Below are 61,243 nucleotides of genomic sequence, written 5' to 3' on the forward strand. Positions count from 1 at the left end.
CCCCAAGCAGCTGTGCACTCAGGACACAACTCGACCAGGGCGTACTGTCCTCCAGGACATAGCGGAGGAAGCGGAGGGTACCCAGCCCGACCATGGTCCCAAAGATGGTGCAGTTTCTGCAGACTAACCTGCACCACAGCAAGGCAGCATCCGCTGCCCTCCTCACCCGCCTGGCAACAGGCAACAGACGAAGTCCTCATCCAAGAGCCGTGGATTGTTGGTAACAACATCTGTGGCTTATTAACCCCCCTATACAAGCTATTTTACACCAAGGATAAGGGTAAAACCAGAACCTGCATTCTTACAAAGACACACTTTAACACATTTCTTATTCCACAGTTTAGCGAAGGCGACCTCACCACGGTCAGACTGGAGCTAAACGAAAACACACATCACACCATAGCATCATTCTATTTGGCTCACGACTACGAAGGGCCACTACCAAACATCACCACACAACAACTCATACATACTCACTCATCTAAGGAACTCATCCTGGGTGGGGACGCCAACTCACACCACACACAATGGGGAAGTACAAACACAAACGAAAGGGTAATGACCCAACTTTCATCACTAGAAATAGGAGGGAAGTCTTAGACATTACACTAATATCTGATCCCGATACATAGAATTTACAATAACTCTAGACTGTCCTACCGCCGAGAACATTACTAATCTAAGATTAACCAACTGGGGATACTACAAAAATCTCCTCAACAGAAACCTACACGCTCCACCGACGCACATACGAAACGGTCAAGAATTAGATAACCTAGTTAACACTTTTACTGATATCAGCGGTGAGGCTTTAAAAAGAGCTTGCCCAAGCAGAACAGTCAAAGCAAAGCACAAACCCCCATGGTGGAACGCAACCCTGGCGAACCTTAAAAGAGAGTGTAGAACTTACTTTAATAGAGCTAAATACAACAACAGCGAATCTTCCTGGAATTTATACCATACAAAACTAAGCCTATACAAAAAGGAAATTAGAATATTAAAACGAAGAGCTTGGGCTAATTTCTGCAGTAGCATAGAATCTACTGCGGAAGCATCCAGACTCAGAAGAATTTTAGCAAAATCTCCAGCAACCATTGGCTATCTAAAAACCAATGCCAACAGCTGGACGGAAAACAGTCAGTAAAGCCTTGAACTATTGTTAGACACCCACTTCCCTAAAAACACCCATGCAGTGGAGGACCTCTACATAGAGGAGAACTTAGACGACCAGAGTATAGACAACATCTCAAACCCTGGTCGCATTCAATGGGCTGTTAACTCTTTTAAGCCCTTCAAGTCTCCCGGCCCAGATGGGCTCTTCCCGGCCCAGCTACAACGGACACTAGATATTTCCCTACCCTGGCTGACAGCCATCTTCCAACAAGGTAGCTGGACGTTAAGGTAATTTTTATACCGAAAGCCGGCAAACCCTCCCACACCAACCCAAAGGACTTCCGCCCGATTAGTCTCTCTTCCTTCTTGCTGACGACCCTGGAAGGGTTAATTGACACCCATATCAGGCTAACCATCGACCAAAGCCTACTCTCTGACGCACAACACGCGTACCGTAAGGGCAGATCAACAGATACCGCCCTCCACTCTCTAGTGTCCAGTATAAAGAGAAGTTTCCACAAGAAGGAATACTCTCTGGCAGTGTTTCTAGACATAGAAGGAGCCTTTAACAACGTCACCCCAACGGCGATTACTGGTGTTCTGACTGAACTGGGCATTGAGCGGCCGATAGTGGGACTCATACACACCATGCTAACCAGCAGAGCAGTGTACTCCACTATGGGATCAGCCCACTCGACCAGGAATGTCAGCAGAGGGACCCCACAAGGGGGCGTACTCTCACCTCTTCTATGGGTTATAGTGGTCAACAAACTGCTATCACTTCTAGAAGAGGCGGGCACTAAAGTGGTAGCCTACGCGGACGACGTGGTTATCCTACTGCAGTGCAAATTCCCGCAAACTCTTTGCAATCTAATGGAGACAGCCTTATCCACCCTCTCCAGGTGGACGGCTGTCTGTGGACTGGGAGTTAACCCAGAAAAGACCGAACTAGTTCTCTTTACAAGGAAGTAGAAGATACCAAATCTAATTCTCCCAAAACTACACCAAACGCGCCTAACCCTTAGCAACCAAGCAAAGTACCTAGGTGTCATCCTTGACAAAAAGCTTCTCTGGACAGACAACATCATAGATCGCACACGCAAAGCGGCCATAGCCCTCTTCGCTTGTAAAAAATCGATCAAACAAAAACACCTCTAAACGAGGTAAGGGGACGTGACGATCGCATGTTCAACAAACCAATGTTCTGATATACAATTTTGTGATGAAAAAAGATTGTATGCTTAAAGTAACTCTGCTTTTTTTAAACTAACACACTTAGCCTAAGGCCCCACCTAGCGCCATCTATCTTGTCTATAGCGCCACCTAGTCTACAGCGCCAACTAGCCTACAAAAATAAAATAGCTAATTTTCTGTATGTGTTGTGCAATTTTGATTGAATTGCAAAATATTGATTATTATATGGATATAACTTTTAAAAAACTGGTCTAAGAACAAACACTCATTTAAATTTTTTCAAAATATTTAAAAATGTGGGCGCCGGACGGATCTGATTGTTATGGGCGTGGCACCCTGCCGGGGTCGCTTAATACACCAATTTAAACTTTGTACGCGTCTTCAAATTATTTCCGAATTTCTGTTTTTATACCCGTTACTCGTAGAGTAAAAGGGTATACTAGATTCGTCGGAAAGTATGTAACAGGCAGAAGGAAGCGTTTCCGACCCCATAAAGTATATATATTCTTGATCAGGATCACTAGCCGAGTCGATCTAGCTATGTCCGTCTGTCCGTATGAACGCTGAGATCTCGGAAACTATGAGAGTTATAATACTGGGATTAGGCACGCAGATTCCTGAGATTCCTGCGCAGCGCAAGTTTGTTTCAGTAGAGTGCCACGCCCACTCTAACGCCCACAAGCCGCCCAAAACTGTGGCTCCTACAGTTTTGATGCTAGAATAAAAATTTTAACTGAAATGTAATGTTCTCATCAATACCTATCGATTGACGCAAAAAAAAGTTTGCCACGCCAACTCTAACGCCCATAACGCTTAAATCTGTATACCGCCGGCAGGTGGCGCATTTTAATCTCTCTTTGCTGCTTGCATATCTCCATTTAGCTGAGTAACGGGTATCTGATAGTCGAGGTACTCGACTATAGCGTTCTTCCTTGTTTTTTTAGATTTGTATGTCAAACCGTTTTTGCTGCAGGCTTTTTGCCATCTTTTTTAGGGGTTCCTATATAAACTTTCGCTATATTCCTTTCGCTAGGCTTCTTAAATTTCTTTAATTTTGTCCTTTTATTGATTCATTCCTAATATTATTGATTTTGTTTCATTGTTTTGTATAAATTGTGCACTAATTTCAAAGATACTGATGTTTAATCGAGTGGCACTGTTAATTTTGAGCGGTGGTATACAATGTTTTAGTTCTTCGGTTACTTTTGTTCGTATATTTTTGACGACTGTATTAATTAATACTATTTGAGTATAAGTCAATGTTAAAGCCTTGACAAGTGAGATCAATTAAATTTTTGCATGGGATTTGATTCCAGTAAATTAAATGGTACATGATTTTCAGTAACAAGCCCTTCAGTGGTGGCCATTAGTTTGGCACACTCAACTTTAGTCGTCCACTGAGGGCTGAATGGAGTTCGAGTCGATGGGACTCGCCAAGTTCCTCGTCACCGTGCCGAACAACTCCAAGATCTCCACGCGTAAGTATTCGAGGTTCTACGACTCGCTGTGGAGCATGAAATATCTTCCGCGCTTCAAGTGGCCGCGCCTCGCCGAGCGCACACCCAAAAAAATCTTTGAGTGTCAATTTGATAAGTGTGGGTGAAAATGACATTACACCTAGGATCAAATTTTTTGGATCAATTTGATCCTAAATGAGTGTCAAAAGTATACTACATTGTATAAAAAATCTTTTTTGATCCTAATTAGTGTTATTTTGACCAAATCTAATTTGGACGAAAGCTGTCTATCAAATTTAACTGGTTAGTTTGATTCTATCAATCATTTAAAGTCGGCGAACCAGACACGGACTTAGAATTAAATAAAATCGATGTATTTACTGGCCCGCCTATCTACGTACACCTGGTCGACGGCAGCAAATTTATTATTAATATTATATATTTATTATTATTATTATTTATTATAAAATAAACATATAACCACATTAAAAAAACAAATTTGTATTTAAAAAAAATGCAAAAGAAATTATTGGTCTTTTTTTGGGTGTGAAATCAACAATTTATTCGTTTCATATTGATACTACTCGTATCAAGTTGATCCTAAAAATGTCTCTTTTATACCCCGAATGAGTATCAAATTACTGCGAAATATTGTCAATGTGACCACATATTCTTACTAAAAAATGCCAATGCGTAGTGTCCTTTTGACACCAAAAAGTGTCAAATTGATATTTTCGAAAATATCAAAAGGACACCAAAATAGTGTCAATTAGATGTTCTTCGTATCAGAGATTTTTTGACACTCAATAGTATCACATTGACACCTAAATAATGGCATATTGATGACGATTTTTTTTTGCGTGTGTGTAACTGATTAATAAAGCATCTGTGATTTAAACTGATTTAGTATTTAATTTTAATTAATACATACTAACAAACTTACGCACTTGACTAACGAGACCTTAGACATTCTCCCTCCAGTCTTATATATAATATAAATACGACGCAAGGCTGAAAAACGCCAAAAAATGCGATGATTATGAAGATTTTTTTGTTTCGGTGGCGGATGATTTATTTCATATTTTCATATTGCACGGTGAGGAGACGGGAGGTGGGGGTGATTTCGTTTTACAAACACAAAACGTAAGTCGCTGGAACAGGAAAACCTCTTTTTGTCTGCACTGACTGCAGTTTACTTTATTATCTTGAATAAATTAATTTCTTTATATTAAGAATGAGTTTTATTATCTAAGTCCCAAAAGGTCAGTCTTTCGTTTTTCTTAAAATGACAACGACTTAGCTAATGAATATCGTCCTGAAGTGCTTGATAGTTATCCTATCAGGAACCAGTAATTTTTTGCCCAGAAATGTTTTTTCCTTTAAAGGACCAACTTGAAAGTATTCCAGTCTCCGATATATTTCACTTGCTTGCACTGAGAAAACAGAGAACGAAAAAAAAACGATCAAATCTGCTTGATTTCAGTACCTTTTCTTCCCACCTTTTCTTTCTCTTATCAGATTTACGGATATGTATTTTGGATAGAAGAACTGCTATTATGGATTCCAGCTTCTGTCTTAGCTGCAAAATTTTTGCATTATCCGAGGTTTCTTGCCTTCTTTCGCAAGAGCAGAAATTCCCAACACACCGTTTATTTTCATTTGGTCTACATTGTTAACGTGCATTTGTATTTTTGCAATATTTACATCAAAATTTATTGACACGAAGATGAACAACACTTCTACATAATTTGGCTTCATGAGCTCGTGTTTCTTAGCGTCTATAGGCTGTATTTCCAGTTATTCTCCATGAATAAATTTATTATTTTTATACATTGTTTAACTTATACCTGTTAGATTGAGCTTTGTTGTCGTCCAGCAGCGACAATAGGTTGAAATAGTACTACTGCTCGACGCACAAGAGTCCTGACAGACGTAGAATGCTTGTACATCGCGACAATCGGCTACTCATTTCTGTACGCTTGGCAATAAAATCGAATTTGAGACACGAATGAGCTGCGGTGCAAGACGGAGAGTCCCGCATCCATCCTGGAATCTAGCAGAATCCTCGTACCCAAAACGGCAGAAATTAATTCTCTTTCTCGGACACTCTATTCAGATATATGTATATTTATCTTGGGTAGGAAACTGCTAGTATAGGCTCGAGCTTTTGTCTCAATTCCATAATTTAAGCAATATCCATGGTTTGATTTCAAATAGTATTGGCTGCCGTATAGGCCTAGCTAAATTATTTTCTTCGTTGAAGTCCAAGTATCACAAGAATTTCCGATTATCCGGAACTATAGTCCATAGTTGTATGGTTTTTAATCTTTATTCGACGATTAATATGAAAATAAATTCGCTAATCGCCGATTTGGAGACTACACTAGGCCTGCTCCTCCTCCTCCTTCTCGAGGCTCGAGGTCCCCGACCTGATTTCATCAAATTAAAAATTATATTTAGCATACGCCTCATTAAAGGACCAATATGGCAATATTCCACTTGCCTATATATTTCACATGCTTACACTGAGAAAGCAGAGAAGCAATTATAAAATTGGTAGGAAAATAATATGAAACAAATTATAGCTTCGGTGTTTTTTGACATATTATCTTATACTATTGGGAATATAATTTTTTGTATTTTTAAATTAAATAATTACAGCTGCAAGGGTATACAAACTTCGGCTTGCCGAAGTTAACTTCCTTTCTTGTTTTGAACTGACAACGACTTGGCTAATGAGTACGTCCTGAAATGCTGATATTTGCTTAGCAGGAACCCTGATTCTTCGTCTTTCTGGAGAATTCCAGAGGAGTTCAAATTGTTCTCTTCGTAAAACAAATTATTTGTTTTATAAAGTTGTACAACTCCCTGTGAGTTTTTGTTAGAATGAGCTTTTTTTTTTCTTTTACTCAAAAGTAATTCCAAGTTCAATAACCGTTCCTTAATATTGTTAAGATAGTAAAGTCTCGGCTTGTGGGTATCGTCCCGCAGCGCTGTTAGTTAGCTTGGCAGAATGTCTAGGTGTAATGCACTATAATAATAATAATAATACCAACATTACAAAATTGAATAAAATGATATATTTAATTTAAGAATAAGTTTTATTACCCAAGTCACAAGTTGACAGTCGTTCATATTTCTTAATAAGAAATCTTACAATATAAGAAATAAATCAATAAACTGATCAATATTTATTATTCATTCTTATTATCTCATTACAAAGGATCTTGGATGGGAGTTTTTTTAATTCTCCACGGTTGTCCTGACCGAATCTGTTCAAGACCAGGGCCAAAATGAGGGGCGGTTCGGTGAACTCCTCAATTTGCTGGCATCAGTTGTGACGGACTTAGACCCTGACACTGACCCATCGACCCAGTAGTTGAGGAACCAATGAGAATAATTTAAGTTATTTTTCTAAAGATTTGAACAGCACGTTGATTTTTATAATTTTGCAATCGAATGAATCGAGTAATATGCAAATGCAACCCTGGGTATATCGATTAAAATGCAGCTCTATTTCTTATTTTACCGCATGTAGCTGTTCTTATTCCTTTTTATTTTTCTTCAAAAAAGACGAGACGTAATCATGGAGACGTACAGATCGCAAGAGAACTTTGAAAATATATCTTTATACATTGAATTTTTAATTAATTAATTATAATTAACTACATTAATTAATTAATTTATACTTTGCCAATGTTTTTTCCTACAGTTTTAAAACTCAATTTCTATATAACAAATTTAAAACAAGGAAGAACGCTATAGTCGAGTACCTCGACTATCAGATACCCGTTACTCACCTAAAGGGACCAAAGGGAAATGGAGATATGCAAGCAGCAAATCGAGATTTAAATACGCCACCTACCGGCGGTAGACAGATTAAAGCGTTATGGGCGTTAGAGTGGGCGTGGCAATTTTTTTTTCGGGTCACTCGATAGGTATTGATGAGAAGAATACACTTATGTTAAAATTTTTATTCTAGCATCAAAACTGTAGGAGCCACAGTTTTGGGCGGTTTGTGGGCGTAAGAGTGGGCGTGGCACATTGCTGAAACAGTTACCAGTCTCTTTCTAGTCGCCGGGGCAAGAAACCCCTCTGTCTGCACTGGCTGCAGTTTATTTTATTATCTTGAATAAATTAATTACTTTATAATCGCAAATTAATTCTTTCTCACGTAGACTCTAGTCAGATTTACGGATATGTATCTGTCGTAACTCCAAAATTGTAGCATTATTCCAGATTTCTCGGTTTATTCTCCTTGAATAAATTTAATAACTAAATATAACTAAAGCTTTAGTTTCTTTCAGCAGTGCCAATGGGTTGAACTAGCACATTCTTGAATCCTCCTCAATCCTTGTACCCAAAACATCAGAAATTAATTCATTTTCTCGGACACTAATCAGGTATATGGATATGTATCTTAAACAGAGGAACTGCGATTATCGGCTCCAGCTTTTGTCGCAACTCTAAAATTTTAGCGTTATTCGAGGTTCCTTGCATCCTTTAATGAAAACAGAAATTCCCGAAGAGACCGTTAATTTTCATTTGGTTTACATTGTTAATGTACCAATGTATTTTTGCAATATTGACACTAAATTGAAGACACTTGTACATAATTTGACTTCATGACTTAAAAATAAGTTTTACTATCCAGGTCCCATATGTACAGTCGTTCATATTTCTTAATATGACAATAAAAAAAAAAATCAATAAGCCGATTAATATTTGAAGAACTTATAATCGTTTCATTCTTATTATCTTATCACAGTGGAACTTGAATGGGCCCACGGTCGTCCTGACGGAATCTATTTAAGACCAGGGCCAAAATGAGGGGCGGTTCGGTGAACTCCTCAATTTGCTGGCACCAGTTGTGACGGACTCAAACCCTGACCAAATACCAAAGAATACCAAGATGCGTAACGAGGAGTATGAAAATGTACACAGGCGGCCTAATTTTTGCAAAGCAACCCTCACACGTATGGGAATCTATTTTAAGAAAAAATTTGCCACGCCCACTCTAACGCCCATAACGCTTAAATCTGTATACCGCCGGTAGGTGGCGCATTTTAATCTCGCTTTGCTGCTTGCATATCTCCATTTAGCTGAGTAACGGGTATCTGATAGTCGAGGTACTCGACTATAGCGTTCTTCCTTGTTTTTTTAGATTTGTATGGCTCACCGTTTTTGCTGCAGGCTTTTTGCCATCTTTTTTAGGGGTTCCTATATATACTTTCGCTATATTCCTTTCGCTAGGCTTCTTAAACTTCTTTAATTTTGTCCTTTTATTGATTCATTCCTAATATTATTGATTTTGTTTCATTTTTTTGTATAAATTGTGCACTAATTTCAAAGATACTGATGTTTAATCGAGTGGCACTGTTAATTTTGAGCGGTGGTATACAATGTTTTAGTTCTTCGGTTACTTTTGTTCGTATATTTTTGACGACTGTATTAATTAATACTATTTGAGTATAAGTCAATGTTGAAGCCTTGACAAGTGAGATCAATTAAATTTTTGCATGGGATTTGATTCCAGTAAATTAAATGGTACATGATTTTCAGTAACAAGCCCTTCAGTGGTGGCCATTAGTTTGGCACACTCAACTTTAGTCGTCCACTGAGGGCTGAATGGAGTTCGAGTCGATGGGACTCGCCAAGTTCCTCGTCACCGTGCCGAACAACTCCAAGATCTCCACGCGTAAGTATTCGAGGTTCTACGACTCGCTGTGGAGCATGAAATATCTTCCGCGCTTCAAGTGGCCGCGCCTCGCCGAGCGCACACCCAAAAAAATCTTTGAGTGTCAATTTGATAAGTGTGGGTGAAAATGACATTACACCTAGGATCAAATTTTTTGGATCAATTTGATCCTAAATGAGTGTCAAAAGTATACTACATTGTATAAAAAATCTTTTTTGATCCTAATTAGTGTTATTTTGACCAAATCTAATTTGGACGAAAGCTGTCTATCAAATTTAACTGGTTAGTTTGATTCTATCAATCATTTAAAGTCGGCGAACCAGACACGGACTTAGAATTAAATAAAATCGATGTATTTACTGGCCCGCCTATCTACGTACACCTGGTCGACGGCAGCAAATTTATTATTAAAAATATCATAAAATAAACATATAACCACATTAAAAAAACAAATTTGTATTAAACAAAAATGCAAAAGAAATTATTGTTCTTTTTTAGGGTGTGAAATCAACAATTTATTCGTTTCATATTGATACTACTCGTATCAAGTTGATCCTAAAAATGTCTCTCTTATACCCCGAATGAGTATCAAATTACTGCGAAATATTGTCAATGTGACCACATATTCTTACTAAAAAATGCCAATGCGTAGTGTCCTTTTGACACCAAAAAGTGTCAAATTGATATTTTCGAAAATATCAAAAGGACACCAAAATAGTGTCAATTAGATGTTCTTCGTATCAGAGATTTTTTGACACTCAATAGTATCACATTGACACCTAAATAATGGCATATTGATGACGATTTTTTTTTGGGTGCATGAATTACGACCACCTTCTTCCAGAACCATCACGACAAGAGCGAGTTCCTCACAAAGAAGGCCAAGAAATCTGAGCAGGCTGCCAAGAGGAAGAAGATGGCCACTAGCGAGAGTGAGGACTGAGCTCCAGTTAGACTGACCCTTCAATGCACCCAAAAAAAAAATCTTTGAGTGTCAATTTGATAAGTGTGGGTGAAAATGACATTACACCTAGGATCAAATTTTTTGGATCAATTTGATCCTAAATGAGTGTCAAAAGTATACTACATTGTATAAAAAATCTTTTTTGATCCTAATTAGTGTCATTTTGACCAAATCCAGGTTCTCGTCGATACCAATAATTGTATTTCTATTTTCGAAACTCGAACTGCGCCTATCGGGCAAGCAAGCGTAGTTATCGATACATCGTTGTGAGCTCGACGCAAAGAAAAAGACGACGATTTGCCGAAAGTGATTAAATTTAAAAGTTTTAGTGTTAGTATTCATTAAATCAGGTGAGTACATATCTAATATCATATTTGCACTAAGCTAAATATTTAGAAAGTATGTGGGTGCGCAATTCGAAAAAAAGTGTAGGCAAAGTACGCAAAAGGAAAAATTAATTACATCGACGTGCACATATGTACATATGCAAAAAAACACAAAACAGATTTAACAGGACTATTATGCTAAGTTTAAACTAATCTTATAGGAATTAATATTCATATTAATGGTTTAATGCCATTCTCAGAAACAGCACATGTGTATACATTTGTATGTATATTTACAACGCAGTTTCCGAGAATGTGCAAGAATGTAGTTTGTGGTTACATGCACACATATTTACGCAGGAATGTGTGTTTGTTCGTGACATTGCTTGCAATTTTTGAATTCATTATTTTTTTTGTCATTTAAGGTCACCATGAAGGACGTTTCTATCCAGAGGCTGCTTAAATTTCTTAAAGAATCTAATTTGGACGAAAGCTGTCTATCAAATTTAACTGGTTAGTTTGATTTTATCAATCATTTAAAGTCGGCGAACAAGACACGGACTTAGAATTAAATAAAATCGATGTATTTGCTGGCCCGCCTATCTACGTACACCTGGTCGACGGCAGCAAATTTATTATTAAAAATATTATAAAATAAACATATAACCACATTAAAAAAACAAATTTGTATTAAAAAAAAATGCAAAAGAAATTATTGTTCTTTTTTTGGGTGTGAAATCAACAATTTATTCGTTTCATATTGATACTAAAATCGTATCAAGTTGATCCTAAAAATGTCTCTCTTATACCCCGAATGAGTATCAAATTACTGCGAAATATTGTCAATGTGACCACATATTCTTACTAAAAAATGCCAATGCGTAGTGTCCTTTTGACACCAAAAAGTGTCAAATTGATATTTTCGAAAATATCAAAAGGACACCAAAGTAGTGTCAATTAGATGTTCTTCGTATCAGAGATTTTTTGACACTCAATAGTATCACATTGACACCTAAATAATGGCATATTGATGACGATTTTTTTTTGGGTGTGTGTAACTGATTAATTAAGCATCTGTGATTTAAACTGATTTAGTATTTAATTTTAATTAATACATATTAACAAACTTACGCACTTGACTAACGAGACCTTAGACATTCTCCCTCCAGTCTTATATATAATATTTTATTTATTTATTTATATAAAGCTAGCTTAGAGTTAAAACTATAGGCTAACTAAATTTAAGAGCTCTAGCAGCTAAGGCCTTCAGCTTATCTAAGGTGTGGGATTAACAGCATTTTTATATACATTTAAATTTTAAGCTTAATTTGGGCATTTTCAAGAAATGTGATGATTTTTTTGATGTTGTCGGGGGTTGGGTTTGAGATGGTGTTGATGGGGTTAAGTGATTGGAAGGATTCTGATCTGGGTTGGGATAAGGAAGGGCAGTGTATAATGATATGTTGGATGTCTATTGGGGAGTGGTGGCAGAATGGGCATGTGTTGGGAAGTGTTCTATCCATGTAATGGGCATTAGTCAGTTTGGTATGTCCTAGTCGTATCCGGTGTATGAGTATTTGTGTTTTCCTATTGGTGTTTGGGGGTAACTGACAGATGGATTGCGGTGAGGTCTGTAGAATTTGTTTGTACCAAGGCGATACATTGTTGTAGATGTCAGCTTGTTTTGATTGTATGTGCTTTTTCAAGAAGTGTGAAATGTCGTTAGAGTTGTTGTTTGTGGAGTAGGTAAGGGGGTATTTGTGGGCCTCTTTGGCTGCTTTATCGGCGTTTTCGTTCCCTGTTATGCCGATGTGGCTGGGGATCCAAATTAGTATAATTTTAGGGAAGTGGTTAGAAACCAGGTTTTTGATGGTTGAGGGATAGTAGGAATGGTTATTGGGGTTGGTGAGGTACTTTAGCGCAGAGAGAGAGTCTGAGCAGATAGCATGTTTCCCTGGTATTTTTAGCGCGATTTTGACGGCTTCGTGTATGGCTATAAGCTCGCTAGAGAGAACAGATGAGTAGTGGGGAAGGAGTCCTGTTTTGATTGTATTGGTTTCACTGGTTACACTATAGCTGATTATACCGTTGGCCATTGAGCCGTCGGTGTAAAGGAATTGGTGGTTGGGCAGAGTGTTCTTTAGAGTTTGAAAGAGTTGCTTATATATTATGGGAGATGTGCTGGTTTTGTTGTAGTTGGATAGTGTTGTGTTAGTAGCTTTGTTAATAATTTCCATGTCGTATTTATACCCGTTACTCGTAGAGTAAAAGGGTATACTAGATTCGTCGGAAAGTATGTAACAGGCAGAAGGAAGCGTTTCCGACCCCACAAAGTATATGTATTCTTGATCAGGATCACTAGCCGAGTCGATCTAGCCATGTCCGTCTGTCCGTCTGTCCGTCTGTCTGTCCGTCCGGATGAACGCTGAGATCTCGGAAACTATGGGAGCTAGGCTATTGAGATTTGGCGTGCAGATTCCTGAGCTTTTTACGCAGCGCAAGTTTGTTTCGGCACAGTGCCACGCCCACTCTAACGCCCACAAACCGCCCAAAACTGTGGCTCCTACAGTTTTGATGCTAGAATAAAAATTTTAACTGAAATGTATTGTTCTCATCAATACCTATCGATTGACCCAAAAAAAGTTTGCCACGCCCACTTTAACGCCCACAAACCGCGAAAACCTGTGACGCCCACAATTTTCATGCTAGATAAAAAATTTTAACTGAAATGTATTGGTCTCGTCGATACCTATCGATTGATCCAAAAAAAAATTTGCCACGCCCACTCTAACGCCCATAACGCTTAAATCTGTATACCGCCGGTAGGTGGCGCATTTTAATCTCGCTTTGCTGCTTGCATATCTCCATATAGCTGAGTAACGGGTATCTGATAGTCGAGGTACTCGACTATAGCGTTCTTCCTTGTTTTTATTGTAGTTGTTTTTGATTGGTGCAAAGGGAAGGTGAAGTTGCTTACAAATGTTAATTATTCTGTCTATTGTACTGGGATATTTGAATTTCTTTTTGGAGGTTTTAGTAAGTTTTTTAAGTGGGGTGTCAAAAGAGTGTATAAGCTTTTTTGAAAGTTTGCCTGTTAAAAGTTTTGTTCTGTGTTCTATTGTGCTTATATTGGCTTCTATAAGTAAGTTGTTTGTTGGTGTTGTCCTAAATGCACCTAGCGCTGATCTGATGGCTGAGTTTAGGGAAGTTTTAATACGGTTTATTAGGTGTTTGGGAGCGTTTCCGTAAATGGGCAGACAGTAATCTATTTTTGATATGAGGATGGATTTTACAATATGGATTAGCGAGGAAGTGTTGGTATTGTATTTTAGAGAGGAAAGGTGTTTAATGATGTTCAGGGGCTTGCATAGTTTGGTTTTTAATTTGTTTATGTGGGTGGACCGGTTGTATCTATTGTTTAGCGTGAGACCTAGGATTGTTGTGTTCTTGGTTTCTGGGATATTTACAGTGCCGGTACGGATTTCTGATTTACAATTATGTTTACGGCATATGTGTAGGCTTTGGCATTTTTCGATTGATAGGGAGGCTCCCGAGTCGGAACACCAATGTCCTATTTCCTGGAAGAGGGAAGATAGGTCGACAATGGGGTTTTTTCTTCTGTTGTGTTCAATAATTAGGTGGAAGTCGTCGGCGTAAGCAGTGAATTTGATTTGTCTCGGTAAGGCTATTATTTTTGTTAGGGAATTGTAGGAAATTAGGAATAGGATGACTGAAATGGGTGATCCTTGTGGGATTCCATTGTCGAGAGGAAAACTGTTAGATAGATTTCTGCCGTTTTTGATAATAATTTTTCTGTTTTTCATGAAGTTCGAGACGTAGTTTATGATTCGGGGTCCTAGCTGCCATTCCTGGAGTTGTTGAATTATTGAGTGGACACCTATTTTGTCGAAAGCCTTGGAAAAATCCAACGAGATGATAGAGAGGTGGCGCTTTAAGGATAGGGATCTAGTTGCTAGGTGGTCTACATATAGTAGACTGTCTAGAACTGATTTACCTCTTTTAAATCCGAACTGGTTGTTGTGAATGAGTTTGTTCGTTAGAACAAACCACCACGCGATAATTTTGTCCAATATTTTGGCTATGCATGGGTTTAAGGATATAGGTCTGTAGGATTTAGGATCAGTTTGCGGTTTTTGGGGTTTAAGGATAGGAAGGACGAGACTAACTTTGTAGGCTTGCGGTATGTGTGTGTTTAGAATGTTATTATAATGATTGAGTATTCTGATTTTGAAGGAGGGAGGAGAGTTTTTGATCATGGAATAGGAGATGCGGTCCATACCAGGGGTGGAGCCTTTGAGGGAGTTAAGGGCAGATAACATTTCTATATAGGATATGTCGTTTTCGATTTGGTTGGCTGCTTGACACGGAATTTGACTTATTGAGTTATTTAACAGGAGTTTGTTAGTTATAAAGGAATCGGAGAAGTTTGTGTCCTTGGCTTCTCGCGACCAGAGGTCACCGAAGGTGTTGGCTATTAGTGAGGGGCAAGTGTAAGTGTCTTGTGTAAGGGTGTTGTATATCGCATGTATATGTTTTGTTGGGTGAAGGCCGCATAATCGTTTTATGTTGGCCCACATTCTCGAGGGGTCGGAGTTAGGGTTGATATCAGAAGTAAAATTGTATAGTGATGTTTTTTTTGCTTCTTTAATAGCTCTTCTAAATTTAGCATTTGCTTTTTTAAATTCTAAAATGTTTCTTGTGTTTATGTTTCGTTTTAGGAGTTTAAATTTATTGTTTTTTGTGTTTTTTAGCAATGTAAGTTCTTGATTCCACCAGGGGACAGCGTGTTTAAGGGAAAAGGTTGTGTTTTGTGGAATAGCTGTATGAGCAGATTGTATAAGTGTTTTTTTAATTTGTGCAGCTTCTTTATTTACGTTGCTGTTACAAAGTTGTGTAAAGGAGCTGAGTTGTGTGATGGTGTTGGAAAATAATTTCCAGTCTGCTTTGTTCAGATTAAAGGATGGTTTGGCAAGAAAGGGATGAGAGGAAGTGTTTGGGAACATAGAAATAAGGATAGGAAAATGATCGCTGCCGTGAAGGTCATCGATCACTCTCCACGTTATTTCGGGTGCTATGTCTGCAGTGGCAAGAGAGAGGTCTATGTGTGTAAATGTGTTGTGAGTGGAATAGTGTGTTGGGGACTTGTCGTTAAGCAGTACGTAGTCTGATCTGTCTATGAATTTGGCGACAATGTTGCCCCTAGAATTGGCTCTTGGGGAACCCCAATATGGGTGCCAGCTGTTAAAATCACCTAGGACTATAGTGGGTAGGTTTGTTGGGGAAAAGACGTTTTGGAGGTTGTTTGTGTGGAATTGTTTGTTGGGAGAAATGTATGTGGAAATAAGTGTAAATTTTGATTTGGAATTAATCTGAATGGCAATAGCTTCAAACTCTGGGATCAGTTGGTGTTGCGTGTGGGAGATAGAATTATGCACCAGTAGTGCTGTGCCTCCGAATGCATTTGTACTGTGGCTGCAGAAAAGTGTAAAGTTTACAGGGGTAGGTAGGGATTCAGTGTGAGATATATGGGTTTCTTGTAGGGCAATTATATGTGGGTTATATTGTTTGAGGAGTATTTGGAGTTCTTGATAATTATTCTTGTAGCCTTTTATGTTCCATTGAATTATTTTAAGCATTAATCTAGGTTAGTAAGGGTGATTGGTATTTCAGTTAATTTCCATATCGCATGAGTCGCTAGAAGCATTCTCAGGCGTAGTTGAGTTTTTTTTGGTTTTCTTAGTGGTGGTTTTGGCTGCAGCCTTGAGGTTTGCGATCATGCGTTTGGAGGTGGTAAGCGGTAGGATTTGGACAGTGTTGGTCGTTGGTGGTTTGGTGGGTTTGGTTAGTTTATCTAAGTTATTATCTGTGTTTGTGAGGGTTGGGGTAGTCCTTGAGGTAGTTGGTCCTGGTTGGGTATGGTTGGGTCCTTTGAGATGTTGAGGTCCTGTGTTTTGTTGTGGTGTAGAGTTTGAATGTGTGTGCTGGTTAGTTATACCCGTTACTCGTAGAGTAAAAGGGTATACTAGATTCGTCGGAAAGTATGTAACAGGCAGAAGGAAGCGTTTCCGACCCCACAAACTATATATATTCTTGATCAGGATCACTAGCCGAGTCCATCTAGCCATGTCCGTCTGTCCGTCTGTCCGTCTGTCCGTCCGTCCGTCTGTCCGTCTGTCCGTCTGTCTGTCCGTCCGGATGAACGCTGAGATCTCGGAAACTATGGGAGCTAGGCTATTGAGATTTGGCGTGCAGATTCCTGAGCTTCTTACGCAGCGCAAGTTTGTTTCGGCACAGTGCCACGCCCACTCTAACGCCCACAAACCGCCCAAAACTGTGGCTCCTACAGTTTTGATGCTAGAATAAAAATTTTAACTGAAATGTATTGTTCTCATCAATACCTATCGATTGACCCAAAAAAAAGTTTGCCACGCCCACTTTAACGCCCACAAACCGCGAAAACCTGTGACGCCCACAATTTTCATGCTAGATAAAAAATTTTAACTGAAATGCATTGGTCTCGTCGATACCTATCGATTGATCCAAAAAAAAATTTGCCACGCCCACTCTAACGCCCATAACGCTTAAATCTGTATACCGCCGGTAGGTGGCGCATTTTAATCTCGCTTTGCTGCTTGCATATCTCCATATAGCTGAGTAACGGGTATCTGATAGTCGAGGTACTCGACTATAGCGTTCTTCCTTGTTTTAGTTATTGATGCGTATGAGTGTGGGGTGGTGACTGAGAAACGAGACCGTAAGATGGAGAGAGCAGTTTTGTTGTCGCGTTTTTTTGTAGTCTTAATTGCTGTAAGTTCCTGTTGTGTTCTAAATATGGGGCAACTTCTGTTTACAGAGTTGTGAGGATCGGAGGTTTGGTTTTCTTTGCAGTTTACGCAATGTGAGGGTCTTGTGCATTTGTCGTTGGTGTTTGGGTCCAAGTGGTATTCTTGTCCGCAGTTGTAGCACAGTTTGTTGTTTCTGCATGCATTACTGATGTGGTTAAACATAAAGCATTTATTGCATCTAAGGGGCAAGGGAATGTATTCCCTAACGTTAGTTTTTTGGTAACCGATCATAATATATTCCGGGAGATTGAGAGTGTTGAAGGTGAGAATAACAAGGCCGGTCTCTGTAAGAGTGCCGTTTTGTCTCTTCATTATTTTCTTCACGTCGCAGACTAGCTGGTTAGCTAGTTCTCTTTTTATTATGCTTTCGTCGATTCCTCTGATGTCGTTAGAGTATATGACTCCCTTGGTAAAATTAAGAGAGTTGTGTAGTTGGACGTTGACGGCTATCTCGGCGAAGGCTTTCAGTTGGAATAATCGCTTTGCTTGGAGGTTGGTTTTTGCTTTAATTAGTAGAGTTCCGTTTCGGAGTTTTTTACATTCCTCTACTTCACCGCTGCAGGCAAAGTCAATTTGCTTCTTGATCAAGAAGGGTGATATATTGTTTAGATCGAGATTTGGATCTGATCTAGATATGGTGATGTATTTAGGGCCAGGTGTTTCTAGGAGTTCCATGTTGTGGCTATGGGTAGTTGGTGGGCCCCGGTCGGGTGGGTCCCCCATCTTTCCGTTGCTACGTTTATGGATCGTAGGTTATGCTTGGCACTTGCACTTCTTGGACTTGCAGTTACCGTTTGGATTTTTATTGTTGTTTTTTTATTTTTGTATGTGGTTTGTAAGATAAGCTTTGGATTTGTAACGCTGATAGAAAGGCACGACTGTTCTCTATGAGAGTGAGTTTGTGACTGTTATATATAATATAAATACGACGCAAGGCTGAAAAACGCCAAAAAATGCGATGATTATGAAGATTTTTTTGTTTTGGTGGCGGATGATTTATTTCATATTTTCATATTGCACGGTGAGGAGACGGGAGGTGGGGGTGATTTCGTTTTACAAACACAAAACGTAAGTCGCTGGAACAGGAAAACCTCTTTTTGTCTGCACTGACTGCAGTTTACTTTATTATCTTGAATAAATTAATTTCTTTATATTAAGAATGAGTTTTATTATCTAAGTCCCAAAAGGTCAGTCTTTCGTTTTTCTTAAAATGACAACGACTTAGCTAATGAATATCGTCCTGAAGTGCTTGATAGTTATCCTATCAGGAACCAGTAATTTTTTGCCCAGAAATGTTTTTTCCTTTAAAGGACCAACTTGAAAGTATTCCAGTCTCCGATATATTTCACTTGCTTGCACTGAGAAAACAGAGAACGAAAAAAAAACGATCAAATCTGCTTGATTTCAGTACCTTTTCTTCCCACCTTTTCTTTCTCTTATCAGATTTACGGATATGTATTTTGGATAGAAGAACTGCTATTATGGATTCCAGCTTCTGTCTTAGCTGCAAAATTTTTGCATTATCCGAGGTTTCTTGCCTTCTTTCGCAAGAGCAGAAATTCCCAACACACCGTTTATTTTCATTTGGTCTACATTGTTAACGTGCATTTGTATTTTTGCAATATTTACATCAAAATTTATTGACACGAAGATGAACAACACTTCTACATAATTTGGCTTCATGAGCTCGTGTTTCTTAGCGTCTATAGGCTGTATTTCCAGTTATTCTCCATGAATAAATTTATTATTTTTATACATTGTTTAACTTATACCTGTTAGATTGAGCTTTGTTGTCGTCCAGCAGCGACAATAGGTTGAAATAGTACTACTGCTCGACGCACAAGAGTCCTGACAGACGTAGAATGCTTGTACATCGCGACAATCGGCTACTCATTTCTGTACGCTTGGCAATAAAATCGAATTTGAGACACGAATGAGCTGCGGTGCAAGACGGAGAGTCCCGCATCCATCCTGGAATCTAGCAGAATCCTCGTACCCAAAACGGCAGAAATTAATTCTCTTTCTCGGACACTCTATTCAGATATATGTATATTTATCTTGGGTAGGAAACTGCTAGTATAGGCTCGAGCTTTTGTCTCAATTCCATAATTTAAGCAATATCCATGGTTTGATTTCAAATAGTATTGGCTGCCGTATAGGCCTAGCTAAATTATTTTCTTCGTTGAAGTCCAAGTATCACAAGAATTTCCGATTATCCGGAACTATAGTCCATAGTTGTATGGTTTTTAATCTTTATTCGACGATTAATATGAAAATAAATTCGCTAATCGCCGATTTGGAGACTACACTAGGCCTGCTCCTCCTCCTCCTTCTCGAGGCTCGAGGTCCCCGACCTGATTTCATCAAATTAAAAATTATATTTAGCATACGCCTCATTAAAGGACCAATATGGCAATATTCCACTTGCCTATATATTTCACATGCTTACACTGAGAAAGCAGAGAAGCAATTATAAAATTGGTAGGAAAATAATATGAAACAAATTATAGCTTCGGTGTTTTTTGACATATTATCTTATACTATTGGGAATATAATTTTTTGTATTTTTAAATTAAATAATTACAGCTGCAAGGGTATACAAACTTCGGCTTGCCGAAGTTAACTTCCTTTCTTGTTTTGAACTGACAACGACTTGGCTAATGAGTACGTCCTGAAATGCTGATATTTGCTTAGCAGGAACCCTGATTCTTCGTCTTTCTGGAGAATTCCAGAGGAGTTCAAATTGTTCTCTTCGTAAAACAAATTATTTGTTTTATAAAGTTGTACAACTCCCTGTGAGTTTTTGTTAGAATGAGCTTTTTTTTTTCTTTTACTCAAAAGTAATTCCAAGTTCAATAACCGTTCCTTAATATTGTTAAGATAGTAAAGTCTCGGCTTGTGGGTATCGTCCCGCAGCGCTGTTAGTTAGCTTGGCAGAATGTCTAGGTGTAATGCACTATAATAATAATAATAATACCAACATTACAAAATTGAATAAAATGATATATTTAATTTAAGAATAAGTTTTATTACCCAAGTCACAAGTTGACAGTCGTTCATATTTCTTAATAAGAAATCTTACAATATAAGAAATAAATCAATAAACTGATCAATATTTATTATTCATTCTTATTATCTCATTACAAAGGATCTTGGATGGGAGTTTTTTTAATTCTCCACGGTCGTCCTGACCGAATCTGTTTAAGACCATATAAAATGCAACTTTTCGATAAGTAGATTAAAGCTTTACTGTTCAAAGATCTCCAGATATTTATTTATTTATGACGAAGTATATTTAGCTTATTGCTACTTTTACATTTGTCTGGGGAGTCTAGCCACTTACAACGTTTGTACAGCAAAACTTTAATCAATTTATCTAACATTAGCATTTTATGTGAATAGCACTCATGATTTTCATTAGTTGTTAAAAAAAAAACCGATTGCATAAAAAACAAGAAAGGAAGTTAGCTTCGGCAAGCCGAAGCTTATATACCCTTGCAGCTATAATTATTAAATTTAAAAATACAAAAAATTATATTCCCAATAGTATAAGATAATATGTCTAAAAACACCGAAACTATAATTTGTTTCATATTATTTTCCAACCAATTTTCTCATCGTTCCTATGGCAGCTATATGAAATAGTCGTCCGATTTTGATAAAATTAAACTCGAAATTCAGAACTAATTAAAAAATGTTAGTTCCATGCGTAGGAGGTTATATGTTAAAAAACACCGAAGCTATAATTTGTTTCATATTATTTTCCTACCAATTTTCCGGTAGTTCCTATGGCAGCTATATGATATAGTCTTCCGATTTTGATAAAATTAAATTCGAAATTCAGAACTAATTAAAAAGTGTTATTTCCAAGTGTTGGAGGTTATATGTTAAAAACCACCGAAGCTATAATTTGTTTCATATTATTTTTCCACAAATTTTACGACCGTTCCTATGGCAGCTATATGATATAGTCTTCCGAATTTGATAAAATTAAATTCGAAATTCAAAACTAATTAAAAAATGTTATTTCCAAGCTTAGGAGGTTATATGCTTAAAGACACCAAAGATATAATTTTTTAAATTTGTTTTTCCTATTATTCCTATGGGAGCTATAAGATATAGTTGTCCGATCCAGCTGGTTCCTACTTATATACTACCTGCAAAAGATATAAGACTTTTGGGAAAGTTTCAGCCCGATAGCTTTAAAACTGAGAGACTAGTTTGCATAGAAACGGACGGACAGACGGACATGGCTAGATCGACTCGTCTAGTCATGCTGATCAAGAATATATATACTTTATGGGGTCGGAAACGTCTCCTTCACTGCGTTGCAAACTTCTGACTAAATCAATATACCGTCTGCAAGGGTATAAAAATGTTGTTCCCAGTCAGAGTTGAACTCCGACCTGCAATTTCCGCGGTTGAGCGACTAGACCCCTGGCCTACAGGCCATTGACACCTCACTTTAGTCAAATGCGAGATTGAGACCTTATTGACCACACAAAATTATACACCAACACAACTAAAGAGCTTTACACGGACAACGCACACAAGCAAGATTAAAAATCCACACCAAAAATTTTGCCGTACATGCCGTTGTATGGCTGTTACTTGAACTTTACCGCATGTAGCTGTTCTTGTTCCTTTTTATTTTTTTTCAAAAAAGACGAGACGTAATCATGGAGAGGTACGGATCGCAAGAGAAATTGGAAAATATATCTTTATATCAGTTTACGTTTGACAGTCATAACGATCGGTCGTGTCTTTCTCCCAAATCGAACTTAACAGCGAGTCAAGCTTAAGTGACAAAACAAATAATAAATAGATTTCTTATCAGTTATTGCAACCGCTTAGACTGCACCTGCTTCAACAGAGCAACATATAAGCACTCCGAACTATGCGGGATCCTCCAGACATCTGGAGGGGAAAGCCTTCACCCAACAGCAAATTCTTAGTAATAACCAGAATTAATGATGAAGAAACCCAATCTGAGGTCCCACGAACCCTAGCACTCACCATCAAAAAATCATCGACTTAAAATGCGGAGGCGAAGTAGTAAGCTGCAAGAAAAACGGCGACGGAAACCTTCTAGTTCAAACAAAAGACCAACAACAAGCCGAAAAATTATTAAAACTCACTCCCAGTAGCAGTATCTGAACACCGAACCCTGAGTTATTCAAAGGGAGTTATATATTCTAACGATCTTCGAGGTATTAAAGAAGAAGATATCTTAGAAAATTGAAAATTCTCTGAAGTGAAAAAAATCATGAAGAGAGCAATCTGTGGCGACCCAACCGAAACTGGACTTATCACCTTGACATTCGCAAAACTAGACCTGCCAGATTACGTATACATTAAATACGAGAGAGCCGAAGTTCGCCCTTGCATACCTTCCCCAATGCGATGGAACAATTGCCTACGTTTAGGTCATCTGATGCTTTCCTGCAAATCTTCAGAAACCTGCTGTAGGTGTAGCCTAACAAACCACGTCGACCTGGCAAAAGGACAAAAATGCGAGCGTGCTGTAAGCTGCATTAATTGCACGGATAAAAGCCTTCCTAACTCCGATCACCATCCCAGAGATAGAAATTGCCCAGTATTTCTTACTCCCCGAGAAGTACAAGCCATCAAAACCAACCAAAAAGGTAACTACAGAACGGCCTGGAAAACTCTCAAAAGCAGACACCATCATGACGGTTCCTTGTACGCATCGGTTGCAAACTCCTCTAATCAAAAGTACTCTCGACCACAGCAGCTCAGCCAGAACACGCCATCAACATCAGCTTCCACCTCTCATAACTCTCCACCGACAACAAACACAGGCAGACAAATAATTTCCTACGACGACAATGATGACGAAAATATGTCTACAGACACTGGTGAAGAACAAATCAACAATGTTAAAACAACCCAAATAACTATTCTTCCAAGAAATATAAGTAACAAAACTAAAAGACATCTTATTAGTAAGGAAAAATCGAGTGCCACAATGTTAACTAGATCTATGATTACAAATACCCCTAGCTCAAACGTAATAGCTAATAGAAAATCTTAGCGAACACACCATACCCCACAATAGTAAATATGACACTTACTGTATTAAAATGGAACATTAATGGCTATGTAAATAATTATAACGAACTAAACTCCATAAACCCAAAATTATTTCCCATCAGGAAACCCACATAACACTCTTTCAACAATTCCCAATCCCAGTTAACTTTAAAATTTATAACACAACTGCGTCTTTAGCCAAAGGTGGAGTTGCTCTACTGATCCATAAATCAGTTCAGCATAAGCAAATCCCTGTAGGATAAGTTTTCGAAACCATTGAATTGGAAATACAATCCCAAAAAAAGATTAATATCTTTTCAGCCTATATATCACCTTCACAAAATTTTACCAAGACAGATATAGAAACCACGATACCCTTCTTAACAACACCTACACTGTACACAGGAGGCTTTAATGGATGGAATAGCCTCTGGGTATCTCCCAAAAGCAATCGCAGGGGTAGAATCCTGGAAGACTACATTCACAGCAACAACTACACCATATTAAACAACACCCACCTAGACCTTGCCTTTTGCTCTCCGAACCTCAAAAATCACTGCGATTTTAATATCATGGACACTCCCCAGGGTAGTGACCATTTTCGCATAATAATAAATATTTTTGCCCAAGAAAACCAAACATTTAACTACACATAAAGGTTTATAACTAAAAGAGCAAACTGGGATAAATTCGAAAGTCTTACCAACCGCTTTAATAACCAAATTCCAGTATCCACTAACAAAAATAAAGAACACAGCACTATAAACAAAATAATATTATATATATATATATATTATAGTATTCCCCAAACCCAACCTCCAAAAAGTCAATATAACGTCCCGAGGTGGAATAAAAACCTAGACGACTTAAAAGTCAGCAAAAACTGAGCCTGGAGAGCATTCAATAGGGAAATGTCCGTGTGCAACCTAATACATTTAAAAAAAAACTAATGCCCAGCTCAGACGAGAAATTCGGCTTAGCAAAAAGTTGTATTCACGCACTAACATCCAGCATTTCAACTGACTCAAAGCCAGACATGATCTGGAGTAAAATTAGATAATTCTGTGGAATTCACAGATCCACACACATACATTGTATTCAGAACAACAATCTCAACACAATAGTCTTAAATCCAGAAGATATTGCTACAGTTTTTTCCAAACATTGGTCATCTCAATCCGATGATCACAACTTTTCGCAAGCTTTTTTGGACGCAAAACGCAACGCATACAGACAAAACAACGACGAACCAACTAAAAAAACAGCTGACTTCATGGAACAAGACATTGACTACCTTGAATTTTCTGTAGCTTTGAACAGTCTAAAAGGAAACACTCCTGGGAACGACAAGATCAGTTATACAATGATACAGCAAACGGCAAAAAAAATTAAAATAAATAACTTCTTCACCTCTATCCTAAAATCTTTTATACCTCAGGCCTTTAAAATAAGTACAATAGTCCCAATTCATAAGCCTGGCAAAGACAAAACCATTATTGAATCATACAGACCCATTTCCCTCAACCCATGTATCTCAAAAACTCTTGATAAAATCATCTCCAAACGGCTCTGGTGGTTTGTTACTTCCAACAAACTTCTGAACAGTCGTCAAGTTGGGTTCAAAAAGGGGAAATCTGTAACAGATTGTCTACTTCATGTAGACTTTCTGATCAACAAAGCCCTCTTAATTATATCTCTTGACTTTGAAAACGCATTTGAGAAAGTAGGACTGCACACGATAAAAGACCAATTGATTAAATGGGGCTGTGGGCCAAGGCTAATCAAATACGTAACCCAATTTATGACAAGTCGAAAAATTAGAGACACACCACAGTCACTTACTAACTCAACCACTTGACAATGGAATACCGCAGGGATCCCCCTATCTGTGATACTTTTTCTCATTGCATATAACAGCCTATCAGACACAATAAGTAAACACAAGAACCTGACCTTTACAGCATTTGCAGACGACTATAAGATTATAGTTGACCTAAAAAAACAGAAAAACTTAACAATAAACTTAAATAGTCTATTCGAGGACATTAGTTACTGGTGAAATTTATCTGGAGCGTCGTTATCCCTATCAAAATGCAAGCATATACACATCTGCAGAAAACACAACTGTGTTTGCCAACTTTCTACAGTAACAAACTCTATTGCACAGTAGCGGAACTAACAATGCTAGGCTTATTATTCGACACAAAATAGAAATGGCAACCCCACATAAATAAACTAGCAAAATCCTTGAATCCTTATTCAATTAATATTATAAAATGCCTCTCCAATGATAAATATAACTGCCAGCCACTGACCTTAGTCCAAATAGTCAGAAGTCTATGTTTGTCAAAAATAGACTACGGTTTACCATTTTATGGTCTAGCTCCAAAATCGCAAATCAAACCGATCCAAACTCTTCTCCACAATGCAATCCGTTCCGCACTAGGAGCCTTTTGCTCAACACCCGTCATCAACTTACACTTAGAATCGAACATACCACCCTTAGACATTAGAACAAATCATCTTCAAGCCAAATTGTCTAATACAATAACGCAATCATCGGATACTCCTCTAAAATCAACAATAGATAAAATTACAAAAAACAACAATAAAACTATTATGTCCTGTGCAAACCTAGGTCTCCCTATAAGCCCAACAAAAATCTTACCAAAATCGAAACCCCCTTGGCCGTTACAATCAGATGCTATAGACACACATTTAAGCCAATATAAGAAAGCAACAACAAGCATGCCAATATTAAGAAAAGAATTTCTCGACATAAAATCAAAACTAACTACACAAAAGCAAAAGAAATAATCAAACACGAAAAGACCAAACCCGAATCATAAGATTACGTCTGTGCCACACCAGACTTACACATGAATTCAGACTCCTTCAGGCTACAGACAACCCCTGTAAGTTCAGCCAAAATAACTCAAAGTCAATATACCATATCCTTAACGAATGCACTGCATTTAATTACAACCAAACCCACCAACCTCCTTCAAGTTCTCGACTTCCTTAAGAAATCTAACTTATTAAACCTCTTATAATTAAGGTACTTTGTTAATACACCTGAAATGTAATAAATAAAATTAAGAAGCGAATACCATGAGTGAATTATACCCTTAGAAATAAAGAACCGAATAGAAAATTGAACTGTAGACTTTAAGCCAGCCTATGTAGCTATGGCTGCCTACCCCTGTTGCTTTAGCTTTAACTATAAGCAAGCAGTTTGTAAATAAATAAATAAATATATCTTTATATATTGAATTTATAATTAATTAAAATATATAAATGTTTTCCCTGCAGTTTTAAAGCTCCATTTCTATACAACAAATTTGAAAATACAAGTGTATAAGAAATTAATTAAAATTTCAGTATATGACATTGATATTATACCAAAAAATCCCAAAGCGCCATGTACAGAAATAACCTAAAGTCAAAGAAAAAATACTGACGAAAAATGGGGAAATACAGAATTTATGGGTTTGGTCCCACTTTCCGCTGAAGCGAAATTGTAGCAACTACTACCTTACCAGTCGCTTTCTAGTCGCTGGGGCAAGAAAACCCCTCTGTCTGCACTGGCTGCAGTTTATTTTATTATCTTGAATAAATTAATTACTTTATAATCGCAAATTAATTCTTTCTCTCGTAGACTCTAGTCAAATTTACGGATATGTATCTGGAACAGTGGAACTGCTTTAATTGGCACCAACTTTTGTCGTAACTCCAAAATTGTAGCATTATTCGAGATTTCTCGGATTTATTCTCCTTGAATAAATGTATTATTTTTATACATTGTTTAACCTGTCCCTGTTTATTTTATTTTCTTCCAGCAGTTCCAATAGGTTGAACTAGCACATTCTTGAATCCTCCTGAATCCTTGTACCCAAAACATCAGAAATTAATTCATTTTCTCGGACACTAATCAGATATATGGATATGTATCTTGAACAGAGGAACTGCGTTTATCGGCTCCAGCTTTTGTCGCAACTCCAAAATTGTAGCGTTAATCGAGGTTCCTTGCATAAGATATATGGATATGTATCTTGAACAGAGGAACTGCGATTATCGGCTCCAGCTTTTGTCGCAGCTCTAAAATTTTAGCGTTATTCGAGGTTCCTTGCATCCTTTAATGAAAACAGAAATTCCCGAAGAGACCGTTAATTTTCATTTGGTTCACATTGTTAATTTTTGCAATATTTACTTCAAAACGTATTGACACTAAATTGAAGACACTTTCATAATTTGACTTCATGACTTAAAAATAAGTTTTACTGTCCAAGTCCCAAATGGACAGTCGTTCATATTTCTTAATATGGCAATTAAAAAAAATAATCAATAAACCGATTAATATTTGAAGAACTTATAATCGTTTCATTCTTACTATCTTATCACAATGGAACTTGAAATCTACTAGTAACGGGTATAAAAATAAAAATTCGACGCATTTACTTTTGATGTTTTTATTTCTTCATATTTATTTATTCAGATATTTATTACATCAGCCTTATCGACGGCCGCCTCCTCGCTAGCCGCCTCCTGATTTGCCGCCTTCGCAGTCTTGCGGCGCTTCTGTGGCCTTTTGGCCTTTGTTTGTTTGCGTTTGGGGGGGGGAAGCCTCCCCTCCCCATTCTCTCCAACGATGAACTTGTCTACGTTCTGTAAATGGGAAGAATAAATTATTAACAGTTCATTTTAATTAATACATATAAATTACTTACGCACTTATCCAGCAGCACCCTCGACATTTTCTTCTTTCTTGGGAAATAAAAAGTTCCCGCGAATCGGGAGTGATGCCACACTTTCAGCTTGCCTTTATCGAAGTATCGATATAAGGTTAATGTGTTCCTAGTTACAATTTTGGAGCAAATGAGATGCCCACAACGCACTATGCTTTTTTCTCAAAAACTGACGGCTTTTCGTTCGCCGAACCGCATTTGTTAATTAGTAAAATGAATTTCCTTTCCAACGAGGTACCGTGCATGTTGGTACAACGTCTGTGAAAGTCAAATTAATTAAAAATAGAGATAGCGTCGAAACATTATTTTTTTCCCATATGGTTAGTGTCTTGGGAGCTTAGAACAGGGTGGAACAATTTTGTTATAAATGAGATGCAAACCACGCATTATGCTTTTTTCTCAAAAACTGACGGCTTTTCGATCGCGGAACCACATTTGTTAATTAGTAAAATGAATTTCCTTTCCAAAGAGGTACCGTGCATGTTGGTACAACGTCTGTGAAAGTCAAAATTATTACAAATAGAGATAGCGTCGAAACATAATTTTTTGCCATATGGTTAGTGTCCTGAATACATTTTTTACATAGTGGTTCATGTCTTAGAACTTACTGGTTCAAATTATAATCTGGCGCCACTTCTTTTAATTATTTATCTTCCCCCACTGTAAAGCGATTTTCTCAAAAACTGACGGCTTTATCGTTATGATTTTTGCACTGAACTTGCTTTAGGCGATCAACAATCTGCCAATATACCGTGCATGTTGGTACAACGTCTGAGAGTGGAGCCCTGTGCAATTTACTATTTGCCCCCCTTTTTTGTATGGGGAAACTCCGAGGTGCCTTTACTGTTAAGCTATTTTCTCAAAAACTGACGGCCTTAGCTCAATGATACTTTCTGACAAGAAACTTGAATTAACGCCCAATAACCAGGTTTACCGTGCATATTGGTACAACCTCTGTGAGGAGAGCAATAAACGAAGTTGTGGGGACCCGATTTTTAAAATAGATTTTTAATAGATTTTTAATAAATTTCAAGAAGTCGGATATGTTTGCAAACTATCTAGATCGATAGATATTTTTATTCTTAACAGTTTTGCATTTAATATTTTTCGATTCGGCCCAAAAAAGCCGAGAAAAACAAAAAATAAAAATTGGCCCCATGTTCCAGATTTCACCGTTCCGCCAGCGCCGCTAAGTCACCGACGCTAATTTGACGGACATTCATTTTAGCTAATTTCTGAGTTAATTACAGGCAATTCAAACCCACAGTTTTCGAGAAATTCAATGTGCGTCAAATTAGCGTCGGCCTGTTAGCAACGAAAACGGGAACGGTGGAATATGGAACATGGGGCCCTTTTTATTTTTAAATTTTCTCGCTATTTGGGGACCAAATCGAAAAATTTAAAATGCTAGATTGTTAAGAAAGAAAAGGCCTATTAGTATTTCAAAAATGCATTTGAAAAATCGTGTCCCCACAATTTTGTTAACTGCTCCCCTCACAGAGGTTGTGCCAATATGCACGATAAACCAAGCTATTAAGGGTTAATTCAAGCTCCTTGTCTGAAAGTTTCATCAAAATCAAACCCACAGTTTTCGAGAAAATAGCCTAACAGTACCGCAACCTCGGATTTTCCCCATACAAAAAAGGGGGGCAAAAATGAAATTACCTACTGCTCCACTCCTAGAGGTTGTGCCAACATGCACGGTATATGGGTAGATAGGGGATAATCTAGGGACTGTTCTGTGAAAGTTTTATCAAAATCAAACCCACAGATTTTGAGAAAATTGCTTAACAGTTGGGGGTGTTAAAAAGGTTATTAAAAGGCCGTTTAATCCAGAAACGGAACCATTGGATACTAAGACATAAACCACAATGTAAACAGCTTAGCCATGACAATCATTCGACGCTAACTTTCTATATCTTTATACAGCTCTCACAGAGGTTGTGCCAACTTGCACGGTATCGCATTCGAAGGGGCATCATTATAGCTAATTTCTGAATAAATTACAGGCAATTCAAACCCACAGTTTTCGAGAAATTCAAGTCTTTTCAATTATGGCTTTTGCCACGCGGTCACACTGTCAAGGCCTGCGATAAATCGTATACACCCGTGACATCAACCATCAAAATATGTATGCAAACTTTAATTAATTCATACAGCTCTCACAGAGGTTGTGCCAACTTGCACGGTATCGCATTCGAAGGGGCATCATTAAAGCTAATTTCTAAATAAATTTCAGGCAATTCAAACCCACAGTTTTCGAGAAATTCAAGTCTTTTCAATTATGGCTTTTGCCACGCGGTCACACTGTCAAGGCCTGCGATAAATCGTATGACCCGTGACATCAACCATCAAAATATATATGCAAACTTTAATTAATTCATACAGCTCTCACAGAGGTTGTGCCAACTTGCACGGTATCGCATTCGAAGGGGCATCATTAAAGCTAATTTCTAAATAAATTACAGGCAATTCAAAGACCAGCGAGGAAGCGAATTCAGCCAAGACATTTACCGCAAAAAGGTACTTATCGATATATCGCCAAGTGCCAGGCTACGACCTACAACACTTAATTGAGCCAATCGAATACTTTTGGCCGCCAAATATTCAAAAATATATATTTTTAATATCAAATCTTCATTGTTATATGTATGCACCCCCTAATTGGTATTTATTTCCTTATTATTTTAATATATAATTCATTGAAATCGTGCCAGTGGTTTGGTAGAATTTAACATTTTACTGATTTTAGAAAAATATAATAATTCCCTAGTAGCTATTGTGGAGTTGCCATACTGCCGAATAGAATCCCCGTTACTTTGAATGAGAAGCTCGTGCAGAGACGTAAGGTGAAAGAAAAACGGGAAGAAACGGAAAAGATGGCACGCCAAATTTGTATGATAAAATGCGTAAGTTTATTTTTGATTTTACTTATTAATTATATTAACAATAAAAATTTATTTTTCAGACAATCACCAATTTTTATCTGGGGGATTCCGAGAAGGAGCGCTCCGCCGATGCAGGGGAGCCGGCCAGTCGGCGCCGACGTCGTCCTGGTAACGAGGATCGGAATGGCGAGGAGTTGGAATGTCGGCGGCAGCAGGAGCGCTCCGCCGATGAAGGGGAGCCGGCCAGTCGGCGCCGACGTCGTCCTGGTAACGAGGATCGGAATGGCGAGGAGTTGGAATGTCGGCGGCAGCAGGAGCGCTCCGCCGATGGAGGGGAGCCGGCCAGTCGGCGCCGACGTCGTCCTGGTGACGAGGATCGGCATGGCGATGGCGAGGAGTCACAACGTCGGCGCCGACGACGCAATCGCCAATCCGCTCCTGGTCACCAGGACGACTTCGGCGCCGAGGGCGACGCCAGCGGCGACCACCGCACCAATGGCGGAGCAACGTGGCAGGAGGAAGCCGTAGAGCAACCGAGGGAAGCCGCCGATGGAGAGATGGAGATCAGGCTGCAGAAGGAAGCCGCCGAAGCCGCCCAAAACAAAAAAAAACAATTACATGTACATATACATACATAACAATAAAAAAGATTCAACATTTAAAATTCTGTTTGTTGTAATTATTTATTTATTTATTTATATAAAGCTAGCTGAAATTTAAAACTATAGGCTAACTAAGTTAAGAACATTTCAATTTTAAACTTAATTTTGGTTTTTTTATGGAATGTGATGATTTTCATGACGTTGTCGGGGGTTGCGTTTGAGATAATGTTGATGGGGTTAAGCGAATGGCAGGATTCTGATCTGGGTTGGGATAAGGAAGGACAGTGTATAATGATATGTTGGATATTGGGGAGTGGTGGCAGAATGGGCATGTGTTGGGAAGTGTTCTAGTTCTACCTAGTCGTGGCTGGTGTTCTAATTATATTTTATTATTTATATATATATACTTCTGAGCAGATGTATTATTTTAGAGTAGATACTGTAAAAGTGTGTATATAGTTTTTCCGTTCATATAAGTTAGTTGATTACTAGATGTGTTACAAATTGGTAAACTAGTGAGGATTTTTCCGTATTTGCGCGTGGGTGAGTTTAAGTTAAAGTCACAATGGTTATTGAACGTAAGATTAAGATAAGTATGTAAGCTTAATCTACCGAGTGTTGTATGTAAATGGCTCAGCATTTATAACGATATATAAATAATCGCAAGTTCGATGTCTCCTGGGTAAGGTTCACCCTAGCCCGTTGCTGCTACCACCGCTCCACCTACAGATCCTTAACCAATATGTTTTTTTTTATTTGTTTTTAAATTACACTAAGGGAAATATCGAGTTTTTTGTTCCGTATTTGCGCGTGGTGAGTTTAAGTTACGATAAGTATGTAAGCTTATATAAATAGTCAGCTCCTACAAATGCAGGAGCGCTGGAGAAGAAATAATTAATATATTTTTCTGAAACTCTTAAAATGGGATTTTCTAATAAACTACTGAACCGATTTCAATAAACAACACATCAAATAGATCAGGCAAGCGAGTATAATCGAAGGCATGTCTTTAATTTATTGAAAATATTCTTTAACATAATTTCGTTTTTATCGACCTATTGATAAAGGGTATCGATATAAGGTTAACAATTTTGTTCAAAAAACTCGATATTTCACTTAGTGTATTTTATAAAATAATTATTGTAATGAAAATCGCTGGAAAACAGCATTGTTTAGCTGACCCCGTTTAAGGAACTCAGAATTTGTACAAAATACACGAAATTGTCATACCCTAAAAAAAATAAAATTAAAAAAACTCGATATTTCCCTTAGTGTAATAAACGCGCTGCGTAAGAAGTTCAGGAATCTGCATGCCAAATCCCAATAGCCTAGCTCTTATAGTTTCCAAGATGTCAGCGTTCATCTGAACGGACATGGCTAGATCGACTTGGCTAGTGATCCTGATCAAGATTATATATTACATACTTTCCGACGAATCTAGTATACCCTTTTACTCTACGAGTAACGGGTATGAAAATAAAAAATCGACGCATTTACATTTGATATTTATTTATTTCTTTATACATATTTATTGGCCATCAGCCTGATCATCGTCAGCATTATCGGCGGCCGCCTCCTGGCTAGCCGCCTCCTGGCTAGCCGCTTCCCGGCTAGCCGCCTCCTCCTGATCAGCCGCCTCCTCCCGATCAGCCGCCTTCGCCTTCTTACGGCGCTTTTGCGGCCTTTCCCCTTTTGCTGTTTGCGTTTTTGGAGATAGAGATAGCGTCGAAACATAATTTTTTCCCACATGGTTAGTGACTTGGAAGCGTAGAACAGGGAGGAACTGGGTGGAACAAATGAGATGCTCACAACGCACTATGCTTTTTTCTCAAAAATTGACGGCTTTTTGTTCGCCGTACTGCATTAATTAATTAGTAAAATGAATTTCCTTTCCAACGAGGTACCGTGCATGTTGGTACAACGTCTGTGAAAGTCAAATTAATTGAAAACAGAGATAGCGTCGAGACATAATTGGGGGCACCCGATTTTTTAAATAGATTTTTAATAGATTTCTAGAAGTCGGATATGGTTGCAAAATATCTAGATCGATAGATATTTTCATTCTGAACAATTCTGTATTCGATGCGGCCCCAAGAAGCCGAGAAAATCAAAAAATAAAAATTGGCCCCATGTTCCAGATTCCACCGTTCCGCCATCGCCGCTAAGTCACCGACGCTAATTTGACGGACATGGTTTGAATTGCCTTTAATTTATTCAGAAATTAGCTAAAATGATGCCCCTTCGAATGCGATACCGTGCAAGTTGGCACAACCTCTGTGAAAGTTGTATAAAGTTATAGAAAGTTAGAGTCGAATGATTGTCATGACTAAGCTATTTACATTGTGGTTCATGTCTTAGTATCCAATGGTTCAGTTTCTGGATTAAACGGCCTTTTATTAACCTTTTTAACACCCCCAACTGTAAAGCAATTTTCTCAAAATCTGTGGGTTTGATTTTGATAAAATTTTCACAGAACACACCTTAGATTATCCGCTATCTACCCATATACCGTGCATGTTGGCACAACCTCTAGGAGTGGAGCCGTAGGTAATTTTATTTTTGACCCCCTTTTTTGTATGGGGAAAATCCGAGGTTGCGTCACTGTTAGGCTATTTTCTGGAAAACTGTGGGTTTGATTTTTATGAAACTTTCAGACAAGGAGTTGAATTAACCCTCAATAGCTTGGCTTATCGTGCATATTGGCACAACCTCTGTGAGCGGAGCAGTTAACAAAATTGAGGGGACACAATTTTTCAAATGCATTTTTGAAACATTAATATTCCTCGGATGTGTCCCAAACCTACCTAGATCGATAGATCTTTTCTTTCTTAACAATTTAGCATTTGAGATTTTTCGATTTGGTCCCCAAATAGCGAGAAAAAAAAAATAGCGAGCCCCCATGTTCCAAATTCCACCGTTCCACCTTCGTTGCTAACAGGCCGACGCTAATTTGACGGACATAATAGCGTCACTTTTCTTCTTCCATTCTTAAGTTTTCAACACTAACAAATTTAGGATGTTACACACTGACAAATAGTGTTGAACAACTTAGTAGTGTTTTTAGACAAACTGATTTTAAATTCAGTTTTTTTTTTTTTTTGCTCAAATACATAGATAATTTTATTTAACTGTAATACAACGAGTGACAAGTTCATGCTTACTTAGTTTAGTTGTGTTACATTTTAACCCTGCACTTATAAGCTTTTCGGATCGTTCATTTTTAAATATTTATTTAAGTTCACTTTTACATTGTACATGTTTAGAAGTATTGTATTTGATTGGGATTTATATTTCTTTTATATTCAGGGAAAAAAAGTCTTAAACCTGAGAGTATTCATTTTTTGATCTTGTAATCTTTAAAGCTAAATTATTCTTAATTGATAATAATGAGGGAGGTGGTGTATACACAGTGGGAATGTGTACAAGGAAAGTATATAAGACATGTGGGCTTGTGATTATTGTGTTTGTCTATTATTTTTACTGGTTTGTAATGTATACTAGATTTCAGGTTTACGGAGTCATGTCTCCGGTGATAAAATATAAGTTTACTATTTGTATTGTATATTATTCCTATTTCTTTAAGGAAATCTGTATTGTTTATGGTTAAATTATGGATGGAATAGTTAACATGAGGCTGGACTTTGGTGATGCTGTTTGAGATCAGATGATTACTATTGTTTCCCTTTTTTTTAAAGGAATTGTTCGATTACTTTGAATATGTGCGTATCGGTACGCTTGGTTTGTGTGCGCTTGTATAGGCTGCTGTAGTTTACGACAGAGATCTGCATCGAGTAATAAGTTATCGGGTAGTATTCGATAATTTACGCGGATCGTAATTGAACGGCTCGTTCGAATCAGCTGATTGGAATGATCGTTGGGCACATGCTTGTGTAGAGTACGTCTGATCGTAGCGATCGCTCGCTACTTGCGCATGATCGATCGCGATCGTTTATAAGAACTGAGTTGATCATTTGTGATCCTACGAAGCTATATGCACGATTACTTTTGATCTTACATTTAGGTTCGTTTCAGTTCGGATCGTGCTCGTTGAACCGAGCTTTTTGTTTGCGATTGGTATGATCGTATTTCTAGTCAGTTGTCCTGCACGCAACTTCAAATTGGCTGGCCAACGCAAAGGACGAAGCTTTTTGTGGAACATTTTAAGTGAAATTTTAATTTCGCTTAACTATGAAAAACTGATCATTTAAATCTTGTTAATTAGTTAATAAAAATTATAAATCTGTTCGTTTTGATCGTTCCGAAGCAGATGCACGAACATGAAATCAGAGTGCTTACTCGTGCCTGATTATTCTTTCGGCTTTTGCTTCGGGTATGCATCATGAACGACCATATTTCGGCGGAGCGAAGTGAGTTGAATTAAGCGAAAGTTTTTGCATGGTGATCGAGAAGATTCGATCATACCCGAGATGATTTGTTATTGAGTTCCTGGCAGAGGAACTTATGGATCGACGTAGTATTTTTCGTTCAAAAAGTATTGGCTTTTCCATTTCATTCGATTTTAAGTTGAACCAGGCTATGTGGCAGTATGAGAGTATTGGTTGTATTCATTTGTTTATATTAGTAATGTTATTTTAATTAGTTGTGTACTTAAATCTGGTGTATTTGTTCTGAGTAAACCGGAAGCATTTTGAATTTGGGCTATTTGATATTTTGCTTTTCTAAGGATGTATTGAGGTTTGTTTAGTTTTTCGTCATAGTAGACTCCCAGGTATTTTATTTCATTTACATTTTCATTTCTGTGTTTCCGTTGACATATATTTAAGGTCAAAAGGTATATGATATTATTGGCGGCTGCTAGTGAAAGTGAAATTGTCATATTTTTCCAGAATCCAAATTGAAAGGGTTGAAGGATTGTGTTATGGTCTAGATGTTCTGTTCATTTCAAGGCAAGAATTGTTTGTAGTATCTGGCTTATTGCAGACGGTATTGAGATTGGTCTATGTATATCCCAGAAGGGTTTCACGATTGGCTTTTTGTTTTTGAATAGCAATTAATTTAATGCATTTCCAGCTGCTATGATGAAGAAGAAGATGCTAAGAGTTCCATGATTTCTTAAAACCGTGAAATAAAATTTGCTCCTTTTTATGCACTTTATCAATCTTAGCTGACAGAGATGCCGGACCGGTGGAAAAAGGTGTGATCGATTATTAAACCGACTACTTTGTTCGATTCGCACGAAAAAATCTTGCTAGTATTAAAGATAAAGTGTGTGCAAGCCAGTATAACATTTTTTCTACCGTTAAAATAAAAGATGAAAACTAGTTTCCATTGGCACTGAATGAAAAAATAATTTGTTAGATGTAAGGTGTCTTTATGTATTTATATCGATCTGGCAACTCCGATAATTATATAGAGTTACCGGAGTTTGATTGTCACCATTTCAGGCTTTGATGTTAAATTCACAGTCAACTTTCGTGTGTTGTCGAATTCATGAAATGGTGCTTATGCACACACGAAATTTGTTTTATTTGTATTTTGCTTATATGGTGTGTGTGTATGTTTGTGTTCATACGTGAATAAGGTTAGGCCATTCGTTTAAAGAAATTAGATGGTGAATGTACCCTGTGGAAATCGAAGTTTCACATTTGTCAAAAGTCCCAACCGTTTCAAACGGATGGACTCTATGGGAAGGGGGTATTAACAATTTTTGCTTGTGTTTTTATTAGCCACTGCTGTTTAGATCAGTTTTTGTCAGATGGTAGATGGAGTTTCACATTTGTCAAAAATCCCAACCGTTTCGAACGGATAGACTCTATGGGAAGGGGGTTTTATTGCCGAAAAAATTCCACAATGCCGAATAAAAAATCGTTCATATCAATCATATTCAATACACATAATGAAATGCTACCCACTTTCCGCACTGATGCGGGATTTGGGCGCTGATGTAGGAATACCCTCTGTCTGAACAGACTACAGCTTCCCAACTCGGCCTTAGTGTAATCGGGACCACAATAGTGCTGCAAAACGCTAACACATGGGAGGCGATAGTCGAGGGGTCACACTTGTTTTGGAAGAACAAGACAAAAATTGCTCGTCATTCGAAGTAGGCGATTCGCTAAATTTTTCAAAAACCCTTCAAATTCAACGCATTATATATCCCGTAAGTATGCCTGCGAGATAGCTGATAGCCCGGTGCCGAACTGCGAGCAAAACAACCTAGTGTTATTGACTGAACAGCAGCGTAACTACAACACATCCTCCCTCCAATCTCGCCAGCTCTCGAGAAGCGCCCGCATCATGTTCGGAAGACAAAGTGGACTGGGCAGTTCCAGCAACAGCAGCAACCTGGTGGAGTTCCGTGCCGGTCGCATGAACATGGTTGGCAAGATGGTTCATCCGGACTCGCGCAAGGGCCTGGTCTACATGACCCAGAGCGACGATGGCCTGATGCACTTTTGCTGGAAGGATCGAACCTCAGGCAAAATTGAGGACGATCTCATCGTCTTCCCGGACGACTTTGAGTACAAGCGCGTGGACCAATGCAAGACGGGCCGCGTCTATGTGCTCAAGTTCAAGTCCTCGACGCGCCGCATGTTCTTCTGGATGCAGGAACCGAAGACGGACAAGGACGAGGAGCACTGTCGCCGCATCAACGAGCTGCTAAACAACCCCCCCTCCGCCCACCAGCGCGGCGGGGGCGGCAGCAACGACGGCGACCTCCAGTACATGTTAAACAACATGTCGCAGCAGCAGCTGATGCAGCTCTTCGGAGGCGTCGGCCAGATGGGCGGTCTCAGCTCACTGCTGGGCCAAATGAAGTGAGAAAGTTAGCTTTTCAGAAATGAGATATCTGCTTTGATTTATATTGCACACAATGGGAACAATGAGATAGCTCCTTTCTTGCTGAATACCTAGATTGATCTTCTGTATTGCCAATGTCAACTTAGCGGACAGCAAATTTCGTCGAAGACAAAACTGTCAGCTATTTTATATCGCGTGTCATTATTTGTATTACCAAATCGAAGTGTGCCAAATATCAATCGTAGTTCATGGCCAGCTTCTGGATCTTCTGTACTAGTAATGTCGTCCTTGAATACAACCAGCTATTTAGACTTTACAATGAGAAAGCGATAGTTTGTTACCGTTCGTAGTGCATGTATCTTAGACACTGTTGAATCGCAGTCAACTATTAATTTTTCAAGTATACGCTCTTATTTTTACCTGTATTTAGGGGGATATAAAATAGATAAATTCGACAATAGGAAGAATAGAACTGCCAGCATATTTGCTGACTAGCAATTTCGAAGTTTTAATAATTGCTATAATAAGCCTTCACCCTTGCCTTTCAGCTCACGTACGCCCTCGTCGCGCAACACCTCCTCATCGGGTGGCGGTGGTGCCTCGGCCTTACAGACCCCCGAGAATGTCAGTGTGCCTCGCACTCCGACCGCCCCATCCAAATCGGGCAGTAGTCGCAGCAGCAGCAACGTGAACTCGCAGGCAGGAGAGGCTGCCGGCAGTGCCGGCTCCTCCGTTGATGCGGATGCCTCCGGTAAGAACTCAACCACATCGACCACAACGGCGTCAGAATCGACCGGAGCCTATGCCAATCCATTCCAAGCCTACTTATCCAATCTCTCCCCCGAACATGGCGCAGGACGATCCCTGAACATTGACTTGTCGACGGCGCTGTCCGGCGCCGAGGCCATCAACCAGCTCATTGCAGATCCGGAGCGGGTCAAGTCGCTGATCGTACACCTGCCCGAGTCGGAGGATGCGGACGAGGATCGCAAGCAGCAGATCAAGGACCACATCACCTCCCCGCAGTTCCAGCAGGCCCTCGCCCAGTTCTCAAATGCTCTGCAATCGGCCCAGCTGGGACCGGTGGTGAAGCAGTTCGAGCTGTCCAACGAAGCGGTGGCTGCCGCCTTCTCCGGCAACTTGGAGGACTTTGTGCGAGCTCTGGAGAAGAGTCTCCCAGCCGGTGCCACCATGGGTGGCGAACCTTCGGCCAGCGAGAAGAAGGGCGACGCGGAAACTCCTGCTTCAGTGGATGAGAACACCGATCCCGCTGGTGAAAAGCAGGAGGAGAAACAAAAATAGCTTTAACTTGCGTCCCAACATCTATTAAAGTGCGTTCGAAAGCTTATTTTTTCATGTATTAAGTATTCTTTGATTCTGAATAAATTAACAAGGGAGTTACAGATGCATTAAACTGCTGTTAAATAATATTGTGGTTCAAACGTGTGCTCGGAAATAAATTCCGTTTCAGTATAGCAAGATAAATTTAAATTTAAATTACCCATCGATATATTGGAAACAACTACACTAAAACTTAAATATCAAAAGTTTTTTCTGGCAATTCTATTACCGATTTATTTACATATTTAATATAAACTGCTTATAATTGTTTGAGGTTTTTTTATTTAAAAGATATACTCAGAATTCTTTTAAAATATTTTACTCTTTTTTGCCTCCCTAAATAAAAATAATTGAATATCCCTTAATACCGAATTTTTGTCGGTAAATTAAGAATACATTTTAAATATAAAATATAAAATAACTTAAAATTAACATATTTTTTTAAAAAGGGAGTTTGGACTTCTCTATCTTTCAATTATCTATTATGCATTAAGTAGTATGTACATATGTATATCGCCAAGTGACTTACTGAAAATTAAATTTTTACATTTCATCAGAATTTCAAAACTTGGAAGTAAAATTATGGAAGTAACGGGAATAGTAATCCCGACAAGGTCATTTTCTTGGTGTCCCCCTAACAAAAAGCTCTCCGCCAGCTAAGTCGCTCTAGTCGTCCCTTTCTGGCACGAACTGCGCGCTCTCTCTCAGCGGGCCGTCTCACACAGATACATACACACACAGGCACACGCAACAATATTTATTTTATTCAATTCCAAAACGGCCAGCGTATTAGTTGTGTTTGTGCAGATCTCGCGCGTTCGCAAATTTTGGTAGTTGGCACTCGATTCTCATACATAACGATCTCAATCGATCTCCCTCTGCCGGATCCAAAAGACGGATACATCCAGATCTACAGTAATTGCAATATTTTTCGCCAGTTTTTACGTCGCGGGCTGGATGTTTTTGTATCTGTTGTTGTTGGTGCTTTCATTTTGCAGCAATCTCTGCTGCATGTGCGTGTGTGTGCGTTTGGTGCTTTTGGCGGACGTGAGTGTGTGTGCGTGTGCTGGTGGCAGCCTGCATGTTTTTTCCAATGCATGACTGCTTCGCGGATTTCGTGGAAAGCTTTTCCCTCCAAAGTAGTTGCCATAAAAAAGTTAAAAGCCGCGGCAATAACAAAAGGCAAAGAAAACACAAAAAACACGGGCAGGCGTGCGAGACAGAGAAAGAGAGAGTCGCACACACACTGGCAACCTTTGAATTTGACTCACTCGCGCACACACACACGCACACTCGAGCAGGACTGGAAGCTTGCAGAAAAAAAACTAAATAAAAAGGAGCTGCTGAAGTGTGTGTTGTCAAATTACAAAGTAAACAAAAAGCTTCCCGGACTCGCAGTATCAAAATCTCCGGCACTTCGGTCTGGCAACACCAACAACAACAGTAGCATCCGTATAGGAAAAAGAAACTGCGTTTCAAGCATTTCCCGCACTCATGTATCTTTTCTCGTTTCTTCCAATTAGTGCTGGGAAAGTACCGCCAGTAAGGGATTATCTGCAGTCAAGACACGAACCCCACGCAACTCCTTAATGAGTTCCCCCCAAATAAACGGAATTCGCAACAAAAAACGCTTGATTTGCCGCTGATAAAGCGATAAGGCCACATAGCCCATACTGCACTTTTGCGATAAGGTGAGTATAAGCACTCGAGTCCTCGGAGCCCTTTGATTTTGCCGGCAATCCGGGGCTCCAGAACAGCTGCAGGAGCTGCAGCTACATATACATAATAGAGGTGTCCCGTCCCCTTAAAAAAAGCAGGAGAAAAAACCAAAACACAAATGGCGCCTGAGCATATGCTGCGGGAAATTTTCGAGAGCGCCAGCGGAGCGGGGGTGCGAGCGGGACAACCATACAGACAGTGTTTATGTTTTGGTAGAAAGGTCACATCCTTAGCTTCCAATAGAACTTTCCTTACCCTCGTCACCACCCTCGTCCCGCGCAAATTACGTCAGGGATAAAAAAAAAGTCCGTTTCGACAAATCGAAGCCTATATGCCCTGTTTTCTTCTCCGTTGTCCTTCCTAAATATTCCAAAATACTCCGTTATATCCTGAAAGAGAGTTTGGGGATAGTTTTTTGATTTTAAATCGGTACGTTTGACGGGTTGTATCTTTCTAGTCCCATTACAAGTACAAATGATGAAAGATGTTTGGGATTGTATTCGTTATTCGAAAATATTTATATAAAATAGTATATATACGTATATTATCAGGAAGGGATATTCTTTAAGGGGCGGAAATGCTAGGACAATGTTTATAGGTCCTGCCTTGCAAACTTGTGATCAAAATTTCGAAGAACAGTGTTACAAACTACAAAGTGGGTGGCGAAAGTTTGTGTGATGCCACTCCTGCAACACTAACACTGCCGACCAACAGGCGAGAAAGCTTCCAGCATGACATTGAACTTGGCTGAATTCGATTAATCACAGGCGCAGGCACAGGGACAGGGTGCTGCAGCTTTTTGAGGCACTTTCACGAACAATTTTGCAGCTGCCACACTTCAACAGTTTGTTGTCAGTTGCAGCCATTTCATCGATTACACTATATACATATGCACATACAAGCACAAAGCTTGCAGCGCATTGTGCACTTTCTTCCCGCACCCTTTTTTAAAGAAGATTGGGATACCAACTTCATCTCGACAGCTGTCTTGGAAGCCAAGGAGCTTTCTCTATGGCCTGTTGCTCTTATTTATTACTGGGGCAGAACTTAATAAAGGGTATTATTTGATCAGAGATCGAAAATAATCATTTTTTTGATATTTTTATCCAAAAAATCATTACTTCTGAGTGTTATTAATATTTATCAGAAATAATTAATATTTGTAAGCGTATAAGGTATCGCCCATAATCGTTTTAAAGTTTACAAGCGCTATGTTTGTACCCCATTTCGTATCAACAGTAGGCCCTTACAAAATATATTTATATTAACAAGAGTTATGAAGATGACATGAAAATTGTCATTTGCAAGAAACCTCACCATGTGTGTGCTCACCATGCGGTAAAAAAGGTTCGAGTCCCAAGGCAATAAGTGTTCTTATATTTCTATGTTATGTATTGCTTTTATGTTGATGTGTGGTAAAATGAATTCAACGACTTTCACTTTTTAAAAAAGAAACTGTAAAAGCCACATTTACACACTGATATCTGTCGAGAACTCGGTTTGAATAATAACAAACTAATTAAACCTACATACATATGTATCGCAATAAAAACCTTCCTAGAGAACTATAGCTGCAAATAAATGAATATATCTTATCGGAAATGATAAGTGGATATATTATTTGCCTTGTAGGCCTGACTCTCTAGTTTCCCTCCAAACTATCAAAGTAGTGTCCCACCATTGTGTGGTTCAATAGGTCTATTGAGCATTCGATATGCAAAACATTCATCCTCAAAGTTCCGTCTCGCTGGTCCACCCTAGCAGCGTCCACTTTGCATGGCCCATTTGCTCGACTTCCTGCGGTCCAATTTGCAGCGGCTCCTCCCGCCACATTGTGATTATAAGCTCCGACCGGCAGGCGACTCTGCGATCCGCTGACATCAGCAGTCGCAGCGGCACAAACAGCAATCTGCCGGCGCAGCAGCAGAAGGAGCAGATGATTTTCCTGTTTGCCAGGGACCGAAAACAGGTTTAAAAAAGAAACCACAGGCAGGCCGACGGACCGAATCGTGCGCTGCCCTTTCGCACAGTCGGGCAAAAAAGACAATACAGTGCGGAGTGGTAAATGTCAGAGCTTATATATTTTCAAAAGTACGTGTGCGGAGTTAGACAACACATTTGGCTCAGAAGTCCACGGGCTTGATGGTGATGAACCGGGAGAGAATGAAGGCCACCAGGATGGTGGCGCACACGAAGCAGAAGGCGAACATGTAGAAGCTCTCCTCGGTGAAGATGTCGGAGAAGGCGGGTATATCCTGGTAGATCTTCTCGATCACCGCCAGCGTTCCTTTGTGTTTCCTCACCATCGTGATGGCTGCTACGCACCCCTACTTCTTCTTGAGAGCCTTTTTTCCGCCGCCGGCGCCTCCTCCGAGTTTCTGTTTCTCCGCCTTGGTTAGGACCTTGGTGGTGATCTCCTCTGGTGGTGCCAAACTGGACACGTGTCTGTTGCACAGCTGCAGGAGCTCTAGAGTGTTGAGATTGTCGCTGTTGAACCGAATCTCCTTGACTTTGGCTTGTTCTGCGGAAGAGGGGTATCATCAGCTATGTATGGATGTAAGGCAGCAACTGCAGCTAAAACTCAAAACCTAAGTCCAGATGAACTTAGTTTCTAATGGAACGTTAGGCACAAGATGGTACTAGAGTTTTGCAACTGTAGTTTCCAAAAAGGTCTTTGCTTAAACTAAAATTGTGGGTTCTCCACTGCCCAGTTTTGAGTTTTTGCTGGCGACAATCTTAAGCATAAGCCCAATAGGAATCCTCACCTTGTGCAGAGTCAATCAGGGCAAACTTGATGCTGGCCGGCTGGCGATCGCACACGATTTCCGGCTTGACCACGCACTTTGGATTCGTGAGTGTCACTTTGGGTGTGGAGAGCAGGAAGAGGAATTCTCTGCGGATAGAGACAACAAAGAGCTGATTAGGGGGCCATTGATTTTTCGCCACTTTCTAATTTGCTTTCGCTTTTCCAGGACCAGCGCCGCCTCAAACTGACGCCGACACCGACTAAAATGTCCACGGAGCGTGAGCTGGCTCCCGGCGGGCCAGCTCAGCTCCACCCGCACACGCTGCCGCTGACGTTTCCGGACCTGCAGATGACCTCCGCCGTGGGCATCATCGGGAAGGTGTACGGTGAGTGCGACACATCCACTTCATCCTTTCATGCTCCCCAAGGGAAAACGCCCCCAAGGATCGGTTCTGTGGTGAACACCTGAATACTTCACTGCACCTCTTTGGTTTCCTCGGTTTTTTTCCGTATGAATTCCTTTTGCTTTTCCTCACTTTGGTTCCGTGAAAATTTTCCAATCTACTGGGGGAGACTGCGCATGTCCCGCTATCGATAGGTGGAAAGCGGTTTTCCCAACTCACCGAGTGGACTTGACGTTTTCCGCAAACGGATCGAACTGCACGGTTATCCGCTTGACGCCCTTCAAGTTCACGCTCTTCAGTTGCTTACCGATGGCAGAGACAATGCCACCGGAGCGGCGCAGAGCGCCACTAAAAGGCACGGACATTATGTATGTTTTTCAATCAGCAAGGAAAAACCGCAGTTTTTCACACAACTGCGACGTAACAAACACGCTACGTAACAGCTGAGCGGCGATATCGATGAGCATCCAGGACCGATAATTTCCGCCTGCTTTACAACACTGAGTGAGCAACCCTGCCTCGCTATGCCCAGTCTGCTGCTCGTATAGTCGTCTCGCTCACTAGCACGGCTTGAGGCGAGAGTGCTTTGCCCTCATTTAAGTGTGGTTAAGAGTGTACAGCATGCGTCACGCTCACACGTCGCGAGTACAATTTTTGTGTGGACGTCCAGTGTGTGGCTGCTGTGGGAAAAGCTGAAGAAAATTGCATTTTTTGCATAATGCGCGACGTGAAAAGCTAACAAAAGTTGTGCTAAATTAAAATTCAGTAGTCTGGCCACGGTTTGTGCGTAAGAGCGGGCGGCGCGAACGTGTTTGGAGCACAAAAACCACGTCTCGAAAAGTGAAGAATTCTACGTGCACACATTTTGGGCTGCCATATATATAAAAAACGCATACAAACGCATTTTCTTGCTGTATAGACGAGCAGTACACACACACAGGCCGAGCACATAGACACACACACGCATACAATTGCACTCACGAGAAATGCGAGCATAAAGAAGAATTTTTTCTTAGTTGTATTACAAGAGCATTAGATACATATATAAGTATATACATATACATATATACACGCCTAGGTGTGTACATAAAAGATACATACATATAATTAAACGAAAGCTGTGCCTACATTTGTGTTCTTTTCCAATATTAAAATAACAACAAGCAACAAGAACAATAACATAAATAAAATAATGCAAATCAAGAGAGAGATAGAGACGAGATAAAGCCCACTTGTCTGTTGCTAATTCCAATTTATATAAATACGCCTACGCCACGCCCACGCGCAACTACAACAACAACAACAAATGCAAAATCAACCAAACGAATAAAACTTTAAACTACTTTAAAGTGTGATAAGCAAAAGGCTGAAATCAAAAACAAAAACAAAAACAAAACTATAAATTAGTAGAAAACCAAAAGCAAAGGCAACAACAACAAAGGAAACAACAATCAATTACATTTTACACCAAAACACGAAACATCAACAAGAGAGAAACGAAAACACGAGCCAACCTTTTATACATTAATTATTTTCTTAAACCAAACCTAACTTAGTGCAAAAACATGTATCCAGTCGGACAACGTAAGTGGCTACCGAGTGACAGAGAAGAAGAATAAAAGAAAAGACAATTTCCCGACTGCGGGAAAACTGAAAACTGCTGCTGCCACAAGTTTCCCACACATTCCCACTGCCCCCCGTCGCCCAACCACCCACTAATCAAGTTTTCGATGTTCTACTTGCACCTCCGTATACGATGCATATGCATATGCATATAGCGAGTGCCAGACCTTATGCTAGTATGCAACTCCCACACAGACACGTGCGTCAAAGTGCAGAGTTGAAAATGCGCAAAAATTGGGTCAACGACCGTCGTCGCGTCGCAATAGTTCATTGCTTTTCCGGGGGTTGCTTTCGCTCTTTAGCTTTTTGGGGCCTACGAGTATCTGGATCTGGGTTTTAGGAGCAGACTCTCCTAATTGCGTCGCAATTCGTCTCCGATTGTGCGTATTTCACTCAAATGTTTATGCTTCGAGGGGTGAAAACAGGGCAGGGAACATCTTTTGTTAGAAACCTGAATATTTAATGCGACTTCAACACCATTGTTTATTGTTTATCCTAAAGGAAAGCCAATTCTCCAATATCTTTGAGAAATCAAATATCATAAAGTAGTACATTCGTTCTTGATATTAAATAAGGCCAATTAATTAAAAAAACAAATTTCCTAAATGGTTTCAAGTTTTTTGAAGATGCTTAGTTATATTGAAGTCGTATATAACTAAAAAGTGTTTACAACGGTGAATAATTATTTATTTACAATAAAGATATAAAACAAATCTACACAAACTTTAAAGAATGTCCAAGTTGTAAATAATTACAGTGGCCTATTTAGATAGATCCGGGCGGAATACCTACTGAGTAGAACATCAAAACTGACCGCACTTTCGGGGCTCCCAGGGTTGAAAGGTGAAATAACTGAGAACTATTAACACAATTGTGGCTAACCCAGGACTTGGATATGCAATTACCCAACCAACCTCTTACAACACTAAGTAACTGACCGAAGGGAATTCAACTTGTGGCAGCAGGATAAACACAGTGTATAGTGCCTATAAACACTATATACTATACGCACAAGATATATAACCCAAAACATATATTTATTGATGACGATGATGAAAGAAAACTGTAACTAAAATATTATTAACGCACTTTTATTTATTTTTATTTTCGTCGTTATCGCCACCTTTTCGGTTTTCACATCGTTCACCCTCTGACATTACAACTTTGATTTACCATCATCGACAACAAACCATCGATTGGCCATTACCCCATTTGGTTTAAACCTCTTCATTTTCATTTTAATTTTCATTTGATTACCTTGTGTTTATTTGATTACCTTTTCTTTTTATAGAGTCACAGTGGACCCCCTCGCCCACTCGGCCTCAGAGTCCCTCTCAGGCGCAGACTAGCTTCGACACGCTCACATGTAAATTTCTCTCCAAAACCAAAAAGATTACTAAAATTACTAAGATCCTTATGCAATTTGATTGATTCGAAAAGCTATACAACCTGTTTGTGTTTACGTTCTTTAGTTTGGTGTTCCTGACACACTGTTCGTCCACTAACTAACCTATCCTCAAACTAACCTTTTTGCTGTAATGTTACTAACAAAAAACAAAACTTTCAACTAACCAAAAACTGAAATTGTTTCCATTTTTCGTTTCCTGTAAAGGTTTGTTTCTTCGTACCATGCAAAGTGCACTTGAAGTATAACTAAACACCTGCAAACTCTGTTTGAATTTTAAAACATGTATTATTTTGTGTTTAAGCTCGTTGCATGACAATTTTTGTTTATAGCGATTGAGGGGAGTCTTTCTCATTTGCTGGATTATCTCATTAGAATCAAGGATTGGACTCAGTGGTCGGCAGTGGCCCTGACCCTTAGTGAAATGTAACATATCAGTAACTCCGCTGCCAGTTTTAAGTACAATATTTTCTATACTAATTAAATCGTTATTATAAAAAAATTAATAAATATTTAAAATATCTTATAGAACTATCCAAATATTTGTCAAGAAAAGAAATTAATTGGAATTAAAAATACCAAAAAATGCAATAACTATTCTAAAGGCTTGGCCATTTTCCGCGGATAAGAAGTATGATACGTGTGTGTCAAAAACATGTCAGAATAATTACAACAGATAAATATTCTTAGAAACAGACCACCTAAAGAAATGAACTATTTAAAACCTTCGTTGCTTGTTGAGATTTCTGAGATATCAAAGCATGTGAGAACCAACCCAAACCGTTACTTAGATATTGCCTAGTTTTTACCTTTTTGATCCTTAAAAACGTATTCTTCGGGAAGACACTAATTGGCAATTGACATTGCAGCACCACCAGCGCCCGGCTCGTCGGTCAATCCCACCGCCGTCACCAGCCCAAGTGCCCAGAATGTGGCCGCTGGTGGAGCAACTGTGGCCGGTGCAGCTGCAACTGCCGCCCAGGTGGCCTCCGCCTTGGGCGCCACCACCGGCAGCGTGACGCCAGCGATTGCCACCGCCACGCCAGCCACTCAGCCGGATATGCCCGTTTTCACGTGTCCACGTCGCCCGAATCTCGGACGAGAGGGTCGCCCGATTGTGCTGCGAGCCAATCACTTCCAGGTGACGATGCCGCGTGGCTATGTGCATCATTACGACATTAATATTCAGCCGGACAAGTGCCCGAGGAAGGTGAACCGTGAGATTATCGAGACTATGGTGCATGCCTACAGCAAAATTTTCGGCGTGCTCAAGCCGGTGTTCGATGGTCGTAATAATCTGTACACCCGCGATCCGCTGCCAATTGGCAACGAGCGTCTGGAACTCGAGGTGACTCTACCCGGCGAGGGCAAGGATCGCATCTTTCGCGTGACGATCAAGTGGCAGGCTCAGGTCTCGCTCTTCAATCTGGAGGAGGCTCTCGAAGGCCGCACCCGGCAGATACCCTATGATGCCATTCTGGCTCTGGACGTGGTTATGCGCCATCTCCCCAGCATGACGTATACGCCGGTGGGACGCAGTTTTTTCAGCTCCCCTGATGGTTACTACCATCCTTTGGGAGGCGGACGCGAGGTTTGGTTCGGTTTCCATCAGAGCGTGAGGCCCTCACAGTGGAAAATGATGCTCAATATTGATGGTAAGTTTGAGGTCCTTGAAAATACCTGTTTTTTTAAAACTAATAATTGAACCTCCGTTAGTCTCGGCCACCGCTTTCTACAAGGCTCAACCAGTCATTGATTTTATGTGCGAGGTGTTGGACATTCGCGACATTAACGAGCAACGTAAACCGCTCACCGACTCGCAGCGTGTCAAGTTTACCAAGGAGATAAAGGGTCTTAAGATCGAGATCACCCACTGCGGGCAGATGCGTCGCAAGTACCGCGTGTGCAACGTCACCAGGCGTCCTGCCCAGATGCAATCGTAAGAATTCTGCAGTTTCCGAATCTTTCTACTTTTTCTAACTGTCTATGTGCACCATTTTAGCTTCCCCCTGCAGCTGGAGAACGGACAGACCGTAGAGTGCACTGTGGCCAAGTATTTCTTGGACAAATACCGCATGAAACTGCGCTATCCGCATTTGCCCTGCCTGCAGGTGGGTCAGGAGCACAAGCATACGTACCTCCCTCTGGAAGTGTGCAACATTGTGGCTGGACAGCGGTGCATAAAGAAGCTCACCGACATGCAGACCTCGACCATGATCAAGGCCACCGCCCGTTCTGCTCCGGATCGCGAGCGTGAGATCAACAATTTGGTGAAACGCGCCGACTTCAACAACGATTCATACGTGCAGGAGTTCGGCCTGACCATTTCCAATTCGATGATGGAAGTGCGAGGACGCGTTCTACCGCCGCCCAAGCTTCAGTATGGGGGACGTGTGTCCACCGGACTAACCGGTCAGCAGTTGTTCCCGCCGCAGAACAAGGTGAGCTTGGCCTCGCCCAACCAGGGCGTATGGGATATGCGCGGCAAGCAGTTCTTCACTGGCGTGGAGATCCGGATCTGGGCCATCGCCTGTTTTGCCCCACAGCGAACTGTGCGCGAGGATGCACTGCGTAACTTCACCCAGCAGCTGCAGAAGATCTCAAACGATGCCGGCATGCCGATCATTGGCCAGCCGTGCTTCTGCAAGTATGCCACTGGGCCGGATCAGGTGGAGCCAATGTTCCGCTACCTGAAGATCACATTTCCGGGACTGCAGCTCGTCGTGGTGGTCTTGCCGGGCAAGACTCCGGTGTATGCCGAAGTAAAGCGCGTGGGCGACACAGTGCTCGGCATGGCCACCCAGTGTGTGCAGGCCAAGAACGTGAACAAGACATCGCCGCAGACACTGTCTAACCTGTGTCTTAAGATCAACGTCAAGTTGGGTGGCATTAATTCGATCCTGGTGCCGTCCATCCGACCAAAGGTCTTTAACGAGCCGGTTATATTTTTGGGTGCTGATGTGACCCACCCACCAGCTGGCGACAACAAGAAACCATCGATTGCAGCCGTCGTGGGGTCCATGGATGCCCATCCATCGCGCTACGCAGCCACCGTTCGGGTGCAGCAGCACCGCCAGGAGATCATCCAGGAGTTGAGCAGCATGGTGCGCGAGCTGCTAATCATGTTCTACAAGTCGACGGGCGGCTACAAGCCCCACCGCATCATACTATACCGCGACGGTGTCTCCGAGGGCCAGTTCCCTCATGTTTTGCAGCACGAGTTGACCGCCATCCGGGAGGCTTGCATTAAGCTTGAACCAGAGTACCGACCGGGCATCACGTTCATCGTGGTCCAGAAGCGCCATCACACGCGTCTATTCTGCGCCGAGAAAAAGGAGCAGAGCGGCAAATCGGGCAATATTCCCGCAGGCACCACCGTCGATGTGGGCATCACACATCCCACCGAATTCGATTTCTATCTGTGCAGTCATCAGGGCATCCAGGGCACCAGTCGCCCCTCGCATTACCACGTTCTGTGGGACGACAATCACTTTGACTCGGACGAGCTGCAGTGCCTGACGTATCAGCTGTGCCACACGTACGTTCGCTGCACCCGTTCCGTCAGTATACCGGCGCCGGCCTACTATGCCCATCTAGTGGCCTTCCGTGCCAGGTAAGCCGTAAGACCGCATACCGGATTGCTTGTGCTTACATGTGTTCTTGTTTTGCAGGTACCATCTGGTGGAGAAGGAGCACGACTCGGGCGAGGGCTCGCACCAGAGCGGCTGTTCGGAGGATCGCACGCCGGGCGCCATGGCCAGGGCCATCACTGTGCACGCGGACACCAAGAAGGTTATGTACTTTGCCTAAAAAGTATCGTCCCCATTTACCAACACCAAAAAGCTAAGGAATACAAAATCAGTTTCGAAATTCGATTCGAATAAACTACTCCCCCTTCCTCCCCCCGATCAGAAAGCGGATGAAAGCCAAGGCTAGAAGTTTAGTATTTAGTTTAAAGTTACATTTTACTTTGAGAGAACGCGATCAGAGAAAACCAACGAGAATACGAAGATCTTGCATGTTATTTAGTAAGCAGAAGAAAATCCCACAAAGACACAATTACTAACACCACTTACTCATTTACACACAAAGCAGATAGCCACGAAGTGAGAAATTATAGGAATAGGCAATCGAATGTCAGGCACAAGTTTGCGCAACCGAAGGAAAATACAAGAGGTGGAAAGCGAAATGTGAGATTTCTCAAGAACAAGCGTAGCAAACAAATTGAAAGAATATAGGAAATCAACTAAAGGGAACAAAAACTACGGCAGCAACACCAACCAACACCAGAACACAAAAATTTAAAAGAGTCATCACACGAGAGAGAGACAACTTTTGTAATAGAAATTACGATTAAATTGTACAATATATTTTTACACGATACGAAATGAAGACATGATGAATGAATATGAATGAATGCATACAACCAAAGGTTTTTAGTATACAAAATGAATACGTTGCTGATCGACTCACACAGCAAACACCACAAGAACACCAACCACTCGGATTCTCTGTACTGTGAACGAAGACCACCACCAAATTATAAACAAAAACCACAAACGACATTAAAGCGACAAGCATTGAAAGAGTGTAGACACAACTTAGCATGTACTAATGAAATACTTCAATAACTAGGGCGCAGATTAAACCAAGCAAGAACATTTAATAGTTTGTAAGTTGGGCTCTACCAAAAAAACAGAGTATGCCAGATCAGATGTATGGACAATGAGAGCGCGGCGGAATAACGAGAAATGCAATTTCAACAAGGGACAAACTTTTGGTCAAAACAATAGCTATACTTATAAAGCGGAGCCTAATATATACATACCTAAGCCTAGAACTAACGTTTAAAGTTTTTACAAAGCAAGAAAAAAGCGGAATGGAACTGTAACAATATAGAATACTTAAATTCAAAAGTGCAAATAACACGGTAGCAGATACGTTTGCAGTGCTGATATTTTATGTTAGTGTTTAGTTCATCCCCTTGTAAGCACACACAATCAGACTCCAAACTTCTCCCCTCCCCGAGTCCAAAGCATATCACTCAATGTCCTCTTATTTATGTATCTCCCACCCTTAGCCTAACGATATTTAGTTGTACCTTATATTTTTTTAAAAGCGTAACGAAATTTGTTGATTTCTTCATGTTGATTCTTCGAATGGGCAAACAGATCGCGAACAGGCCTGCTTTTAATTGTAATTTCGAATTAATTAACTTTAGAGCAAAGTGGTGTACGGGTAATATAAACAAGGTAACTCTTCTCCACCGTCCCCCGGAGAGAGGTGGCAACTACATTTCAATATTTTACAAAGTAGTTTTAGTTTCGCCAAAATCAACAAGCAACAACAAACAAACAATATCAATATGAGACCTATGCTTAGTAATTGTACTATATCGAGGACACAGTTCAAGTTAACATTATGATGAGTTGTTATTTATGCGGTGCGGGAGAGCAAGATTTCCTTCGAATCTTCCGGGCCGAACCTTATTTATAATTGTGTACATCCTTTACAGATCCTTTAATTTAGACCTAGTTTCCAAGTTTGCAAGTTGTTTTGCCAATCGTATACATTATGTGAGCATTATAAAATACATAATATATAAATCTATATGCTTAGTTTTAATCATTTACCGCACTTACAAATTAGTTGGTATTCCTAAAAAAAATACATAAAAAGAAAAAAAAGGAGGGATTGTCGCAGTCCGTCAAAATGTTGAATCAAACTCTTAGAAATCTCATTGGGCTTAATTTCATATAAAAGGAAACTACAAATGATTTTAAGTCACTTGAGATTTCAGTAATTCGTCACTACAGTTACTTAAGGGCCATATTCTCGAGTGCAAGCTAAGATAAGTTATACTCAAAGGATTGGTAAAAATATTAGGAATTACGATGATCTTTCCAATTAGTTCTCAATCCAAAAAAGAAATTCAGATAAAATTATTTTTACAAAAACCAATCTGTTTTTTTAATGCCTGTTTAAATTAATGCACCAGACAAATCATTTATAAAGTAAGGTGTTTATGAGGTTTTTACACTAATTTAAATTATGCTTGGTTTTTGATTTTAACTAGGAACAGTGCTTCATGTTCATCTAGCTTTTCAAGCTAGGGTCTTTACGGACATCTGATATTTATTCCCTATTTTAGTGCTGAATTTAGAAGCGATTAACATTTTGTGGGGCTGTGCAATCAAAGGGTGGGTGTATTTGTTGACTTCTTAAATTGTAATTATTCATTTTCCATTTGTTTTTTGTAATAACGTTTCTACACAAGGGATTAAAATTTTAAATTTATTTCTTAATACTTAATGAAACTTGAAGCAAAACAAAAACCAATTTTAGTTATAAGCAATATCGAAAACGAAACAATGCAAAGGAGTTCGCGATTTGGGGGTCGAATTGAGATCGCCCAGACAGTACCAACATTTACATTATATATTCAATTAGTTTAAGCTGAAGCTGAAATGTGTGCCGACAATGAATGCATCTCGTAGTTTTAAAATGAGCAAAATATTTAACAATAATTTACTTTACCAACACAATACATGAGAAAAGTCCAAAGCTTTAACTACTCGCAAAGAAAAATCGTAATACTGATGGAATACCCCTTAATCACTTAATTAAAATGCCAATAACAAGCTGCTATCTCCCATCCAAGAAAATGGGCTGTAAGAATTGTCCCTATATACACGCGTAAATATAGGTATATATCGTAAACTGGAGAACTCCGATTTTCCCCCAGAAACTCACACACGCTACAATTTCAATGGTTTCTTCAGTGTCGTGCAGCTAAAAAAAGTTTAGAAGGTTGGAGACCGTAAAACGCCTTAGATATCATTTCCAACCTATGTTCTGCTCAGAGTTAAGGCCCAAAGTAATTACAAATATCCGGGATGTTCACATTTTTATCTGTCGAAATTCAATTGAGCTTTAAACTAAAGATAAATCGAAAAAAAAAATTAAAAAACGAGAAAATGAAGAGGAAAGCGGATGATTAAGAAATAGAATTGGGACGCATTGTTTCTACATATTACTTATAAATGTGCCGTTTATAGATGTCTACAATTATATACAACAAATATAGATATATACCTAGATATATAATCAGATCGAAATCGAAGCTAGAACAGAAACTTGCACAACTCTTCCTAAAGGAAATAAAAATACAAATCTAAATCGATTAAATTATATGCCACAATTAACGAGATTTCAAGAAGTGACGGTCTAACTCCAAGCAATTAAACGTTATATTTGACTAACTAACTTATGATATGTGTGTATTCTATACTCTTCCAAATGGTCCCAGAGTCCCACTTAAGCCCAGACCACTCGCGCGATCCCCATAGCTACACACTCAACACTCTCGACGTAGTGTTCCAATTACGAATCAAATCAGATAACCCTTAGCTGAAATTCGACTAGCAAAATCAATATGATAATAACACTTATTCGTGCGTTAAGATTAAAGAGATAATCTGGTACATCCCTTACTTTAAAAAATCAACCAAAATGCCGGGTAATTAATCAATAAAATACATATTATTAGTTCTAATCTAAGCGGAGTAAACAAAATACATCAACATAATGATAAAGAAAAATAAGCAACGTGAGCAACGTAATATGGGAAATCTGTAACTTTGGTGATCTTTTTAAATGTTATTAGAAAACAAAAAATCAAGTTTAATGACGAATACAAATCAAACCAGTTTTTAATGTGACTTAAAATACGACGTAAACGACATTTTTCCACAAAATTATGTATGTAACAAGACAAAACCAAATTAAGAGTTTGTGACATTTGCAATTTATTGAAAGTTTATGATCTTTTCGATAGAATTATGTCAAGCTGTCAAACAATTAGTTATAAGCGCTTCAATACAAAATACCATTAAACAAAAATCAACAAACTCAATTAAGTTAAAAAGAACACAATTATATTTAACAAAATCTTTAGGTTTTAAAACAAATTACAATTATTTTTATCAAGTTTTGCGGCTTTGTTTTAAATCTGATTTCTAAACACACAAAATCAACCCATCCCTTACAAAACAAAAACGATTTCAGTTTGCGTTTAAAATAAGAAAACAGCATATACAATTCATTTTTGTTCAATAAAATATATTTAACTAAAAATTCGACTTGCTTTTTGAGAAACGGGCTAGCATGTTGTCTGTTCTTAGACCATTCGGGAAGGTGCGACTGTATCAGCACGCCAATTTCGTGGCCAGATACAAAGCCACTCAGGAAGCCAAGAGCGCACTGATCATCCTGGCCCCTGGTGCCGAGGAAATGGAGTTTACAATATCCGCAGATGTCCTACGACGAGGAAAAGTAAGTCTTCTAGTATATCAACCTGTAAATCAAAGAAACTGCTTGAAATGAATCAATTCCTAGTGGTTTCAATAAATATATTTACCACGGATGGCCATCTACGTTATTATAGAAAGCATTTTCGACCCTTTAAGACTTAGGTACATAGTTATCACATTTGCCAACAGGTAAATCTAGTCATTTTTGCAGATTTTTATACTTGTTACTCGTAGAGTATTGCATTCGTTGAACAGCGTGTAATAGTTAGAAGGGAGCGTTTCTGACCCTACAAAGTATATACTGCCATCAGGAGCACTAGTCTCAGGACATGTCTGCCTTTCCATTTGTCTGTGTGAACGCTGGGATTAAGCATACGTACTCTAGGGGCGCATCGCAAGTTTGTTATCCTGGTGTACCACACCTACAAACAGCACAGCATCAAAAACGTTTACAGTTCGGATGCTAGTATCACAATTGTAACTTAATGTATTTTTTCTCCAATATCTATCGATTGACCAAACATACATATATTCACGCCCATTTTTAAGTTCACAAACATCACCACCATTCGGGGCACAACATCATCACGCAGTCGACTGCGACGCCAAATGAGCCGAACGCAACGGCTGTAAATCGCCTTTTTGGTACTAAAAAAGGCGGCTATAAGGTGATGAAGTTGTGCCAGTTTTTGTGCAGTGATGAATGGTAGGACATGCCTAGCTTAATAGTGATGATCTTTTTGCAGTGACTCATTGCCTAAAAAGCGGTGAATGGTACTGCAGGACTATGTTAATATCAATACAACATCAACCCAAATTTTTACCAAAGAATTTTCTGTGCCTTCTTTCAAGAGTTATGACTTATTTCTTTTTAAAAGTGTTGCATGGCTTAACGTGGCAGGGATATCACTGCCAGTAAATAGATAGCAGTCGCCTTAATACTTAGAAAACGTATTCATTTTGATCGTTCAGCAAAGTAACGTCAAGTCACTTGACTACAGCTTTCCCTCATAGTGGAAACTTACTAATTTGGGACGGCTATTGGCCGCGTAACAAACTTTCGCTGCGCACGAAGTAAAGGAATCTAAGTCTGAAAACCGAACGCTGTAGCTTTGATAGTTTCCGATATATCAGTGTTCATATGGACGATTTTTTGAAGGACATTTTAGGATAATCGATAGGCATTTACGAGAGATTTACATTTCAGTTAACGTTTATCTAGCTTTAAAATTTTTGGAGCCAACGTTTTGAGCGGATTTTGAGATACGGAATCTTATCTGAAATCTTAACCTCTAGCTCTTATAGTTTCCGAGACAGAGCGTTCACACGGACAGACAGACAGGGCTAGATTGATTAGGATAGTAATCCTGATCAAGAATATAAATACTTTATGGGAGACGCTTCCTTTTACCTGGTACACACTTTTCTCCAAATACAATATACCATTTTACTCTACTAGTAACGGGTATACAAAATTAATTTAAATATGTCGTTTTTACTGTAATCATCGAAATAATAAAGAGTATTGCCTAAGAAAAAATTGGATCGGAAATACAAAATCACAAAAAATACAAGATCTAATAAATATTGTTATCAGACAGCTATGAAATAAAGAATTATAAAAAAGATTGTACTCGGGAAAAACTTTCAAAAATGTGGGCACCACAATCTTTTGGCGCTGGAGTAGCAGGGGGCTAGAGTGGACGTGGCACAGTGGTATAATAAACTTGTGGTGAACGTGGCACGGACATATGGACACGGCTAATTCTGATCAAGAGTATTAATTTGTATGGGGTAGAAAACGCTTCTTTTTACCTTTTACTTACTTTCCAACGAATACAAATAATCTTTTTTGCTCTACTACTTTCTTTCCTCCTTTTACAACATATTTTCTAAAAAAAACTTTTTGTGATTTTTGTTTGGTAAGATTAATGTCACCGTAGCGGGGTTGAACTGTGAGCCGGTCAAGTGCTCTCGGTCTGTTGTCATCGTGCCGGACACTTCCCTGGAACAGGCCCTGTCCCAAGGAAACTACGATGTGGTGGTCCTGCCTGGCGGATTAGCTGGAAACAAGGCGTTGATGAACTCAACTGCCGTTGGTGAATTACTGCGTTGTCAGGACTCTAGAGGCGGATTGATTGCTGCCATTTGCGCGGCTCCCACTGCGCTGGCCAAGCACGGAATCGGAAAAGGGAAATCTATTACATCGCACCCAGATATGAAGCCGCAACTGGAGAAACATTACTGGTAAGTCCCTTAAGTAACAAGTGTATATACCATCTCCCTAAAATCTGAGAAATCATACCATCTCTACTTTCAATTCTTTCTTTTCACTCTTTCATTTTATAAGTGTATAGTGTATAAATATCGTTCATGTACTAGAAGAGAGATAGCTAGGGTATTACCCAAACTGTTAATTATTTGAATTGTTTAACTCTGGTCAGCTCTTTATCAGATATAGCATAAAACTCCATTTTTACACACACAGAAATTTGGTTGGTAAAATTGACTAACGCAGACAGTTTAGTAACTATACAAAATTGTTCTTTAAACATATATTTTCTAAAGTCTTCAACATACTTCCACATTAGCTGGAAGTCTCTGTGCAAATTTCAAAGTGCAATTTGAAATTACCTTTTGTATTTATGCTTAGAAATTACCATGCTACAGTGGCGAATCTATGAATTTAATTAATAATTTAATGAGTTTTATAGGTATACATGCCAATTATACCCTTTTTTATAGTTACATAATTTTTTTTACGTTTTTACGCGTATTACGTAAGAGTAACTGATTGGTAATCTTGACGATTCGATGGTTGGGAATCGCTTTACTATTATGTTGGTAAATTTTACCAATGGATTTTTTGTGTGTAGGAATTGCTGAGTTACTGAAACCTAAAATATTACACAGTATAAATAATAAACCAAATAACATTTTGCATAATTAACTAGTTCATGTAAATTTGCAAGTAAATGAGCAATATGAATCCATTAAATGTTTAGGACGTTCAGAATGAATAATAAAGACATAAGCAATTTCTACTGCACATCCTTACATTTTTAAAATCCTTATACTGTTGCACATCGTAATTGCCCGGCATTTTTTTTACTTAGCTATATAGACGACGTGTCGGTGGTTCAGGATAAAAATATTATTACAAGTCGTGGTCCTGGCACTTCCTTCGACTTCGCTTTAAAGATTACCCAGGAGCTGGCTGGAGTTGAAGTTGCCAAAGAGGTGGCCAAGGCAATGCTTTGGACATACAAATTATAATGGAATGGTATAAATGTTTATTATACAAAGTTGTGGTGTATAAAATTTGTAATGTTTTCCTTAAAACGACAAGATGTAATACACCCTTTTAACATCTATTTATTGATTGTTTTATAATTGATTTAATGTGATCGCCAGCAGAAGTCCAACATGAAGATGGACATCACAGAACCAACGATCTTGCCTTGCTGCCGACATTTTCTTCTTGATAATGATAGTTCTTCTTTAAAACGACCTTGGACACGAAAACATGTACCTGTCTTGCAATGCTTTAAAGTTTAAACGAATGTGTCAAGAAGAACGTTAGGATGTTCTACGCTCGCTAACTAAACCTCTATAAAGAGGAGTTCAAGCTGGTTCTACTCACCGTGGCTCTGAAGAGCGTACGAACAGTTTAGGTGCTCAGTTTTAAGTCTATGAGCAAACAACACCTTTTTCTTCCTAACTTTTTTTTTTTTAAAACCATTGCATCGAAACATCTCGGTTTGGTTCGAAACATTTTAGGGTGATTCGAATCATTGGGGAGGCGTATGATGCTGGCCTTGAAGCCGATGAAGAATAAACAAATCAAAGTTGATACTTAAATTAAACGGCACATGAACATAAAGTGCAAGATACAAGCCAGCTCTATATTTTTACATGGAGGGAAGTCAGTTAATCTCAAACTGACCCTGCATAAGCTTTCTTGAAAAGTTCTGGCCATTCCCGAAAGCCAAAAATTTTCTGATCCAGAAAAGGTTCACCATTGGGAACAATCCGAGCATGGTTAACGAAATAATGATTTTGAACATCCATCTAAATTTTAGTGATACACCTTAAAATAAAATAGCAGTAAATACCTTTAGTTAGTCAGCTGTTTTTTGTTTTGACCTTAGTATGGAGACCAAGCAATTGTTTAAAATAAACAAAATTCAAAAAGAAAGCGTTGTTGCTTACTTTGACATACCATCCGAAGAATCCTTTCGGACGTATGGAATCCGTCAATGATTTCCTCCCTTAGGTCAAACAGCGTCTTTGTGGCCGCGTTTGACCACACGAATTGGCGATCTACCAATAAAACGACTTTTAAACTAATTTATTAATTAAATATACATATAAAGACCCCACTTTTGCCCATCACTAGTTCCGTATGCAAAACATATGTAAAATACGAGTTGCAAGAACCGAGAACAATCATTTTATATGGAAGCGAGCTGGCATCGATGAACATTGATCTCATATCATTATACAAACAGTGGATCACATTAATATTCGGTTTTTTTTTTAACTTCAAACGCGAATAAAATGTATAAGACTTAGGAGGGAAATTTGGTTTTTTTTTTGGTATATTCAAGTTTTTAATGTTACCTTTCCATAGATATACATTTTAATACTTTTTTTTGATATTTAACAAAAAAACATACATAAACCAAAAAAAAGCTCTATATTTGCGTTACTTTAATATTCGGTATTTTTCGAAAGTCGTATAAAAAAGCCCTGTGGCAACTCCAAATGGCCAAAAATTGGCGCAGTTAGTGTGTTTCCCCGAAAAGCCAACATCTGACCGACAATAGTTGACACCAAACAAGCCGCAAACATTAAGTTTTAGCCACGAATTTAAAATGGGCCGCAAAAGTAAGAATTCGTCCTTGGAGCAGCGAAAACTTGTCCTCCAGTTGCATCTAGAGGGCAAAACTTACAAGGAAACTGCCGATTTCCTGGAAATGATACGGTCGGTGACATCGTCCGCAGATTCAAAAATGAGGGAA

The 61,243-nt window shown here is 39.3% G+C and overlaps 6 protein-coding genes across 10 annotated transcripts; 4 read left to right on the plus strand and 2 right to left on the minus strand.

Annotated features, from left to right (window-relative positions):
- The first annotated feature begins 31,218 nt into the window (after positions 1 to 31,218).
- LOC136116635 (pre-mRNA-splicing factor 38B-like) lies at positions 31,219 to 31,965 on the plus strand. The gene is made up of 2 exons (XM_065863717.2): positions 31,219 to 31,326; positions 31,386 to 31,965. The coding sequence occupies exons 1-2, from the start codon at positions 31,297 to 31,299 to the stop codon at positions 31,941 to 31,943; spliced, it is 588 nt and encodes a 195-aa protein (XP_065719789.2). The 5' UTR covers positions 31,219 to 31,296; the 3' UTR covers positions 31,944 to 31,965.
- A 5,905-nt stretch (positions 31,966 to 37,870) lies between these two features.
- On the plus strand, positions 37,871 to 40,083 carry Rpn13 (regulatory particle non-ATPase 13). Of its 2 annotated transcripts, XM_017087491.4 has the most exons (4): positions 37,871 to 38,028; positions 38,145 to 38,686; positions 39,218 to 39,420; positions 39,526 to 40,083. In XM_017087491.4, the coding sequence occupies exons 1-4, from the start codon at positions 37,903 to 37,905 to the stop codon at positions 39,969 to 39,971; spliced, it is 1,317 nt and encodes a 438-aa protein (XP_016942980.4). In that variant the 5' UTR covers positions 37,871 to 37,902; the 3' UTR covers positions 39,972 to 40,083. The 2 variants fall into 2 exon arrangements, with proteins under 2 accessions (XP_016942980.4, XP_065719737.2); XM_065863665.2 differs by having other exon boundaries at positions 39,218 to 40,083.
- A 686-nt stretch (positions 40,084 to 40,769) lies between these two features.
- AGO1 (protein argonaute-2) lies at positions 40,770 to 53,517 on the plus strand. 4 transcript variants are annotated; one of them, XM_017087691.4, is made up of 8 exons: positions 40,770 to 40,925; positions 41,534 to 41,701; positions 44,702 to 44,861; positions 47,794 to 47,868; positions 48,777 to 49,562; positions 49,624 to 49,846; positions 49,910 to 51,520; positions 51,579 to 53,517. In XM_017087691.4, exons 3-8 carry the CDS (start codon positions 44,741 to 44,743, stop codon positions 51,715 to 51,717), a joined length of 2,955 nt encoding a protein of 984 aa, XP_016943180.1. In that variant the 5' UTR covers positions 40,770 to 40,925; positions 41,534 to 41,701; positions 44,702 to 44,740; the 3' UTR covers positions 51,718 to 53,517. The 4 variants fall into 4 exon arrangements, with proteins under 4 accessions (XP_016943180.1, XP_016943181.1, XP_016943182.1 ...); XM_017087692.4 differs by lacking the exon at positions 47,794 to 47,868; XM_017087693.4 differs by lacking the exons at positions 40,770 to 40,925; positions 41,534 to 41,701; positions 44,702 to 44,861 and adding an exon at positions 45,493 to 46,463.
- On the minus strand, positions 43,789 to 44,035 carry LOC108019752 (uncharacterized). The gene has a single exon (XM_017087697.4). It carries the CDS (start codon positions 44,033 to 44,035, stop codon positions 43,853 to 43,855), a length of 183 nt encoding a protein of 60 aa, XP_016943186.1. The 3' UTR covers positions 43,789 to 43,852.
- On the minus strand, positions 43,789 to 45,321 carry mRpL53 (mitochondrial ribosomal protein L53). Its single transcript, XM_017087696.4, has 3 exons — positions 45,099 to 45,321; positions 44,495 to 44,622; positions 43,789 to 44,250 (listed from the first exon to the last, which is right to left on the minus strand). The coding sequence occupies exons 1-3, from the start codon at positions 45,242 to 45,244 to the stop codon at positions 44,057 to 44,059; spliced, it is 468 nt and encodes a 155-aa protein (XP_016943185.2). The 5' UTR covers positions 45,245 to 45,321; the 3' UTR covers positions 43,789 to 44,056.
- A 2,527-nt stretch (positions 53,518 to 56,044) lies between the features above and the next one.
- Positions 56,045 to 59,594, plus strand: DJ-1alpha. The gene is made up of 3 exons (XM_017087695.4): positions 56,045 to 56,241; positions 58,147 to 58,466; positions 59,336 to 59,594. Exons 1-3 carry the CDS (start codon positions 56,074 to 56,076, stop codon positions 59,493 to 59,495), a joined length of 648 nt encoding a protein of 215 aa, XP_016943184.2. The 5' UTR covers positions 56,045 to 56,073; the 3' UTR covers positions 59,496 to 59,594.
- Positions 59,595 to 61,243: the final 1,649 nt, after the last annotated feature.

Source organism: Drosophila suzukii, chromosome 2R (assembly GCF_043229965.1).
Source record: "Drosophila suzukii chromosome 2R, CBGP_Dsuzu_IsoJpt1.0, whole genome shotgun sequence".
Lineage (NCBI taxonomy): Eukaryota > Metazoa > Arthropoda > Insecta > Diptera > Drosophilidae > Drosophila > Drosophila suzukii.

Excerpts from the sequence above, each read along its gene's own strand:
- AGO1 (XM_017087691.4), top strand. The coding sequence starts at position 44,741 with ATGTCCACGGAGCGTGAGCTGGCTCCCGGCGGGCCAGCTCAGCTCCAC. Across the intron at positions 44,862-47,793 it reads CATCATCGGGAAGGTGTACG|AGTCACAGTGGACCCCCTCG; the intron begins GTGAGTGCGACA and ends TTCTTTTTATAG. Across the intron at positions 47,869-48,776 it reads TAGCTTCGACACGCTCACAT|CACCACCAGCGCCCGGCTCG; the intron begins GTAAATTTCTCT and ends TTGACATTGCAG.
- DJ-1alpha (XM_017087695.4), top strand. The coding sequence starts at position 56,074 with ATGTTGTCTGTTCTTAGACCATTCGGGAAGGTGCGACTGTATCAGCAC. Across the intron at positions 56,242-58,146 it reads ATGTCCTACGACGAGGAAAA|ATTAATGTCACCGTAGCGGG; the intron begins GTAAGTCTTCTA and ends TTGTTTGGTAAG. Across the intron at positions 58,467-59,335 it reads CAACTGGAGAAACATTACTG|CTATATAGACGACGTGTCGG; the intron begins GTAAGTCCCTTA and ends TTTTTTACTTAG.
- mRpL53 (XM_017087696.4), bottom strand. The coding sequence starts at position 45,244 with ATGTCCGTGCCTTTTAGTGGCGCTCTGCGCCGCTCCGGTGGCATTGTC. Across the intron at positions 44,623-45,098 it reads GAAAACGTCAAGTCCACTCG|AGAATTCCTCTTCCTGCTCT; the intron begins GTGAGTTGGGAA and ends CTCTATCCGCAG. Across the intron at positions 44,251-44,494 it reads CCTGATTGACTCTGCACAAG|AACAAGCCAAAGTCAAGGAG; the intron begins GTGAGGATTCCT and ends CCTCTTCCGCAG.
- Rpn13 (XM_065863665.2), top strand. The coding sequence starts at position 37,903 with ATGGGAGGCGATAGTCGAGGGGTCACACTTGTTTTGGAAGAACAAGAC. Across the intron at positions 38,029-38,144 it reads TTCAACGCATTATATATCCC|CTCTCGAGAAGCGCCCGCAT; the intron begins GTAAGTATGCCT and ends CAATCTCGCCAG. Across the intron at positions 38,687-39,217 it reads TCACTGCTGGGCCAAATGAA|CTCACGTACGCCCTCGTCGC; the intron begins GTGAGAAAGTTA and ends CTTGCCTTTCAG.
- LOC108019752 (XM_017087697.4), bottom strand. The coding sequence starts at position 44,035 with ATGGTGAGGAAACACAAAGGAACGCTGGCGGTGATCGAGAAGATCTAC.
- LOC136116635 (XM_065863717.2), top strand. The coding sequence starts at position 31,297 with ATGGCACGCCAAATTTGTATGATAAAATGC. Across the intron at positions 31,327-31,385 it reads AAATTTGTATGATAAAATGC|ACAATCACCAATTTTTATCT; the intron begins GTAAGTTTATTT and ends TTTATTTTTCAG.